The following is a 72,089-nucleotide window of genomic DNA, read 5'->3' as shown; positions in this document are numbered from 1 at the left end:
CAGCTAGGGGACAGAGCCAGCTGCCCGTGCCAGGAGTCAGGCTCCATGAGGAAAGGCTGGAGCAGAGCCCCCAGGGCAGCACATGGGCTGGCAGGGACACCAGAGAGCTGGGACAGCCCAGGGCAGAGCCACTCACCTGGCCGAGCATCCTGGGTCCCACGCTGGGCACGGGCTGTGGCAGTGTCCCTCCCACCTGGCCACACTCCTTCAACTCAGTGTGAGAGTTCCTGGGGTCACCTGTGCTCCAGCAGCTCCTGTGTCTGCCCCAGGCTGCAGCTCTGCTTCCCCCTGCACCACTGCTGCTCTGACAGGCATCTGCTCAGCCTTTCAGTTCATTAAAAGGGCCTCAGCCCCTCCTCTAGCATCCTGAAGCAGTGCTGGGAAGGTCAGCAGTGGCAGGGGTGACAGGCAGAGCTGGAATAACCACTGCACCCTTGTGCCTACAGCCCCTCCAATTGCCTTCTGTCTAGGTGAGAGTCTCAGTGATTATTTGGCTCTTCTGATTTTCATCAGCTGGAGAACTGCATCTTTGTGATTATCCTTTCAGCATCTTTGCCTGCCCCTTAATGTCACAGGCTTTGGCCTGTTAGACCACTTATAGCTTGTCTCAATTCCAGCCTCATCCTCCTGCAAGGGTAACTCACAAATAAAGCAAAGTGGGAGTTGCCATGTTAATGTGCTTTCCTTGAGCCCTTGGGAAAGGTCCTGAACATGATTTCTTCCGCTTGGATAGAAAGAGGAATTTCTGCTAGAGCCTCCATGAAATTACAGTCTTCTTTTTTTATGAAATGTAAACCAAAGCAAATATTACCTTAGAGTCTCCTATTCGTGTTGCAATAAAATGAGACACTTCCTTGGAAATAAGTTTTAAGACACGAGTCCTGTAATGTTGGGATTTATTGGAGTGAAATTCACAGCTGACCTGAGGTCTGGAGGGTTTGGAAGCAACAGTCTGTGTGAACTTCCCCTTCTCCAGCACATGAGGTGCAAAACTGGCCAGTTATTGAGAGACTTCCCCACCCTTCGTAAGCACATGTGCTCATATATCTCTCATGGTACATAAAGAATGACATATTGCAGTGAATCTGCTAAGAATAGCTTGTAAAATACATCATTATATGAATCAGCCTCATTAGAAGTCTCCTTCTCTCATGATTTAAACCAGACACAGTACTCACAGGAATGGAGACCAGATTTTTTTTCTCTCCTGCTGGCATGTTGTGGCCAACCAAATGTTGAAACAGAAGAAAATAATTCTCTGAATTCAAGGCCAGAAGTAGAAAGTAAGTACTGCATTACCATGATGCCTCTCTGGCATAATTAAGGTCTTGGGTGTTTCCCTGGATAAATGACTTTCCAGCTTCATTAATAAAATATTATGTTGCTCTTCTGAGCAGCACATAGCTGCATTCCTCACATACTCCCAATCCCCCTGACTCAGGGCCCTGGAACACCTCACTTTCAGCATCCTCAGCCATTCCAGGCCTTTCTCCCACAGCTGCTGCTGTTTATGAAGGGGATTATACAGCACGGTGCCTGTGACAGCAGGAGACAAGGCTGGGTGACCCAGGAGGCTCTCCCAGCCCTTCATCCTGCCAGCACTGGTGCACCAGATGCCACAGCTGTGTGACTCAGACCTGACTCAAATTGCTGCTCTGCTGGTGCAGCCACTCAGTTAGCTCAGTGAAGTGACTCAGACGGGGCAGATGCACCCCCAGTGGTGCCCCAGGGCTGGCTGCAGCTCTGGGCTAGTGGCCATGCCATGCAGGACTCATGGAAACAAAGGGATGGCTCTGTGCTCCAAGGCAATGAAACAGAATCTTTCACTCACATTTGCAGAGCTCCCTGACAAACTGCAGGTACAGCCACTTTTTGTTTCTCTCTCGTCACTTCAGGATTAGAGAATGTTGTATTTCTTGCTGTTATTTCTTTTAAACCATGCCAACACATGCCCTCCACAGCACACTGCCTTATAAACCTCTGGCTGCACTCTTCTGAATTACACTGATTTCTTAATTAACTGTTGTAAGATCAATTACTCAGCTGACATTGCTTGCTCTGGCCTCCTGTTGCTTCCAGCCATGTAACCCTGGCTCTCTCTCCATGGTCAGCCCTGCACTGTGGTCATGTCACCATGGAGCCTGGTTGGCTGAACACCACCATGTGTTTGTCTCCCACCCAAGATTCTGGGCCAAGGACAACCCCAGGAGGCTTGTCACAATCAAGACATCAATGACTTTGCAGGCAAGCTGTATTCATCTTGAGTTTACCTGTTTGACCCTGCTTTGACTTTTGCAGAAGGAGGTCAGAAACAGTCTGGATGAATATTACTGGCAGAGGTCATGAGCAGCTTCTGCTCAGGCCATGGAGACTCCACAGAAAGCACCACTGCCTGTTCCAGCAGGCTTTAAATGCTGCCTTTCTATCCTGCAGTGTCCTCAGGCTGCTCTGGAACCTACAGTGCCTTTGGTTGCTGCCAGTGCAGTCACTTCAGTGCACCTGGGACATCCACAGGCTGGATTTCAGCACCAGGTTTGATGGAGGTAATGAGCTGGGATGGCACCAGCTGCACTAAATAACCCATGCAGAGACACAGGCTGGGAGTCCTGCCCTAGGGAAGGAAGGTTCCTAGGCTCTCTTGTGTGTTATTTTTTGCCAGGAGGAAGTAGAAATCCAGAGGTTGGATGTTCTAGCAGGTGATCAGTAGATGGTGCAGAGGGTTCAGCGTGCTCCAAAGATGAAGCAGTGTTTGCAAACATCTGTGTACTTTGTACAATTGCACCTCACTCTGTGGTGTTTCACGGCATAGAAGAAGCACATTTTATTTCTAGACTTGGTCATCCTTATCCACACACTTGCCAATGTGTCATGATTTGAAGGAATTATTTTTTAGCAATTTACATAATCTTCATGTCACTGGTGCTTTTGCTATGACAGAAGTGGGTTTATTTTTGTCTCTCTCTCACTTTGCTCATCAATAACCATTTTACAAGCACTGCTGTGTTTTAGCTGTGATTTTTACCTCAGGACTGTGCATCCTTTCCAATTCCAGCCTTGTCTGCTGTCCCCTGGATTTGAAAGGGAGGCTCTGGTTCCCCAAGCTGGGATTTCACAGCTGTGGTCTGCCTGGTTTCCTACCAGCACATACAAAAGCCGTGAGCACACAGCCCCAGCTCAATACCCACTTCAGCCTCAGCTTCTCAGCTGCAACAACTGTTCGGTTTGAAGCTGTTTTGTTAACTTCTTTGGCTAATTGATAACATCTGCACCTCACCACCCTTCCTCGCCCCTCGAGCTGCTTTCCAATAGATGGACAGATAATACTCGGGCAGATCTCAGTTTCTGTATTAGTGATCTGTTGTTACACTTTTGGAAAATTGTGTGAGAACTGGGGGGCTCTTAGAATAAAACCTCCTATATAAAGGCTCCTTTCACACAGCCTCAGAAACAAGCCCAGAGACACTAGTAAACCCTCATGCTATTAATTTGGCATTACTCTTGTGATCAGATAAAAGAATTTATGATTTCACACTTTTTTCCCCCCTCTCTTTTTCCCTACCATGTTTTCTGAAGGTGGAAATTTACACTTGGGCTTTAAAATATGGAATTAGCATTTATTTCTCATTAGTTTTCATTTTCTTTGTATTACAATAGATGGATGAGGAACTGGCATATGTGCTATTTTAGTAAATAAAATCCTTGTATTCAGGATCACCCTTGAAGTCTGTTAATACACAGTGACACCATATAGGTCCCAAGGAGACATTATGGTTGTAATGGAAATATCATATATCTCATATCCCAGGTCTGATATATCAACTCAGCAATAAAAAGAAACAGGATATTTGCAACTATATTTTAAACAGGGATTTTGCTGTTACTATGAGAACATGGATTACTTAGAAATTTCAATGAGAAAACTCAATGGTTTCATCAAGGTTTCATCTAATCCCACGAGATTTCAGTTCTCTCACTGCTATTGAAATAGCCCTTAATGCAGTGAAAATCAGAAATAAATGAGCGTGGTTCATTGGTGTCTGCATGTACAGCCCTGAGTTAGGTCTCAGTGCAGGTCAGATGTCCCTTCCCTCCTGATGCAGGTTCCCAGGGTCAGATCTGGGCTGTGCCTAGAGACACGTGTGCCCTGTGACCCCTCCCCACCTCGACACCTTTCTGTTTGGGCTGGGAGAGGTTCCCTCCTCCATCTCCCTCCTGCTCTTGGGGTGGTTGTGGTGCTGCTAAGCTGGGTCTGGAGATTCTGTGATGTGCAGGGAGCTGATGTAAGCTGAGACTCAAAGGGTTGATACTGCTCAGCCAGCCAGGACAGCCTCCTGAATTCCCTTGTAAAAGGAATTTCTTAGGATTCAGGGAGACTTGTGTTACATAAGACTTTGAAAACAACATTTGACACAAGTTAGGGCTATCCCCTTTACAAAATCCCCAACAGAACCTGCATGCTGCCACGAGCACAATTATCATTCCAATTCTTTTATTTTGTGCCCTTTCAGCACCACCAGCATCTACAAAAAAAAAGATAAAATCCCAAATACAGATCTCATAACCTCACCTAATGCAAGTTCAACACATTTGGTCTTAATCCGAATGCCTGGACTGGGATGAGTTCTGCAGGGCTGTAATAAAATAAATATTTTCCTGCACGGAGAACAGCTCGAGGAAAGGTTCAATGTCAGGTCAGCAAAGGGAGCTCTTTAACCATGTTTTGCTAGACATGGACCATATCCTCCTCCAAGAAACTGTTAGAGCTCCACAGTGGCTGGTGGATGGGAAGTGATTGGAAGTATTCCCCTCTTGCTCATTTTAAATGTTGGATTTGGTTGGAATTTGAGGAGCAGCCGGGCAGTGGGTACAGCCTCAGTTTTCAGTAACAAGAATGTTTCCACTAGAAAAACAAAAATTAATAGTGAATGAAGGACTTGTGGTTGAAATTCCCTTTGCTTCCCTGTCCTGCTCAAATTGGATTACTTGCAGGAACAAAGTGAATTAGCAGTCCTGCTGCAGCAGACCTGTCCCAGGTGAGTAAGGCTGAGCTACTTAACAATTGGCACTATAGGGACAGCTCCTTTAATTGTTATTTCAAACAAACCTGACCCCTCTGTTCTGCTGTTTTAAGGCAGGAACCAAGGGAAATGTGATCCACAGGTGCATTATAAAAGGGAAGGCAGAGGTTCTGGGGAAGCAAGCTTGCCTTTTGCTGCAGTGTGAGACAGTGCCTGACTGTTTTGTGTCATTGCACATCTGGTGCAGAAATAACCTGAAGAGAAGAATTTGCTAAGGTCAGTAGCTTTCTATTCCTTTGCAGATATGTTGTTTGTTGGTAAACCACAGATGAGCAAAAAACCCCATTTTGCTGCCAGGTCATTCTAAACCTATTCCTAAGGCATTGTGCCTCACTAAAATTCCTGCTGTCAATACTGTTGCCTTTCTACAGCTGCATACTGCTGCAAACTCAAGATAGTTCCCTTTCAATTTTCTGGGAACTGATTATGAACTCTGCAAATAAAATGTGGTTCTTTAGCTGGGGATTCCTTAGATTAAACAGATTTATTGAGCAACTTTCCTAAAGGTTGATACTTTTCTAGTTTGAGAAATAATTCGTCTTCAACTTAAGCATGCATTCAGTTATTGAATGTTCTCTCTTTTGTACTAGACAGAAACATTTTTCTCATTTCCACTGCCAATGCAAAAAACTCAAGGTTTTGAGCAAATCCAAAAAGAGGACTATGAGCAGGGCTGGAAATGAGTGCAGGAGTTTTGGCTCCAGCTACCTCTGACCAGTTAATTATCCACTGATGTGACTCAGTCCTCAGAAAGATCAGGCATACCCACCATAAACTAACCAAGCTCAGAGCAGAGGTATTGGATGCAGTTTCAGACCTAGGTCAGCAGGAAAGTCATCATGGGCTCATAATAGAAGTGGATGATGCTCTACACCTGGGCTTAGACATTTTACTACTTATGTAAATTCAGCAAATGCATTCCATGTGCTCTCTGACCTCTTGGAAGAACCTAATTCTCCTTGTTCAATGAAAGATGTATTTATTGAGAAGCTTCAGAGTCCACTCTGGGAAAAGCAGGTGGTTCTCATGGTCAGACTTGGATCACAAATGAAGTATTTTGTAGTATTTTCAAGCAAAGGACTTTCAAGCAAAGATTGAGTATCTATGTTTTTGTTTGCTGGCAGTCAGTGAGAGGGTGGTATGTCCTGTCCTTGCAGAAGTTAGTTAAGTGAAAGTATTTCTTTATGGCCATTGCCATTTATCCTTTAATTTTGGAGCAGCACTAATCCCTCTCCTTTCAGGGTGTGTCAGTACACTTACAGACTATGATAAGTTGCCCAGCATTGAAGGTTTTACAACCTTATGTATATTTTTGAAATTTTTTTGGGACATATATAGATCATGTTAAAAACCAGAAGTCCATTGTTCAATCAATCAAGTTAATCCTGGTGCTCCTTGATAACTATAGCTATCACATTTCAGAGTGATTTTATTGGATATTACTGGGATTACTTGTAGTAGCCACTCAGTCTAGACAGGGGTTTCTATTACAGAGAACACAGACAAAAGGGTAAGAAATATTAATGCCCAACATCCATTAACCATGCACAAACTGCATATCAGAGTGGATCCAGTTCACTTGGCTGGGGGTCTCCCTCTTTTTGCTTATCTCTCAGAAGGCCACTGGCTGCTTAATTAAAAAGAAGTAGGTTGTCTTAATAAAGGAGCAAAAAAGTAAGGAGCTGCTTGAAAAATTTATGTCTTAGAGCTAATGAAAATTAGAGATCTTTCAATTAGCAGTACCAATACTGAATGGCCTGAGTATTTTGCCCCAAAATCTGTCTTTGGGATGGCTTTCTCTTCCCAGTTTTTTGTGAGGTGGGAGCAGTCATGGTGATCTTGCTTAGAAACTTGGATCTCCAACAGTCCTGTTGTGAGAAGTGTGATGAATGGATCTCCATACTCACCAGGGCTGGGTAAAATCACACTGCTGTGGTTTCTGAAACAAAGCCTGTAGAATGACAAGCACTCCAGGAATGCTGTGCCTTGAATAAATGTGATGGGGCAGTGATGTTGTTCCCACCATCCCTTGGAAGATGACTCTGCTCAATTAGGACCGTTGGCTGATTACAATTAGACCTAGTTAATGAGGCACTGAGTGAGGTAATACAGTTAAACTCTAAAGCATTTCAAAAACCTCATTTTATGCTACTCCACATGTTCATAGAATCATAACACGTGGGCAAACATTGTATTTGCTGCTTAGACCACTTGTGTCACAGACTGTATTTTGAATAGGACGTATTTCAGATTTTTGTCAAATTGCCCATCATAACATGAGCTCCACCAGGTCTTTCAGAGAATTTTGGGAGTCAGGGGAACAGTAGAAACACTCAAACACTGCTTGCCTATGGCTTGCTGTACTGCATTCACCCACCCAAAGACCTTGATGCCCTTTTTGCTCCTCACATCCTTTTGGGATCAAAAGTTAATATGCCTGTTGTTGAGACGGGATCATGTACAAGCAGAAGAGTAAAAAAAAATTTTTGTTGAAGGGTGGGAATGAAAAACAAAATCCCTAGTTGTATAAGAAGCTTGCATTTATTTCAAGATTCCCTTAATTCCTGTCATTAGGTTGATTTTGGACTATATAGAGACATAAATCAAGACTTCCATTCATTGTAGCTTGGTGTAGACTTGGAGAAAATGCTCAGAATGCCAGTGCTCTAAAGCCCCTTTTATTTCTGCCAGCTGATGCTGGTGTGTTTGAACATGCTCAGGGGGCTGTGTCAGGGTTACTCTCACTATGCCTGTCATCCAGCTCCTGGGCCCAGCCCTGCTCATCCTAATCCTCCACAGCAAACTGCCTGGGACCGGAAATCTCGTCTCTGTTGGCAGAGCACAGCAGTGGGTTTGCTGGGTCCCAGCTGGTTTACATCCCTATTTTATAAATGGAAATGCTGCCATCATGAATCTCCAGATTTATCCAAGTATGAATACCTAATTCTCTGGGTTATTTTAAGCAGCAGTTTTGCCCTTTTTACAGTTATGGCTGTTATGATAAGTTACTTGCATTAAACCTGTGGAGCTGGGAAGGAGTTGGGTTCCCTCAGGTTTTAAACTTAGCTATGAACACTTTTTCTCTGTTATATGTCTTTATCTTGATCCAGCAGCTACAGGTGTGCTTGCCCTGACAGATCTCCTCCCTTAAACTTTTATTTCATGGTAATAAGCCATGAATTGCCAGGGTATTTATCAATGTAGTGCCAGAAAGGAGTGGGCAGCATAAATTTCTGCCCTTGTTTCCAGGAGGATTCTCTTCCATGTAGAATTATTGTTATATAACTTCAAGACCACAGTATCCCAGCTATACATATAATTTGAGGCTGTTTCTAATAAGCATTGTCTCTAGCCTGTGGTTCACTCTGGTTTAAATGTTCTCAACTTTATGGTCAAATAACAGCATAGAACAGTATTTTTAGGAAAAGATGATGCCTGGCAATGGCTGGGAATTTTGTGGCTTTTACCACCCATCAGAGTGTTTGTGCTAATGTGTGTGCTTTTCAAGAAAAAAAAAAAACCAAAAAACAAAAAACCCACCCACAACCTGGAAAAGCTTTTACTGAAACACCATCCAAGACAACTTGCAACTTTCACTTTGATTGTGTTGCTGATGTGAGGGTTCTTTTCTGAATATACCTGGACTTTCTGAATCTCTGCTTAGTTTCTTTTCTTATTTTTTCATACTTTCTTCTTTTCATGTTTTCCTGAGTTCCACTCAAGTTCTTGCAAACTGAGCAATCAATGGTGCTACATCGATGTCATTAACCTTGGATCAAACACTTTTCTTTAAACTTTGTCAGAGATGTGAACATTTTGGAAGTTAGACTATGAGGGGGCAGTTATCTATGGGAAAGGCTGGCTGGTGCTGTTTCAGCTGTCTGGCTGAGAGGTCCTGATTGATTGTCTTCCTTCTGGCAGATTTTGGATGACTATTAAAGATGCAGATGTTTAAATGATTCTTGATGACATCGTTCATCTCAGTGATTCTATTGGCTATGTTCTTGCTTTAACATTAGTTTTTAATAAAACTTGCCACTTTAAATTTAATTTTAAGCAGAAAAAAGCTTTTAAAGTTTCAGATTTGGAAGCTTTTAAAGGGCTTAATAAAAATTCACTTGGGCAAATCACAGTACACAACTATATTGGTACTGATGGTTTCTGTTTAAAAACCTTGTCTCTTGTTTGCTGCATCTTGTGGTGGCTGAGATTCTTTGTCTTTCTTCCTTTAAGTCTTTCTCTTGGCATCTCACAGGCATCAGAGAAGGGAGCAAGTGCCTCCAACACTACCACTACAGAGAACTTGGTTTTCTTCTTTGTTGTATGACTCAGATCTTTGTATTGGTGTGAGAATGATCTGGACAACAACCAGGGATGCTGGGGAGAAGGAGATGCTCTCAGTAAATTGGGATGGTCAAACACTCCACTATGCTTTATAAACTGTTGTTAGATAGTTAGGCAGCAGGGTGGACAAACACACCAGACTTTAATGTAGGAGAAACACCCTTAATCCTCACTGCTGCTCCATGACCCTCCTGCCAGGTAACTGGACAAAGTGCTCCCAGAAAAGCTTGTTGGGACAGAGATTATGTATGTTGAGCTGTATGTAAGGTTCTGTAGAGACAGGAATGACAGTGCTCTGGGATCCTGCTCTGCTTTTGCATTTGGCATTCCAAGGACAGAAAAGCAACAGCAAAACAACACACAGAGTAACATGGACTATTTAAAAAAATTATTAAAGGGGAAAAAATTACATATGAATGTACTGGTTAAAACATCTGTCTGGAGAATCTGGGATCTGACTCATCCTGCTGTCACATTCCTGGATGGGATGTCCCTCATATCTCTAGGAACAAGTTAGCAAATTGAAGAAAAGGAAATAAATAAAGTTAATCTCTTGCCTAGCTAGTAGCTGTATCTCTTTACCAGCTTAGCACTTCTGGGCTTTATATCCATGTAGGAACCCCAGTTGTACTTCTTTTTATGTGTATTGACTTAGTGAAGTGCAAACATGTTAAAAAGTTCACTTTCTCCTTTATACGAGTCTATAAAAAAGGCTCTTAAAACGGAGTCATAGTGTTTCAATGAGACAAATGATCAGCTGAGACCCAACAGTCCTTTCCAATGGATTAGGTGCTTGTGTGAGAAATTCTAAGATGCTAATCAGCCTGGAGAGTTCTCATGCCTCCAGCACTATGTAATGACACCAAATATTGTGATGCCTTCAAGTTATAATGGGATAGGCAAGGGGAATGCAGTAATAGGTATCATTCCTGATATTTGATTCCAGCCAGAGCAAGACTTTCAGAAGTCTCTAGGCAGCAGAAATTTCTTATGCATTTATGGACACTGGGGTAAAACTAAACATATCCACACTAGCCTGGAATTTTTTCTAACAGCTGTTTGGACACAGTAATGTACAAAAATAATTATAAACACATGCACAAGTACATCAGTGTGTGCTTTCTGTGCCTGCCTTTTAGAGGAATCACACATTAACATATTTTCTGAATTTTGCAAATGCACTGCAAAATTGCAGCTCAATAAATGGAACTTTATATGTTTGTTTAAACTGATGACACCAGTATAATATAAAGATATTTTCCAGTTGGGATTTAGGAAGCTGTAAGACATGACAGAAGTGCTCATAACTAGACATTTCAGCACAAATTTGAATTCTCATGAAGTTGATCCAAAAACAGTTCTCCAGCAAAGCATGTATCTGTTTAAATGCTTACTGTGGAAGGGATCAGTCCCACTGCCAGAGCAGTAAAACACATATTTGCTGTGATAGCATAGAAGTGGGTCACAGTTTACCAGGAGGAATCACTTACTGTATAGAGCTGCTAGACTTTATTTCTGTACATTTGGAATTTTTGAGTTATGTCCTGTCACAGCTGCAGGCGTGCGACTGCTGTGTTTATATTCTGCATTAGTCACTGAGAAAATAAGAAGGAAAAAGAGGGTATTTCTTCAGCATGAGGCTGCTGAGGCCCTGGCTGTGGCTGCCCCATCCCTGGAAGTGTCCAAGGCCAGGTTGGATGGGGCTTGGAGCAGCCTGGGATAGTGGAAGGTGTCCCTGCCCGTGGCAGGCTGTGCAATGGGATTTCTTTAAGGTCCTTTCCAGCCCAAACCATTCTATGACTTATTTATTTCTAGGCATGGTGTTGTTGTTTTGGGAGATAAAGAGTAAAAATGAGGCATTTCAAAGCAGCCCTCAGGATGGTTGGTTCTCTACAGGCTTCACCTACCATTAAAGGATGCACCTGAGTTGGTGCTGAAATGGTTAAATAATAACACAGGGATGGGAAATCAGCTTTCTGCCTGGCACAACTGCTTCAGGAATCCTGCCAGGAGCCAGTAGCTGAAAGCCTCACTAAAACCAACAGGACAACACTATTAAATGTCTGGAGTCTTAAATGATTTGTGGTTTGTCAGGGTGACACGCTTGTGGTCTTCATGGAAGTGCAACCTGAGAGACATCCCTGCTATTTACAGAAATGTGTAAGCAATGGAGCGTGTGAGTGTTTGTGTTGACATTACAAGAACAAAATTTTATCTGCATAATTACAAAGTTTTATTCTGATAGGGTTTCTTACTTAAGCCTGTTACATGCTCCAGCAAAGCAGAAAATCCCTTCCTGAGCACCGTTAATAATGGAGCATTAAGAATACACTGTTTTCTTTTCTTGCTTTATATGCATCTATTTATTTTTAAAACAACTGTTTTCTGGTGCTTTCTATGACTTCTTTCCTGGGTGCTGGAGGGAGCATTTCTCTGGAGCTGGCTACAAGAAGGAACGTCTGTATATCCATATCTGGTAATATTCCTGTGCCTTACTGGGACCAGCCCTTTCCTGCCACAGTCTGGGACAAAGAATTTAGGTGGGCAATGGAGTGGGCAAGGCTCATCAGTTCTGAGGAAGGGGAATGGCCCAGGAGAGGCTGAAAATGTTCATGAATTTCTTTCTGTAAAGATTAAACTGAACTTCATTTTGCAAAATGTCATGATGTTAAGTGGTGGGCTTAGCAGTGTTAGGTTAATGGTTAGACTTGATCATATTATATATTTTTTCAAATCTAAAAGAGTCTGTGGTTCTATATGATGTCAGAGGACTAAAATATCTCATTTTTCCCCCTAGCAATCTTATTAGCAGAATTCAGTGGAGTGAACCTGCCCTCAGAGATGCCCCAAGCATGAACTCACACCTGGGCAGTATCACCTTCAGGATGGAGGGCACTGGGAATCCTCCTTGGGGGCTGTGGGGGCTTTTCAGGACGTGCTGCTGTGCAGGGTCCCTGTAGCTGTTGGGGAGTGGCTTCTCAGGAGGCCCCACCAGCCACCTGAGCTGGCTAAGCCAGCCCTGTCCTCTCCAGACCTCGGGAATATAGGTGCTTCATCATCATGGTCAGTGTTGTGATGGGTTTGGGAAATATTACATAATGTCCTTTGAAATGAAAAGGGAAGGAAAGGAGTGGGAACCCCAGAAAGAGAAGGAGGGGAGGAGGGAAAGGCGGATAGAGCAGCTCCTGGCAGCTAAGCCTTCCTGGGGCAGCCCCACTCCCTGGGCAGAACCTGCTCCCTCCACTGGTCCTGCTTGTGCCCAACAGGACAAACAGCCAATCATGATAAAAAAAGGCCACTGTCAATCAGCAAGCAAGGCAGTCCCCAGGGAACCTGGTTTCCTACAGGGATTCCCACACTGCAGCATCCTGCCGTGGGAGGATGGCTTGGCAGGATAACCCAGACCTGCTCCACACAGTTTCCTGCAGTGGTCCATGGATGTATCACCCAGTGATGTGGAAAATGAGCTGGTCTTGCCAGTTTTGTTAAGGCACAGCAGTAAAATAAACAGTGGTAAAAGAAAGCAGGATTGACCCCTTTCCTGGGCACTTGCAGGACTGGAAGTGTAACACCAGCGTTAGTGGCTTTGTTACAGCCATGTGCATGCTTGGATTCCAGGCCAGTGTCTACACTGAGCAAACATTTGTGTGGATGGGAGGAGGGAAAACATCTATTTTCTTGTGACAGTACAAAGGATGACTAATTACACCAGGAACAGCTGCAGTGCACTTGAAACTATAGAAGATCAGCCGATCCCTACCATGCTTCCCCCGCCAACTGGCAACACCTGAGCCCTGCCAGGTAAAAACCAGGCTCTGTGCTTTGTCCAAGTCATAAGAGCTCCACTTGAAGAGAAATGAGCAAGGAACAAGCTTTGCTTCACTGCTTAATGTTGCTCAAAAAGAAAAAAAAATACCTGGAATAAATATTTCAGTCCAAAGTAATATTTACTTGGGTGCTTAAAACTTTGTAAAATGCCCTGAAGGTCACAAGACATTCATCCTGCTGTGTATTTCTCTTTAAGAAGGTGCTTGTAAGTACTACTGGAACACATGTGTGATGAGGGGTTGCCATGGCAAACAGGTTTTGGCACTATTTAAGAGAGAGTTTTATTGCACAGCAGAATAAATAAGCATATTAAAGCCACATACAGTAACTTGTTGGCACATACATTAATGCTCCCAAGGGCTGCAATAACTTAAGCACCCTCCCTTTAAACATTTTTCAGTGTTTTTTCTTTTTTATTGACTACATGCATTTAGTATTAGGACTAGGAATGTCCCATTTCCACCCTCTTTTGAAGTGAGCAATTGAGGCAAAAAAAGAGGACTGTCTAATAAATCATAAAGGGGCATTGTGCACAGACAAGAGGAGCAATTTTCCCATTCCTAACATACATGAGGATAAGCCAGTGTGAGACCTGTCTCTGTGCTAAATCCTGACTTGCTCTCTCTAGACACAGGAGTAGATCGGCGTGTTTATATTTCTGATGGAGCCTGAATAATCAGGAATAGTTTCACACAGTTTTCTGCAGTTTCTGTCTTGCTCTGTCTTCTCCCACATCACAGCAGCAAACTCATTACTTTGGCTTTACTCATTTTTTGAACCACCTGCTCTGTTCCCAGTTTGGCTCCCAGTGTTGAGGAAGTGCTGCAGGGAGGCAAGAGGCAAATCTGTGCCTGTGAGAGGGCTCAGGTTTGTGGTGCTCTTAAAGGTGAACATAAATTACATTTATAATGAAAGCTCTGGTTTAAGAAGGGCTATTAGTGTATTAGTCGGGCTTTATTAGCTCGGAGGTTTCACAGCCACGTGGGAGGTGTGACACTGGCTCCCTCTTCTGTGGGAACCCGTAACTTTTCTGAGTCGGAGAACTTTGCAGCCGCCAAAAAAAAAAAAAAAAAAAAAAGCAGATGAAGCCCTCGAAACCTCCCCTCCTCCCATCTCGGGACATTGGTGCAAATGGCAGTGGGGCGGGGCACGGCTGCGTCCTCCCGGGGAGGGAAGGGTGGCCGGGGTACTCAGCAGGAACTGGTGGCAACTGAGCCTTGTTTACAGCTGGGAGCTTGCCGAGTGTGATGGACCCATTTCTCCTCAGTTTATTGAGGAAGAGGGACAGAAGTTGCATCTCACCCTAAAAGGAGAGGGCAAGCAGTGCTGAATCCCATTATAGTCAGATGAAAAAAACTGGATTACATAGTCCCTATACTTTTAGGATGAAAGCTGTAACATATTTTACTCTTAGAACCCTTTTTGCTCCCTGCCTCATCACCAAGATCACCCCACACCCTCCAGTAAGGTTGATCATCACTGTAAGACTTCAGTAAGATGGATCATCAGAGCTACTTGTTTCTCAAGGCCAGGCAGGATGGGGCTCTGAACAAGGTGAAAGGTGTCCCTGCCCATGGCAGGGGCTGGAACCAGGTGGTCTTCCAGGTCCCTTCCAACCCAAACCATTCTGTGATTCTCTATGATTCTACACTTTCCTGTATACACTCAGCGATCGCTGAAGCATGCTTGAGCCTCAGGAAACAGGGGAGGAAAATAGAGAGTTCATTATTTTATGAAAGGTACATGTTTGTAATATTGCATACTGATGGGTTCATTATGAATTACAATTTGCTGAATAGGAAGATTCCTGTGAGAGGGACAGTGCACGGAGAAAGAAGAAAGGCAAAGGGAGGGAGGTGATTTTTATGCCTGTAAAAGTGTCTCCTGGGCATAACCAGAGTGAAAGATGTACCATTTCCTTCTAGCTGTTTGGATTTGTTTGCAATTAAAGTCTAGTGGAGCTGTCAGGGGCTGTTGACAAATATATTATAACCAACTTAGGTTAAGTGAGTTACTTAAAATTAATCCATCCCTGCACAACACTCCTGTTTCACTTCACAGGAATATGCCAGGAGGAATGAGTACAATCCTGACCATGTTGGGAGAACTTCCTCAAGGTGGAAATTTGCAAATAGGGCTACTGTAGTATGTAATGAGAAGCTGCAGGGCTTTCAATTATCCCACATAGTCTGTCTCTCTGCAACTTGACTGACAGCTAATTATGCTGGTGCCATTTTTTGGCAGTGGAATTTAATCTCCCAGATGGAAAGCAAATCAATCTGCCCATTGCTGCAGCTGAGGCATACTTTGGCTCAACTTTAATTTATTCTCCTAAGCCTAAGAAGGTTAGTCATTTCAAGGTACAAAAATATCAAATTTCTTCCCTTAACCAGGCTGGTGAAAAAGTGGGGAAGAGTTGGGATTTTATGGGCTGCGCTGTCAAACGTCGTCGCTCCTTCCTTTGTATTAGGAAACAGCTGTATCATCTGCCCTTGATTCCTGGTCGTGGAATCTAACAAGGATGTAGCATTTATGAGCAGGTTGCTTGTGATAATGGTTAAACATGAATTGTGGAGGCATTAAGTGGGATTCTATAGAGGAGTGAACTAAATCTCTGAAGAACTTGACACAAAAAGGAATCGGTGGCAATTTTCAAGCACTTTAGCCAGTGTGCAATAGCCTGGTTCCCTTTGGGTTTCATGCCAGGGATATAAACACAATCCTCCTACTTACCTGCACTCTTCAGGCCTATCAATTATGTTGCTCCCTCCGAGTTGCTGTTACAACTTGAGGTATTACTGTCCTCTGTAAAACCAGCACAGAGCAGAGTATGTGACTGGTTAACACAGGCTACAGACCTCATCTTCGAGTAGCCAGCACCTGCAGCTCCTGTCAATGCTGTTTCTCAGGCTAGAAACCCCAATTTTAGCTGGGATCAAGGGGAAGGGAGCTCACAAAAACTTGGTGCTAATAAATGCTGGAAACCTGGAGCCTTATTTTTCTGTAAACTTTTGCCTCTCTGGTTGCTTCAGTCTGAGAATTGTTCTGATGTCTTGTCTGTGCTAGTATTTTCCCTTTTGGAGTGCTTTTTCTGAAATTCTCTGTAGGCACTTAAGGCCAGGTTGGGCTGGGCTCTGAGCAACCTGGTCTAGTGCAAAGTGTCCCTGCCCAAGGCAGGGAGCTGGAAAAAGATGATGTTTAAGGTCCCTCTGACCCAAACCATCCTAGGACTCTGATTCTACTCTGGTTTTTGGAGAATTTATACAAATAGGAAGGTTCCTGATTCACCTTCTTACCGAAAAACAACATTTCTAAAAGTGCTTTGCTCAACCTAATGACTCCAGTTCAGTCTTCCTCATATTTTTACAAAACTACAGTCACTTCAGTGACTCTTAGTACATTTGGTGCTGAAGGATTACACACTCCTATCTAGCTATTAACACCTATCTTTTTGTATTTCCATATTATCCTTATGATTATGTTGGTACTGCTCCCAATGAATTGCATTTCCCAATTGTGATAATATCTTGTACATGGAAGCATTTTTAGTGACAAATCTCTGGAAATGTCCTGATGTTGTCCCATGGTGGCTTTGTTACCCTGCTGCACACTCTGCTTCTCCAATATTATGGTTAAGAGTGCTTGAGTTATTAATCTAAAATTAATTTTTTTTAGATTAATAATTCATTTAAAAATTACAACAATTATTTGTTCTTAACTATGCTGTTAAGTTTAAATGCTGATGATAAAATGTGATGCCAGACCTGTAATCTGAGTCAAGCACATGGAAGCAGTGCAGTCCCACCTATTCTTTGTTTAGTTGCCTTAAAATAGAGAGCAGTGGGATCTCCAGGATGCAACAGAGATCAGGACAGGCAAAGTCTCTGCCATGTGTCTGTACCTTCTGTCAGGGTCATTCTTGCTCAGCCACCTGACTTCTACTGATGTGAATTACAAATGCTATTGGCCACAAAATGCTTTTAACATTTTTACTTTAAAAGTATTGAAAAAGTTAGAGAAGGTCTAATTTAACCGGTGTGTTCAGGTAAAAACAAGAAAGAACTTACCAGTAAGAGAAGCTGTAAAGGTACCTCACTGACAATTTTCCATGTGTGGTATTCCCAAAGTGTGACTTTTTGTCAAGTGACACTTGCATGTTCAGCTCCAACAGGCAAAATACCACAGAGATTGCTGAAGTAATGTCCTGGCCTCAGTGAACATATTAGCAGGAATTTCTCCTCTTGTTTTCCTTGTTATGAATGTAACCTGATATGTTACTTTTTAGGTTCTTGAATAGATGCCACAATCTACTCTGGCTGCCTGAGGTCAAGCTTGCTCTGGGATCTCTGGCTCTCCTGACAGAGTCTGCTGGATTTTGGAACCTTGGAGCAGCAGTCCTTGGGCTGTGGAAGATGTGGGTGAACATGGATGGCTCTGGGCTATTGGAGGAGGAAGAAGAGGATGCTCTGGTGTTTGCATGGAAAGAGAATATGGCAATGCCCCCACATGAGACCAGCTCCAACACTGGAAATGATTTTGGTTTTGTTTTTTCCTTACAAAGCACCATGAGCCCACAGCTAAAAAAGGAGCTGAGATGAGACCAGAAGAGGCAAGTTCATGTGATTTTAATTACAATTCTGTTTGCTTTAGGATTTTCTAGTTGAAAGACAAAAGTTGGCCCTCCCAACCTGGTGCACTGTCAGAGAGATCTAAGAAATGACACTGGAGGTTGTACTTTCAACTACCTAGAAAATATCTCTGGATGAATACTTCTGTTGACATTAAAGCTTTCAGAATTTAAAATAGTGAGATTTAGTACAGTATGGTAAATTCTACACTGCAAACAGATCAGGATTCTGAATTCAGTTATCTGAATGCTCAGTGTGATGCATGGTCTCCTGTGTTAAAAATCCCCTCCTGTGCTGAAAAGGCCCATTTCACTCCAAGTTAGCTGCTCATATGAGTTTTTTGGTATTTTTCAATTCCTTTAGTGACATCTAGTGAAACTTGGAGAAAGTGCAAGTTCAGCTGAACTCCAAGGATCAATCCAACTGCAGTAGCAGATGCTTCACAATTAAATGCCCAAAGTACTGCACCTTATTTCATTTATTGTCCCTTAAGCTGCTGTCCAAGGAATGCACAAAATGCATTTTGGCAATTATAAATTTTTAAAGTTTGAACTCATATTCTGGTCAAACACTTTATGCATTTGAGGAACAAAAATAATTTACCCTTTGTTACTTTTAACTTTGGGTATATATTTACAACAACTTTTATTTTATATTTGGAACTTTGCCTTATGTTATTGAGTCCACTTCTCCTCTATACTTGAAGGCTACAAGTATTTAGACTTCTACACAAAACACCCCAAGCTTTTGTAGGAGTTCAAGCTACACATTTTCAGTATTTGGTATTCCTCAACTTACTGAAACGCCAGATTTGGTCTGCTTGTTGCTCTGGGCCAATCCAGACTGGATGTGAAATACTCTTTCATCACCAAATGAAGTTTTCAACAAAGATGGAAAACGTATGCCTCCTACCTAGAAAAAACTAAAAACTTCAAAGGAAGATCTGCCTGTCTCAGAGCAGCATCCACATCCATAGCTTTTAACAGTGTAACTTCTTTTTCTCAAAGTACAAACTTAAGGGACTTCCATAAAGGTCTATGTTGGTATGGATTTCAGCTGTGCAAAGGATAGGGCCACCAATACAAACAATATGGAAAAAATACAAAGTGGCTTCAAACAGGCCAGTATTAAATGACTGGAAAGAGTTAAAAAAATCTTAGAGGCCTTGCTGGATCTAAAAGGCTTCAATCTCCCAAATTGAATACACCTAATTCGGGCACATTCTGAATAGGAGGATCTGAAGCAACAACTGGAACGTGTGAACACTGGAAGAATCCCAGCTGTGAGTGCCACTGAGCACACTCACATGCAGCCAGCACAGGGAAGATGTCCAGCATATCCAAACAAGCTTCCAGGTCACTGATTCTGAACTGCTCTCATCCCTCTCACAGATAACTTTTCAGTATTTAAAAATAAAGGCTTAAAGGAAAAATCAATCCAAGTATACCAAGAGCAACAGTTCAAACATTTTACTAAATCAATTCACACAGTTTCAAAATTGTAAATATAATTAAGGACAACAGGGTTTTTGTATTTTTTTTTCCAGAATCATTAAGACAATAAACAAACACAAATTAGGTTTATAGCATCTGTTCTTTTAAAAAATGAAAGGAACGCCACTTGATGTATTGATAAAGCACCACAACACAGTTACAAAATAGGGTTGGCCTGTTTCTTTCACAAGTAAAAGACTACATACTCCTAACAGCTTCCTGCTTCAATTCATACTTCATTAAAATAAAACTATAAAATCTTCTAGATTACACAAACCTCAGACAATGCGTGGTAAAACAGTGCATTAAGAGCACTAATGCCAACTATCAGTGCCAACATAAAACAGTTTAGAGAGGAAAAACAAAACAAACAAAGAATTCCAAAACAACAAAACCCTCACCTTTATTTCCCTAGATGAGCGAAATTTAAAATAAGGGATGCTCTGCCTCACAATGAGTTAAGGATTTGGGGATGCTGATGGGGGGAAGAGGGGGATGGTACTGTAGCTTTCTAGGCTTAGTTGGCATCTAGTTTGGCCATTTCCTGCACGTATATCCCTATACTCTCACTGTCGAAGAGCACGAAGTACACCGTCTTGATTGAGGAGGACATTGTTGACACAAAATAGCTGGAGATGGCTTTCAGGATCAGCTGAGCAGCTGTTTGCTTTGGGAAGCCATTTCTAGAAGGAGAGAGAGAGAAAAAAAAAAGGAAGAAAATCAAGACTTGCTGAACCAACTTTTGATGGTTTAACCTCCCTGGGAAGGTTCCGGCTTTTCTCCAACACTTCATGGTAAATAAAGCTGAAAAGCCAGTGTTTACAATCTGAATTAGAAGCTACAAACTTGCTGATTTAGGCAAGACTTAAAATGCTCAAACAGAAGAAAATATAAATACAGTCTACACCCACTGACAGGTTGAACCTCATGATACCTGATGGGTCAATTACTCTCATTTAACAGGTAAGCAAACCAACAGCCTGTGTTCTGGAAAGCAGTGTATGTGTTGGAGCTGCAAAATTAAACCTGTCCTGGAAGCAAAGCAACTGTTAAAGAAAAGTAAAAAGGGACAGAGAACTTGATACAGACTATGAAACATGAAAAGACCCGAAGTACAATATGGTCTTACCACTACTAATGGTAACTAAGCACAGGATTGTACAGGACCTAACCTGACAACCTTTCTTATAAACTTCACAGTTTAATCTAGGAATCCTTGTCTGAAGGATTCATCTAATCTTAAAACAAGTCAAACACAAGTAGAATGGTCTGAACAAAGCTATGACTTGAATTTTATGACCTGAATTTTATAGGTCATGGCAAACTCCTGGAATTACACCTGGTTACTGCTTGGAATGTGGCCTGAACTCTGTTGCTGTGTTACCACTGAAGTACTGCTACTCACCCAGTGGTTTTACCCTGCCCAGTTCTGAGCCCTCCCCCAGCCTCAGTGACGTGCACTCCATAGTCAGTCTGAGGTGATGGGACATGACCAGTCTCTTATGAGCAGCACCCAAAAAGAAGCTGAAAAAGAGCCTGTTGAACATCACCTGGTTCCCTGACATGCAGTTACAGATACCTGCCAGTTAATACTCCCCGTTGTAAAGTGTGCACTAGTAATACTACAAATACACAGCTGGATGAGTTTCTCAGCATTTCCTGAGCAGTTCAAAGAAGCTGGGCTAAATCCACCTCTGGATATCACAGGTGAGCATTTCTCAGCACTTTCTCACTGAAGCACCAGACTGGTAGTAAAATGCTGTTGTAATCTCCCTCTTATTTTGTGCTAAACACACCAAATGTGAAGGGCAACTGCCTGTGTCATGGCCCACTTGCTGCATATTGCCTTACCAAAAAACTTTCTTAGCAATTCTGTGTCAGTCCTACATGTAATGTGATATTAGACATGGTGTCTTGAAGATAGTGTTTGTGGTATTTCAAAAATGGTGAAATGGTGGTATGAAATAGCTTACACTGTTTGTTCTTTTCTGAAAATGACTGATTTTTTTCTTCTATTGAAGAAAAAAAAAAAGGAAAAAGCATTGTGTGCAAAGCTCATTCTATTCTAAAGCCAAACGAGCTGCTCAGGGGTAATCAGTTTTTTGAGAAGTTAATCAACTGGGAGCAGTTTTGACACAGGAGCTGCTTAGAAGTCAGCAGCCTCCACACCTGAGCAGGTTACTTATGAATGTGCATCCTGGCATACAGCGAAGAGATCTTCCAGGAATTCTGCTCCTGAACTGTCATGCAGGGCAGCACCAAAATGCAGACACACTGTTTCTGAAGTGTTCTCAGGGGCCTCTGAAGTCACACAACTTCCAAGTGCTTTGGCAGGGCACATGAAAGAAGAGTGGCCTGGTGAAAGAAAGGCACAGTGCCAGGCAAGCTGGAAACAATCCATTGCTCAGGACACCTCTCCCAAAAGAAACAAAAGGGAGCAGCAAAATCAGCAGGAAGGTGCTGGCCTGATGGTCAGGTATGGGCTGCAAGAAAAAGAAGTCTCAAGCATTGATCTATAGGTCTGAGTTAAATTCTTGTGAAAAGGCATTTTGGGACTTTAACCAAACCAGTGTCAATTCAGATCAAAGTCAGAGCCTCAGAATGAAATCCCTTCTCAGAGGATGATTTCATATTCAATCTCTAACTCTCCTTTCCCTTTTCTCCTGCTGGCCCTACCAGACTGAACTCCAGGCTACCTCTGAACAGCACCCAAGTTGTGCTTTCCATAAGTTGGCTGTAGCTGAGCATCTGGCCCAATGAATGCTACAAGTATGCTATTTTAATTCCCCTTGTGATTTATTTGAACTGCCCTCATGTAATCCCATTCCTCAACTATAAAAGAGAATGAAACTGTTTATGTGGGTTTATTGGGTGATGTCTGCTTGACAGATGCCTGTACTAGAACAGCTGCATACATGTGGTGTCTTTGGCATTTGTTATCTTTTAAAGCTTTACTTTTTTTCTTTTTTTAATGATTTTGACTTCATAAAAACAAGTAGAGACTATTGTCAGAATATATTATGTTCTATCCAAAATTAACTTATGATCAAGTATCTCTAATTAAGGAAATAAAAAGGGAAAAATACATAACCTCATATATTACTAAAGGCCTTTTGATTCCTCTCCATCTTTTAAAAGTACCACTTCAACTGGCTCAAGTAAGAATGACACGTATATGCTGAGTGGAGAACCTGCCCCAGATCCTGCCTGTCAGTAACCAGATTTCAGAACAGAATGTGAATCCTGAGGATTGTTCAAGGCTTCATCATCTTCCAGTACCAATCACCTACTTCAGAGTAAGGGCTGGGAATGGTTCTTTGCTGGGAGGTATCCAGAAAAGACAGGGCTGTGTGGAAGATATTCTACATAGTCCCACTTTTACATAATCAATTCCACAGTCATTCTACACTCTCCATATCCATTGGGGAATAGAGTTCCTCTGAGAGTGATTCAGAGCTTCTCTTTGTACTGACCAGCCTGTGACCCTGACAGCTAATCCAATGGATTACTATGAACCCTCTGTTCTATTTCTCTATTGTTATGCAAAGTTTTCTCAAGTTATCTCTTTAAAATGACACCTATGCAAATTAACCTTAGCTGGAGATTTGTATGATGCAAGTTGCTTAAATTTAGCATCCTAATGAAACTTTTATTTATTGTCATTCACACAAAACCTCAAATACTGTTTTCTGCCTTAGGCCACAGAATATGCAAGAATTAATCTAGTGTTGCAACACAGCACAATGGGAAGAATATTCTTGTTGTACACCAGCCAACCTCTTTCATGGCAAACTCAAGAGGGTCAGTTGTTCAGGGTTAAGAGACACAACTGTAATTCAGCCTAGATTTGGCCCTTGGTTTTCCTACTGAGCCATCAATGAGGGCCAGGTGTTCCCAACTTCCCTCTGCACCCCAGTCCAGGAGCCTCAGACTAAAGGTGCAGTCAGTCTGGACTGAGACTCTTAAGAACACGATCCAACTTTCAAAGGCACTGAGCACACTGTATAGAGCCAAAGACCTGAACTTTAGACTGAAGCTTTCAAAGACCTTGGCAAGGGTTTTTAAGGTCTTTCTTTTTTTTTTTAATCAAATAGTCCCATGATGTAAACTGCATGGAATTCAGCTTATGGATTTTGGATGAAAGCTTGAAGTGACTCTGCAAATCCTGAGAATCAAAGCACTTTTGGTTTGCTGCTTAAACAAACACTAAGCCATGTCTTCTGGCCATTGCAAGACAGGTAAGTTTCACAGGTAAGTTTCATTACCCACTAAAATCAGGCACAAAAGAGACCCTTTTTCTTCATGTTCCTTTCCACATTTCCAGTTTATATGAATGAATTGATAGTCTGAATGAAGTATTTTAATATTATCTTGCAAGTTCATTTTATGCTCTTAATCACATTTGCATGCTTTAAGATTTGCAGGGATCACTGAGATCTGCCAACACTAAACTAATACTCAGGAAAACACTGCAGGCTCCATGCACTACCTGAACAAACCTAGAAGAAACTCTTCTTTAGGGAGCTGATTTAAACAAAGAAGAAAAAAAGGCAGCATTGTAGCAATGTGTTTTGTAGATGGGAAGGGACTGGAACACCAGATGGCACTTGGAGAATGTGACCTATTTGGCATCAGGTTCCCTGACAGCCTTACCTGCCGCTGCCAATGGAAGGAAAGGCGATTGATTTCAGCTTCTTTTCATCAGCCAGAGCCAAGCAGTTCTTCACCGTCTTTTCCAGCAGCTCCTCGCATTTGTCTGAGCCCCAGCCCGGGCTGTTACAGTGGATCACAAATTTTGCAGGCAGCCCATGGCCAGCACTGACAACAGCTAGGAAGAATTGAAAATGAAACATAATTACTTTCCTCTCTTTAGGATTAAAGGAGTGTACACGTGATTAAAATAGCACACAATCAACAGGCATTCCTTTAGCCCGAGAATGTTTTAGATTACAAATATAACACGATTAGAGACTTTGTGTTTTCCATTTCCAGCTGCATTTTGCTGTGATAATTTATAAATCATAGCTAGGATCGAGCTTATTTAAGAGAGAGCAAGAATTCATGGCTGACATCAAAGGAAGCACATTTATACTGAGGACTGGGTAAGGAGAAGGGCAGTATCTGTTAGAACCCAAACCCAGACAAGGGATGATCTTGCTTTGGTTGGGTTTACAGCAGAGATCAGTAAATACCAGGATGCTGGACAGGGACAAGGAGTTACGACTCCAGTGACCTTCAGCTTCTCCTGCTAAATGTACAGTGTGTTCAGCTGGCTTCTGATCATAGCCCAGCCCAAACTGGAGCAGTTCAGAGCTACTAGAGCTCTGCAAACCCCAAAGGAAGGATGGAAAAGAGGTGAATTAAAATTCTGGCTTTCTTTCCAGCTTTGTCTCTTAATAACTATAATGAAGACATTTTGTGTGATTTCAAGACTTTGGGCCTGGCCTTATTTTAGCTTTTCTGTGTATGGGTCATCCAAGATCACTTGAACAATGCTGGGCTTAGTTTCTCCCTTTCATCACATTCTTGATAGAGGGGTGGAGAGGATGCATTTACAGATTTGCAGTGCTTGATTCACACTGTTTGTGTACACACTTTGTATGTACAAAGAAATGAAGAATTTTTACCATGCTAATCATATCTTATCACCATAATATAATATTACCATGGATATGTGAGGACTAAGAAGATATAGCAGACCCTGCCTACAAATTGCTGACAGGCAGGGATTCTCCAGATGAGAGGCCTCCTTTTCTGCAGGAGAGCACGTTTTGGATTCACCACTTCCCATCACAGAGCAGCAACAGACTGTGCTCTGCCTGCCAGAAACCAGGGTAAGAGGATCTCTGTTATTTCCCAACTCACTGGGCTGTGGTTGCAAATAAAAAATTTTAACTTCAGTTCCTTAAAAAAAAAGAAAGGTGGGGGAAGCAAACCACCCTAATCACAAGGTGAGGGAAGAAAAACATCTATCTGAAATCTCACAAGACCATACAGTGAGTCAGCCCCTAAAATACCCCACAAAAGTGTAGGTATAAAATGGCAGCTTATGTCTTCACAAAACCATAATAAAATACCAGTAAGTTTTTTAAAAAAATTAAAAAAACAGTTTTGCAAAGGTACTTAGAGGTCTGAAATCCTCTATTCCATTCTGGAATGTTCATGAGGCATTTTGTTATTTAAGTACAGTAAAAGTAACTCTTTGCACAAGATCATCACATATGGATACCATCTCGTGGCTGCTGCAGGAAAGAGAAAATAGACTTTGTCATATGGATCCTGACCAGGGGTTAACCAGAACATTTTGAAGGACAATGGAAGCACATGCATTTATGTTCTTATGGGTTTGCAGAGTCCCAACATGTTGAATAGCCTCAGTGTTAGGCAATGTTAATTTGTCATAATGTGCAACTAAAATGTTGGCAGATTCAGAATACATCATAAATCCAAGAAAAATCTATTAAAAGCAGCTGACATCTCTCTACTCAGATGTGAAATGTGAATATCATCCTCATCCTGAAAGAATAAAATACTGTATTGATACACATGATCAACTTTAATATTTCTCAGGGAGTGTTTTTCAGGATAGTCACTAATTAACTCATTAGGATTCTGATGAGGACAACAGTTCATTACCAAGAGCAGCTGTCCCTTGCTTCAAATGCAAATGCACTGAAATGGGAAGTAAGAAAGAGAAAGCCAACTGTGGACTTATTCTGTGCTAGTCACATTTCAGGTAAGCATTCTGATGATGGGTAGATTAAGGGGAAGAATTGAGAAATCTGAAAACTGGGAATATGTAGGATTGAAAAATGCATGTATTAGTTCTGCTCTAGAGTCCTCCAACAAGTCCCTAACAGCCAGTTTATCCCAATGTAGTACAGAGCTGCCCTAGAGTAAAACTGCCAAGCAATCCCCAGATCTGAGGGATGCACTAACAGCTGAGAAAAAGAAACTTTTCTTTTCAATTTGCCACCTACTTGGAGCAGTTTGGTCTAGGCTGGTAAGAAATCTTGTACAGAAGTTAGTAAAAAGAAAAAATTGAGTCATTGATTCTGCATATTTTTGCAGAACAAAAATTCCAAGAAAAACTTATTAAAATTTTTAAAAAGCAAGGGAGAAACCCCCAAAGTATTAAGCTCTAGAAGTAAACAGTTGTAATTTTTCCTGTCAGAGCTGAATTCTTACATCTCCCCTTCGGCTGTAGTTAGGATTCGTTTACAAAACTGTGCACACTGTATTTATTTTTATAGCATAAACACAGATGGCAGAATCAGCCTTCTATATGAACAACATGGATCAGCAATTTCACAGATGGTCTAAAATAATATATTGCCATTATCAAACTTTATTACTCACATAGTAGATCTTTCTCTGATATTACATAAATTTTGATAACTAGGCATCAGAAAGTCGTAAGCTTTTATAGTGATGATTTTGGCACTGATTAAACCAAGTACCCAAGCAGATGCTGAACTTTAAGCACATGCTTAAGTTCAGTGAAAGTCAGCAGCATTTCAGCAAAGCAGATGTTTAACAGAGCTGGACTCAAAAATAAGCATCTCATTAATTGCTTTTCTGAACTGTGTCCTTAATGATCAACACGGAGTGTGCATGCACGTACCTGAGAACAGCCTGGCTTTACTGTAACACTACAGCACTGCCCATTTCCCAGGTGCTTTGGTAAAGGTTACTTAAGATGCAATGTGTGCAGTTTAACTGTGGAGAATACAAACACACAGCCCTGGGGAGCTGCCTGCAGACAGCAAGCCCCAGTGCTCTGCAGGAGGAGCTGGGCTGTGTGAGCTGTGGCTCGGGGTCCCGCAGCGCAGCCTCACCTCCGGCGATGTCCAACGGGCCGTTCTTTTTGCGCAGCTCAATGACGGCTTCCACAAACTCCTTGCCGCCTTTCTTTTCCAAAGTGCTCCCTGAACAGAGAATTGTTGGTTTACTCCTCTGATCTCAGCAGACATGTCACTCATCATTAATTTTGTTACATCACTCTACAGAGTTTTCTGCCCAAATATTTTTTGGGGACTGCAAAGTAAGATCTAAACCTTTTGGGACTTGAGAATTAGCTAGTCATTAAAAACAACAACAACAACGACAGAAAGAACAAGAAGACAACTCTAACAACCCAAAAACCTCACACTGGCATCCCTTGCTAAGATTTTCAGACTTGACTTTACTGTCAAAAAACACCTGACATGACATCCCTATCTCCTTCCTTCTCATGAGCATCTTTTAGTGTGAAATGTTCCAGAAGAATGTGCTAGCTCAACAGTGGTTGAAGGTTCATAATTCCTTCCCCTAGGATTCATTTCCCCTCTTCTCTTACAAATTGTTTTAAAGAGCCATTTGCCACAATAAGAATTTGAAACTCACCTGATCTTGGTCCCTGACCCCAACAGGTGGCCCCAGGAATGAAACAGTCTCGTGAGTGCAGCGGGCTGCTTTACTTGGTAACTGCCCAGCTTGTTGAGCCACCTTTAACCAAGAGGAAGAGCCTCAGAAATAAGGAGAATCTCTAAGGAACACATTCCTCCAATGAACTTCTCTAACTACAACTAAGGAACTGGCAAAGTCATTCTGAGAGGAGAAGAGCTGTGCAATGTGTCAGGGCAACCAAAAGGTATGCTGTTTACAAAGGCAGTCCATCACTAAATGGTTTAGATCTTATTTTGCAGCTCTAGTTTTAAATATTAACAAAAGAAAAAACAGCCCAAGAAAGCATTTTCCTAACTACATAGGCATCCCACATAATTTTGCATGGTGCATATTAATTATAAAGGTAGATGAGTAAAAAGCAGTGATATCATAAAGGCTCTGATTTGAAAGATTGCTTGAAAACTGATTTCCAAAAATCCAGAACTAGGATCTCTGAAGATCTAGACATTTATTTGGTGACACCCCTTACTTCCACTGATGAAGAAAGAAAAAAAATGCAATTTCTGATGGAAGTGCACATACTATATGCTCCAGGAAGCAGAGTTCCTCCTCCAAGACTCAAGTTACTAAATCGGGTTATAGCTCTAGGAATTAAGAAGACTGCTTTTGTTTTGTTTTGCTAAATTTCTTCTGAACGGAAAAGTTAAAAACAATGCATTTGTTTTCCATTCAAAAACTGGATTTGTGACCCTGAGTCTATTTTGTTAGTGGGAGTTTATTGCTTTTGGGGTACAAAAGCTGAGGACAATTACAAAAGCTATGCCTTTTCTTTGGCTTTTTTCATAACCAGTTCATAACAGGGATTGCAAGGTCAGACTGCGTAGGTCAGAGTGTAATTTGCTGTTTGTGCTCATTTAAGCTTTTAAATATAAATACTTCAGCCAAACTCCTAAGAATTTTCTGAAACTTTAACTTCCTTATCCTAGTGCAACTGAGTGGGAGGATCACCTTACAAATCTCTTAGAAAAGACAGTAATGACTTTATTTGTGGCAACGAGGTGTGTTAGGAGAGTGCTGGGGAAGGAGATCCAGAGCAGCACTGAGATGCTTGGAAGCACTCTGCCCTTCAAAGGCAGTGAATAAAGAACAACACCCTGTGCCCTTTGCTGAGCCCATCCAGCAGATGTGACTGACTCCAGGATCTTATAAAATCACTCTGACTGAGAAGAGATGGCGAGGGAATGACACAGTCTTCCATTCCAGCATTCTGGTTATATTCTTGTTGTATATAATTTCCATATCATTCCTATTTATATTTATATATATATGCCAGTTATATTCCCCATGAGTCCATGAATTCTGATCAGTCCTAAAACCCATGACATTCACAATCCTTAATTTCTCTTGTTTCAAGGGGAAACATAATTAAGCCTTGTGCAGAACCTAGGAACAGCAAAGTTCTATTAAGTAGGTCATTTCTTTGCCATTGCAAAGCTGTTGTACATTTAATGGAATTTAGCCTAGTTTGGTTTAATTCAATCCAGAAGGATCAGCTTTTTCCCTTCTACTGGGAATTAATTTATAATTAAAAGCAATGAACAACCACGTCAGTTTATTCCATTGAGCTCTCTTCTTGCAGATCTGGTACAAAGAAGAGAAAAAGTAATATTTGGTATGAATGAGTGAAATATTCTCCATTTACTCCTCAATTATGCTCTTCTTCTGATTAATAGTGAGAGTTTATATTAAAATCATACTTGACATCTATGTTGTAAATTAGCTTAATCTGGCAAAGGACAAGACTGTATTTTACCATTTTCCACTACATTAGCAAGTTTCTTTATGGAAGGCTTGCTTCACAGCTTCAAGGTTAGTAGTTTATTTACTCATAGGCATAAATATGTGTCACTCCCATGAGAATAAGATCATTATCTCATGCTTTCCAAGCAGGCATTGGTATCAGTGTTGAAAACAGTGTTAGCAGAAATTTAGGCTCTAAAATTCTCAGGATAAGCCCCCAGTACATTTAAATTGTTAGGGAAAAAACCAACAAAAATTAAAAAAAAAATTTAGATGGGTAAAAGTTAATCATTGGAAGCTAAGCATTTGTGCACTTCTATTCTTTCTTACAGCAGTCAGAGGTAATAGGAACCTACACTAAGGAATGAGCAGTCCAGCTTCAAGAGACAATTTTCTTTGCAGGGTAGCAAAGCATTTCTTTGTCACAGGGTAGGAGACAGGCACATTGGCTAAATGGATCTGACAGACTTTGGAAGCATATTCTTCAGGTACAGGCTACTATGGCACTCTGCATATTACTTAACCAGCAAAGTCACAGTGCTTCTGCCCCAACAAGCTGACCAGAGCTACATTTCTCTGCTTGTTACCCAGAAAGCAGCCCTTTCAGAAAAAGCAGGTGGTGCAGGACATGTGTCCCTCCAAGTCAGTAGTGAAAATAAGGCCTCAGGCATGGGAGGAGCCCATTCTCACAGTGATGGTGAGGTCAAGATGGGATGCAGAACAGAGGCTGGGATCAGATTTGCTCTTAAACATTGCCAGCAACTTCTGCATTTGGCCCAAATTCTGATTTGCCTTCTTAAATTACCAAGGCAATTCAATCAAAGTACTCCTACCCTTTCATTAAATCCTTCAAAATTCTGTATGTGAGAGGGGTAAGAGAGAGGCTAGAAGAAGAGCTACTCAGGGACAGTTAAGGTGGCTGAATTAAGACCTCTGTCCTGTTTCCTGTCATGCCTTCTCTCATCTGTGTAGCTCAGGTGACCGATGTGTGTGCAGCACTAGCCTGGACTTGTGGGCATGAGAACCGTGGAGCAGGGCTAGGAAGGCCTGTAAGGATAACCTTAAGAGTTTGGAAAATACAGACAGGTTAGATCCAGCCTGTGAATCCAGATGTGAACATCTGAAACTTGGCATGGAGAGGGTGCACTGGAACTGGTTAGAAATCTAAAGATCAAGACTCTGACCACATTCAAAAAACCAGGCACTTAACATGTCAAACCAACAATGTTGTAATTCATTTTCCTTGGTCATGTGCCTGCATTTAACACACTGTTCCTGCACTTCAATTTTGGTGGTGCACTCCATTGTTACTTCTGAAAGGCCGATTTGGCAATAAAAACCAAAAAAACGCTCACTAGGTTTGTAATTGTTCATCTCTTGTTATGATCAGTGGGGACTGCTGGAAGTGAGAAATGAATGCAGATCTGCATAGCTACAACAAGCTGGTGGCTGCTGATCGACCATGCACACACATACGAACTCCGCAGCACTGAACTTGCCATTACCTACTTCACCACCGGTGTAGAAGTCAGAGTTTGTCGGGTGAACGACAGCATCACTGTCGATCGTGGCAATGTCAGCCTGTACAACTTGCAACTACAACAGGTAAACAGATGTATATCAACCACGTTGGACAGAGACCCAGCACAGGCTCTACATTTACACATGTACCAACGTCCATATTTTCCTACCTTTGCACCTCCAAACCTTGCGCCAAAGGAGTATGCTGAGTTGTGTGTGCAGGTGTGTGTAGAGAAAGGGGTGTAGGGAGCAGGAGGAGGAATATTGAGTATGACATGATCAAATAAATGTTAAAATGACAAGTCAGAGCAATTACATGAGATCATTTCCAAAGTTTTAAATTCAGCTAATGCCCCATTTCACTTTGCAGAAACCTAGAACAACCAGTTCCCCACAGAGCATGACATTAAAATATGGAATCTGTTTAAAAAAGAGAAATTCAGGATCATCGAGCCAAACAAAATAATTAGTTTCTCCATTTTGTCAGCACTAATAAGCTGACAGGCACTGATTTTCATATGTAAAACCATTCATCATTTTGTTTCTAAAAATGCTAGTTTTCTTCACATATAGGAAATGATGTATTCACAACCAGAGTTGTACAGAATTTGCTTTGACAAATACAAATAATTGTTTGTATAGTTTAAAAGTAAGGCATATCTTTTAATTATGTGCTGGAATGGCTAAGACACAGAAATACATGTATTTCTGAGAAAGGCTGATACAAATTTTAGTCTTCTTAGACCTTTTCTCTTGTTTAGTTACTTCTCTATATTCCCATAGGAAATGCAATAGTATTAGAATTATGGGTTGTATTCCATTAAGGAAGTTTCAAAAAGATAGCAGCAGATCTACTCAAATAAGAAGGGAACACAGTACATAATGCATGAAAGGCAATTTTTGTTTTGCTGAAGAATAAACTTCTGTTAAAGAAGGATTTTTAAAATTTATTATCAATCTGAAACAAGAGAAAAGCTTTAAAAGGTGATTCTCCACCCATGATAGTTCACTCTTGGTATAATATCAGTATTTGTTTCCAGCTGAATGTAAAAGTGACAGGAAAGATCTGAAACATAATGGAAACAAATTATTGACTGAATTAAATGTCAAATCAAGGTATGGAAGATTCTGGGATAGCCAATTATATAATAAGCCCTTTCCAAAATTTTTAAGTCCCCTCTAAGTATCAAAACCCCTGAGATTGCAGGTAGAATGGAGAAACTGCTTATTTTGAGAAAAACCTGATAATAAAGTATTTTAGTCCTCAAAGTATTCAAATAAGAAACCCCCCAAAATAGCTAACAGTCACATATGATCATTATGGAAAAGAATTTAAAATTTTTGAACTGAAATCAGCTTGAAGATTAGCAATAGATTCAAGTATTCAGAATTGGTCAAAAAGTGTTTTGAATATAGTTCTTCAACAAAGCAGGACCTGCAAGATTTGAATTTCTGCTCTGATTAAAAGTATGAAGCCCTAGAGTGTAAATTCTGGGTTCCATAATTTCCATGTGACCGTTAGTTGTGTCAACCCATGCCCCATTTACCTAGGTCATCTTTAAGGTCAATGTCAGCATTGGTAGGATTGATAATGGCCTCCACCTCGAAGCCGGCTAAATTACTGATTTCACTGTGAATAAGGTTCAGCTGAAAAGAAAAGCATGAGGTGGGAAATAACAGGACAGCTGGGAAATCACAGAGAAGCTGCAGAAAAGTGAGCTTTGCAACACAGATGGAGATAGCATCACTGCAAACAAATATGCAAAATAAAACGCAGGTCACAAAGGGTTATTAGCCCAAAAAAATTCAAACACAAGACTCAAACATTGTTCATACTGGGAGAACATGAATGCACCTACTAGTAAGCTCTATTTTGGTTTTATGCTGATCACTATTTGGGATTCTTATTATTACCCAGTATTGAAAGGGGGCTTACAAGAAGTCTGGATAGGACTTTCATGAGGGCATGGAGTGACAGGACAAGGGGAAATGGCCTTAAACTGAAGGAGGGGAGGTTAAGATTAGCTATTAGGAAGAAATCCTTCCCTGTGAGAGTGGTGAGGCCCTGGCACAGGGTGCCCAGAGAAGCTGTGGCTGCCTCATCCCTGGAAGTGTTCAAGGCCAGGCTGGATGGGGCTTGGAGCAATCTGGTCTGGTGGAAGGTGTCCCTGCCCATGGCAGTGGGTTGGATTGACAAGAGCTTTAAGGTCCAATCCAAAACTATTCTGTGATTCTAATTTTGTCATTAAATGAAGGTATTTGTTTCTTCCCCAAGTACTGATGAAGGACACCCTAAGAATCCCTTAAGCATCAATTACAGTGATGTGCTGGGACCATTCTGCACTGAACCAGGATCAAAGCTGCTGCTCCTCCTTCTTTAAGCCAGCAAACACGAGCCTATCTCTAAGAAAGCAGACACTTGTCTCCAGAAATTCCACCATCCCAACAAGGGGATGTGGTTTTTTTTCTTTCCTTATCAGTGGTCACCATATTCTGTATTACAGCACTTCAGTTCCCATTACAGTTCTGCAGCCTTTGGGAATGTCTGGTGAGGTACCCTAAGCAGGCACGTGATATTTTGTGCTTATTGCTCCTAATTTTTATTTTGTTTGCTTTACTTCCTTTTGTCCTTTATTAAAGCAGAGATTTTTAACCCATCCATTAATGCCCATTTACTCCTCTAAGTACCCCCATATATTTCAAGCATATCTTTCAAATTCTTTCTTGTTAAAAATCGGGATGATTTCTCCTAGGCACACAGGAAACTGTGGAAGGCAGCACAGAGATCTAGATATTGACCTCACATCTGCACTATGTGTTCTTAAAAGACAGCTTGGGTGTCTCCTCACAGGATGTGACCCACACCACAGAACCAACTCTACAATTTGAGACAGCCTAATGGGAATGCTAAACTTGGCAAAGGTCTAAACTGCAGGTATGGGAAGTTTCTAACCAGGGTTTGAGCAGGTTGTGACACTGCTTTGTAGCTTCTATTGGAAGTCTGATTTCACAGGCACCAAGTTTACTAATGACAAAACTTTTAATACTTTAAAAGTGCAAAAGATTTTCCAGACTTTTTAATCTGGGGAAATACATTAGCTACATCATGACCTATGCCTGTGTTTACAATACTTATTTTAAATTATTTTTTCAGTAGCGGTTTGGGTGATATGGAGAGCCACCATGAAGGAAAAAGCTCTCATTCATTTATGCAATTCCTGCAACTAGCTGCAGTTAAGCCAGGCTTTCCTTTTAATCCAAAGCCCTCAGCCTACAAAGCGTAACATACATCTTCAGGTGTGGCACTTTATATCATCAATATTAGCATCTTATATCTTGTTTGTTGTAGCTCACGTTCTTAAACTTAACTCTTCAAATAATTTCTTTGTGTAAGTTAATTTATAAACAGGGAATATAAACCAGTCCATGAAACCCATACAAGTGAATGGGACATTTGAAAAGGCCAATATCCCTATATTTAAATTTTCTGAAAAAAGTGTTTCCATTTCATTCGATTCTATGAATTGGCTTTCTTTCTCTTTTTAAAATCCTGCAATTTCATATAATTTGCATATGTTACTTGAGTAAATTATGTTACCTCAAACTAGGGTGATTTTGACAAAAAAACAAGTGTAATTCAGCCCTGTTTTAAGTACATGTCTGTTTGGGAATTTGTAATAAAATCTGAGAAAGCTTCCTTTCCAAATAGCTTGGAATCCTTTAATACTTCACACGTGGTGAGTTATTCATACTGGAGTTTGAGTCTTGAGTTTGACTACAAGCAACTGCTGTGTATATAAAAGTCAAATCAAATCAAATCAAAATGTTAAAAAAACTTCATGAATTTTAAAATTAAAAAAAAGAAACAAACAAAATAAAACAGCAAAACACATGCATACACTATGACTGTTTTGTGGAGATTTTAGTATGTTCATGAACATATTTTGCTCATTCTGTAAGTGATCTTTTTGATTCCTAATTCTGTGCTTTACAAGTTTTTGCCCCAGATCTCTCAGCTGCAGACTGTTTTTGTTTAGAATCTTAAATCTATCCCTGAGCCTACTTATATATGGGATTTACATAACAGCCAGCTGGTAATTAAAGTTTCAATTTAACAACAAGAAAAAAAGGTTAAAAAAGCTGACTATGACTGATAGCATGTGTTGGCAGCTAAGTATTATTTTACTAAATTCTGCATTTACTGCTCAATGCACTGTTAGCTATCCAATTGCCAAAAACAAATAAAAAATTAATCAGAATTTTTCCTGTGGAATTAAATCCTCCGACGAGTAATTGCTCAGTTTTACTACCCAATAGTACGAAGCATATATTAAGCAGAAGTCATCCCCTAAAGGGCCACTTAAAAAAAATAAATAGATACAACTTGCATATACCTGTGCAACAAAGTAAAGACATAACTTCACTTAAAAAAAATAAATAGATACAACTTGCATATACCTGTGCAACAAAGTAAAGACATAACTTGAGGCAACATTTCAATTAAATGGTAGTTAGATAAAATGCAGATGGCACTTAGCACATCCATGAGTATTTTCTAAGCCAAGCCTGGCATTTCTAATTTCAAATAAAATTACCTTAAAAGTCTTGAAGCCTTTTCTGGTATGAGTTTCATACTGAAAACTGAAGATGCCTATTGCAGACCACAAACTGAGGTCTCTTGGAAAGTCCAAACCTTAAATCTTAGGCTTGAGATCCTGCAATTCTGCCTCTACTTTGTAATCCTCACAGGAAAAACCAACTAGTTAATGTGCACAATGCCACATCTCCACTGGGATGTCACTTGTGGAGGTGCAATCATCTACATATTAAACTAGATTTTAGTAATTAATGTGGCACTAATCAACTTCTACAGGTATAACTGAAGGGTTCTTTGCCATTCCATTCCCTCTAAGAAGTTCCAGCTGAATGTCAGCAATTACCTATAGATTTAATGAAATAACTGTAATTTTAGAAACTGAACAATACCCAGGTTTGCATTTGTGTTTTTTGCATCAAATTAAATCTGGGGTTATTAAAAGGATGAAGAGCTGCTCTTGCAAATAAGTTCCTTCCCTTCTGTAAACAGGGAGCCAGTATCAAAACTAAGCTTCCTTCTCTGCATTTAGCAAAGGGTTTTCTGATCTGGCAGATAATGGTTTTGCAAACCAAACAGACATGCTGGAAAGGTGTTCCAGAATGTCACAGGGGGTTTGAAAGATCGTGATTGATTGATCTTAGCAGCAATTCTTCAAATGCCTTCTCTAACCCTCAGAACATGATCTGTTTGATTTGGAGTGCTCCCTCATAGGAGACAAACAGGTTTTCATTTTCTTTTAATTTCTCTCTTCATTATGTGTTACATCAAAAGGCTAACACCTGGTCCCTCTCATGTGCAGGGCTAACTGACAAAGACCCAGTGCAGGGATGGATGTGTCACACCAGTAATTTTCTCAGGGAGCTGGACTACAACTGAATGAGAAAGCCAGAAAATCCATTCCCCAGTACTAGGACTCACTGGGAAGCTCTACAACAGACACTGGCTTTGCCCACCAAACCTTAAAGCAGTCCTGGAGTTCATGATTTTCTTCCGCTGAGCAAAACAGCAAAATGCCACTGATTTGCTGGGTCAGTCTTGCTGGAACACAACACTAGGTCTTATTACTTGTTTTCTATGGTAACTAAAATGAGCTCAAAATCAGCTCCAGAAGACTGATGTTACTTGCTTTCTTGAAACAGTAATGCAGACTATAAATTTTGGGTTCTAATTTAGTTATCAAAATGTCTTTGAAAGACCACCACCCTAAAGGAGTAAAATAAAAAAAAAACCCAATGCTACCAAACCAGCCATCTAGCTGCAGCTGTAACATTAAATGTGGAAACTCAGAAGTCTTGAAAAAAAATGTTATTCTCATGCATGTTAAACTTGGCAAACAAACTGGAGGATAAATGGAGAACAACCTCAGTATGAAATAAAAATGAGTCAGAGTTACATTCCACAATGGACAATGGCTTGTCTTTTATGGCTTACAACACAATGATCTGATTATTGAATGATAGCAGAAAGATGCAGTTTCACTTAAGAAAATTTTGCATCACAAATTAAAGGCAGGTTTCAGGATAAAAGACCAAATTAATTTAATGACTTGTCTCTTTAAATGGATCCTCTTTAAGCAGATATGTATTTGTATTAAACCAACCTACATCCCAAATCACATTAGCAGGGAAAAAAAGAATTGTTGATCTCTAGCTTTTCATAAAATCATAATTCATTATTACACAGCATTATCTTCTGTAAATCACAAAGCAGAACATAGCATAAAACCATTATTATGAACAAATGTCTAAAATAGGTTTTGATAAAAACCTGTAAATCATTTACATCATCAATGAAGTGGGCTGACTGTTGGAAAAAATACATTTTATGCTTAGAATAATCTCTTTGGCAGATGCTTATCTATAACAATTATGTTGTTTATGAATGAGACAGATTACAAGCACACAGGCTTTCCTTCTAATTAAGTATTTAATTATGTAGTCACATGAAGACTTATTTTTGTACTTTTAAAAATGCTCTAGAAGTTGTTTCAGAGAATTTCTTTGAAATTAGAAAAACTGGTATTAGACATCTCCTTGATTGCTCAGTGGGGAAATATCCATTGTACCTAGATGTTTTGTGAAAAAGGGAGCAGTAGGAGGGGGCTATTCCCCAAGCAGCACAGAAAAATAAGTATTAATTTATAAAAATGCAGGATCATACCTTCTGGCCAAGAAACAGGCTTTTGGTGGAGAGGACTGTGAACCCATCTGCAGGAGTTCCCTCTGTTGTACTGTCAGCACTGGCTGATTTGCTCACTTCTCCCTGCTTCTTCTTCCAGAAATATAGTTAATTAGTTAACTCAAGGCTCTGAGAAAAACAGTTTAGTGACACTAAGATATATGACATGCACTAAATGCTTAGCAGGCAATAAAATGCCTGTACAAATAATGGCGTTGGATTTTATCCTGTAGTCCAAGCAAAGTGCCTGATAACAGCTGAAGGGATCAATAGGAAAAATTACCTCAACGACTGCAGATCTACAGGCACCTCCTCTTGCCCACAACAGTGCACAGTTGAGATAACACTTGTCTTAAATGTTACAGGAAAACATATAAACAGCCCCAAAGTTTTAGCAGCTTTCTAATGGCTTGTGTGGACAAAGATTACAGATCTCTGTGTGTGGGCAGACATTCATTCTAAGATAGAAACTGACTTGTCAGAGAATAAATGTTATCTGTGAAGGGATGTACTCCCAGACTTCACAGACTTTTTTTTAGAAATTCTCCTTTGTAATGTGGCTGTCCTTAGAAACAGTGTCAAAAGAATACATCTACTTTCTATCTGCCTACTTGCAGGAAATGGGCTGAACCATTTTCTGTCTTATTCAACATCATCACCTACTTTCATTTCCAGTGAAGCTGCTGGAGGAGAGAAAAGGAGTTCCCCTCAACCACCATTTATTTTTTCAACTTTATTACTGCAATGAAATAAAAGGTTGCAGGAATTAACTGATTTACAAAAAGGAGAACTAGAAACATTTTGGAAAGGAAGTCAATTCATGAAGGCTGTGGTGCCAAAAATAATTTCACATTTTCAATAAAATTATTACTTACAATTTCATATAAATATTTGGTGCTTCAGCAATATTTGTGTTGAAACAAAAAAAGGACGCCTGGAATACTGAGCAAGTCACTGCTCCCCTATTGTCCCTTTCCAAAGTATATAAACTAAGTCTGAGGTTGAACAACTAAAATGACTTTGATGCAAGGGTACATTGTGCTCTCAGAAGCTGTAACCATGCTTTACTTTACACAAGTGTTTTGAAAATTAGATTTTCATGGGTCTTATTTCAATTCCCCAGGAGTTTACTATTAGCCAAATAGCAATATAGTAAGCACACAGTACAGTTTATTGTGTGGAAGAAAAACAGAGCCCCACAACAGACTTCCTGCTTTTGTAATCAAGCAGGGTAAAAAAATTCCAGATTTAGGGGAATTATTAGTCATGGTTATTGGAAGCACTGCATTTGAAATGTCAACTAATAGGTGTTCTGAAGGAGAAAAATAAATTTAACAGCTCAAAAAAACCAAAAGAGTGAAACAATTAGAAGAGTGACCAAGTAAACAGTAACAGGATAAATAAAAAATCTTTGCTTGACCAAGAGGCAGCTTTCACATTCCTTGTCCATTTAATGTGAAATTCCTGTACTTTTCTTCCTATTTGCCTAACTTATTGCTTAACTGTAGTTGTTTTGAAAAAAAAAGAAACATCCTTGGCACATTACAGCCATGTACACATTAGAAAGATTCCCTGCTCCTACAAACTGAAACCTGTAAGGCACGACCATCACAGCCCCCAGAGGCTTTCCTCTTTTGTCTCCTGGTACACCCTCTGCCCACCTTAGAATGTTTCTTACAAAGAATAGAGTATTTATGGCCCAGCTGCCTGTGCTGCAGACCTGGGCCACTCCTGAGGGCAGCTCAGGACTGAGTCCAGGCTGCAGCTGCACCAAGGAGAGGACAGAGCTCCTCCTCCCCACTCACACTGCGCTGGAATCACTGCTGGTAACAACACATGCAGTGGAGAGCTGACCCAGTGAGGAGCTCCCTGCAGCTACTGCTGGCAAGCTTGTCTGGGTTTAAAATAAACACATTACCTTGGATTTCCTTGCTCCTTTCTTGCCACCTGTTTTCTTTGATACAGTTTTTTTCTGTGTTGGAGACTTTGCCTTCTTTGCTGGGGGTGGAGTGATGATGGCTTCCAGTTTTCCTTTTGATCCCCGCTTCTTTGCCAACAGCTCAGGGTGAATATTGGGTAACACTCCACCACTGGCTATAGTGACCCCTTTCAATAGCTAACCAAAAATAAAATAAAAAGTTGTACATGAGAAATTCCGGTATTTACTCACCAATAAATAGAAAATATGATTTACTGCAAATTTTGTATACTGCCTTGAGTTCCTCCACCATTATCCTTGAAGAAGAGATGAGAAATGCATGAAATGGAGTTGACCACATACTAGACTTTACCTATAAAGGGACAATGTGCTCTTCTTGCACATGTGCTTGTTACTGTCAGCATCTCTAGGGTCCATCAGAGACCTGCTTCTCTGAATCCATGTCATGAAGGCTGTTACCCACTGAGGGAAAACAAGACAGCCCCAGGCACACACCTGAGGGCCCAGATGGGCACACACCTGAGACTACAACAGGTGCCACGCTGTGAAGAACCCAGTGTATGTCCCCAAGTGCTGAATTTTCCTGCAACTGTGTTATTAAAAAGATTTATTTTTACTTAGAAAAAGAAACTTCAAAAATGGAGGGCAACATTTATACAAATCTCTACCTGTAAGTCTTTCTTCAAAAAAATATGCAGTTGAATATCAATATTCAAAAGCGTGCAGTTCATTCAAGACTTTAAAAGCAGAGGTGAAATATATCATGTTCTGTATTTAAAACTACTTTAACTCATTTTTATACATCTAACTGGGACTAAGTCACTATTCAGGAGGATAGAGACAGTAACATCAAAGTCCCCCAGGTACTCCCACCTTCTGATTTGTGTTCACTGCCCCCCAATCTCAACTCAGTGAGGCTCCAAGATTACAAAGAGAAAATTCATGTAAAGTATTAACAAATTTCAGCCAAAGCCAAGGAAGGAGGGTGGATGGGGAAATATTTTTTTTTTCCCTGTTCCATCATGACATAGAGATTTGAAAAAAGCTTCTTTTCAGATGGGTTTTTACAGCACCTCACACAAAGGTACATTAATCCCAGCCACTGCCTCTGGCTGACACCCAGCACTGTAATAATGCCAGTTTTTCTTGTGGCCAGGTTAAAGGCATCTTTAAGTCTGCAAATGACACAGACTTGCAAGAGTTTAGAGCTCTTCTGTGGTAACAGACTTCAGTGAGAACAGGATTGGTCCCACTGAGTCCTCAGCTGTCTAAGGGGGGAACTAAAAACAAACAAAAAAACCAGCTTCTGCAGGATTTTCTGTCCTTGAAGGATTTATGACAATACACCAGTCCAACAGAAATGGTGTATTAACGTTATAAAAATAATTTTACATCTCCATTGTATTTTTACATATTTTAGAAGTGCTGAAATACATAATTAAGCTGAGTGCTGTAGTTAGCTACACAGCCAGCATGCTAGTGAGTGTTTCCTGGTGTGCTACTCAACAAGCAAAGGTCTTGAGTTACAAGTCAGCTATGTAGAAAGACAATTTAAGAAGCCCTAAAGGAGATCCTGGTCTTCACATGGCAGAGGTTTTTCTTACCTGATTTAATTCTTCATCATTTGCTACAGCCAACAGGATGTGTCTAGGAGTGACTCGACCCTTCTTGTTGTCCCTTGCTGCATTTCCAGCCAATTCCAGAATTTCCGCTGGGGAAAAAGCAAGCTCCTTTTAATTACAATGTCATCATTAAGAAAAGGCAATGTGTTATTTAGAGTCCATGTAAAAAGGTATGGGAATTACATCATGTTAATTCTAACTGCTGTAGATACACTCACAGACATCTAACTTAAAAATTATAATTTTGTTTTTATATGTCTAATCACAGAAGAACAAATGCACACTTAAGTCCTGTGCTTTAAACTAGAATTTTTTTTCATTCTTTGGAGCAGTTTTCCTAGATTCCTCACTTTTCAGTGTTCTTCTCAAAGCTACTTTGTGCTCATCTCTTAGGATCCCTCTCCTGTCAGAGGAGAGAGCACAGCAGATAAGACAAATTCTATAGGTCTTTTTATCAAACCTGTCAAATGTGACTTCTGGCTTGCATCACTTCTACTTTTTTATTACTGGAAAAGACACTGTTCTCAGTGACTCATTTTTAGCATTAGGGAACCATGTAAGCACACATCCAAGTTAGGACACTAAAAATACAAATTCTGCTGCTATACTCATTTAAAGATTTTTTTCTCCATCTCAGAAGTTTTTAACCAGAAAAAGTAATTGATGAATCATGTTTGTTTGCTCCTCATAAATTATTTCCTTAGAAGGTATTTCCAGTGCTGACAAAATAATGTTTAACAGCTAGGCACAAAATGACTTTTACTAAACTAGGAAAGATGAACTTGCTCCCCTTGCAAGGATCTTTGAAGAGAAAGGCTAGAGCATTACCTGCTAACTGATCTATCTGCAGCTCAACAAGCCTTGGGCAAGGATGCAATTAATTACAAGAAAGTCAGGGGAACAATTAAAAAAGAATGACATAACATGTTTATCAGACTTTGCAATTCTGTGCTACTGCTGTCTCCATTACATCTAACCTTTCATCTCCCTCTCTACAGTCTGTGTTTCAATATCGGATTTGGTAGATTTCCTTTTGCATATCTGGTAACGTTTGGAAAAAAGAGGGGGTAAAAAAAGGAAATGTCTTTTTAATATATCTATTACACACCAATATTAAAATGTGACATTGCAATAATATATGAGCTTGATTTCACATTTAAGAACTGACTACACCACGAGAACTCTCCTGTAAGCTTGCTTTAGAAGCAAAGAGAACTGAATTAAGGCATTAACCTGGAAACAAAAAAGACTAAAATCAAAATTTATGTGACCACACGCCTTTACCATAGGACACAGTAAATCTTCAGTAGTGCTATACAGCACAGACTTCAGCTTCTCATTAGACTGAGTTTAACACGATTCAACAATTATTTTTCGTCCTAAGCCACATCACAAGTAAGCTATGATGCTTACTGGAAAACTTTCAGCTGCTTCTGGATATTCTGCAGTTAAACTTCATTGAGAATTCTGGTGTGTTTTCACCATTTTTGTGTTCTACAAATCACACAATTAACTTTACTACAGCATGAGGCAGAATATTAAGTCTAACCCCCTGAAGTAACTCAACATTTCATGCTGATAACAATTGCTTTAATTTATTTTTAACCTGCCCGTGCTTCCCACACCTCCAAACAACTGAATTAAGCTGGCACAATCCATTTCACACACTTCTCACGAGGCCCAGCTCAGACACGATCACCTCCCAGCCATCATGGCGAAATCCTGGGCACACCCAGGCATCCCCACCGACCTCAGCCAGGCTCTGTCCCTGAGTACCACCACCACCTCCACCTCTTCACAGCAGGAATGGAACTGTTTGTGTCTCAGATTAATCCCAGCTGAAAAGCAAGGGAAGGCTGTGCTGCTCCTTGGTTTGCCTCTGCTCCCCGCCTGCGCTGCTTTCCGACAGCAGGCCCTGCTGAACAGTCAGGCCGTGTTACTCTCTGGGACTGATCAGCACAGCTATGCACACAGGTCACTCTACAACTAAAGACTCTAAGAAAGTGTTATGCCTGTAAAGCACACAGGAATGTTTTATTTGTTCCTCATAAAACTAAAATGTCTGCCTCGTACAGTGGAGAACTGTTCTTGTAAGTGCTAAGCCCTCTTCCTTGGACAGGAAACTCATTTTGAAATTACAGTTTTCTAATGGTCCTTTAGGGAAGTTGAGGTACCCCACTTCCTCTTCAGGAAGAGACGCTTTGCACTGGTGTTGAGGACCACAAAAGAGGAGCTTGGGGAGAGAGGAGGAGGCCATGGAGAGTGGAATTTCTCTTCTGGACTTCTCAGAGCTCCAACAATAATCAAGTATTGCTTGTACATGCAGAGACCCACAGCACCGAGAACTGCCAAACTCAGCTATGTACACAAGTCTGGTCAGAGGGGGACTCTCCTATTTAAAAGCAGAGGATTAGGAGGTATTCAAGCTGAAGCCAACATAGGCAACAGTTTTTTGATTTAGAACTGACAAGAGACAAACCTAATCCAAATCAAACAGATCAGAGCACTTAGAAATGCTGGAAATGAAGGCTTTCTGGATGCACACAGGATTCAGACTGCTTGCCTGGATTTTTCTTGCAGATAGCACTACTTTCACATCTGTTTTATGCTGCTTTAATTCTAAAAATTTAAATGGTGTTTTACCCATTTTTAAAACTAATTTTAAATTAGAGGATGATCTAGATCTCTCTGTGAGGGAGCTGATTCAAATTTTCAGAAGAGTAAGTGTGGATTTAGCTGGAAAAAGGAGTAGGTGGGAAAAAGCATTTAAAATTAAGACTGGATTTGAACTCTTGGGTCAACCTGTCTTTGGAAGTTTCATTCTACCAGGTTCAAAGGTTTGAGTCATTGAGGAGTTCTGTTTCATTAAAAGTAATCATCCCACAGTAGGAAAAAAAAGACATTTAAAAATCAACTCCAGCAACTGAGCAGGGTCAAGAGAAAAAGCTTTGCTTAGAATTCTTGAGGCAAAAGAAAGCGTTAAGAACTTCCATGACATCAGGTTTCACTCAGCTTGTATTTATCCAGCCAGAAGACCAAAACAAAAATGTTTTATAAAAATGAGGCCTCACAAAAAGGATGGAAGTTGCATAATGTCTATTCCATTCGTTTCATATATTTACTCAAGGCATTTCCCCCCTAGAGAATAATTACATCACCACCACTCAGGCAGCAGGCAACTACAAGACTTACTTTACAGAACTACAGAACATGAAGAGCTCTATTTTTTATAAAATGAAGAAAAATCCCAAGTTTTTCAATATTATATGGTTTGGAAGGTATCCTTCAACTACTACATACTGAAATCAGCTTAATATGACAAGAAATTCCATCTGCACAAATTACTTTTTCTGTGCTTTTGAATAATTCCAAACAAAAATGCAAACCAACATGTACTGCTTTAAGTATAGATATAAAACAAACTAGAAAATTCGTGAGAACTCTGTAATTAGGGAAAGAAAATTCATTTAGGAATGCCATGTCAGCATGTGATACATTAATGTATGGACAGCTGCTTAATAGCAAAAAAGGCATGGGTGCCTCAGAAATTTGACTATACCATGAGCCTATCAATTTGATTTAAATGACACAGTTATGATAAATATTTTTCTTCTTTTCAGTCATTATTAAAGTAGAAGCATTGACTGGGAAACCCTAAAAATTAAGAAATTTCCTTAAAACTTATCTCCAAAGCAGTTTCCATTTAGATTACTTGAAAAACTTTGCAATAGCTAGAACTGGGATATGGGTAGTGAAAACTGGTCTAAGCCTGTTCTCAGCACTTGGACCAAACCTGCTTTTCTCCAGCTGAGGTTTTTAGAAGTTGAGTTAAATATTTTTAAAGGAAAAAAGCAAACCGGTTGTGTATCTTCATATTTAAGCTTGAGATAAGACCACAGGAAAAGCTGTTCTCAAGACACTTCCTACACAAACACAATCAAAAAGTGTAAGAAGTCTCCACAGAAACCTCATCCTGAATGGAGTTTTCAAGATTAAGGATTCAGATTTCAGTTTTCCTCATTCTCTACTTCAGAGACTTTTGTCATCTCTTAGACACTACTAAGTTTCCAGTTTCTCTAGTTGCATTTCCCTGTTTCACAGGGGGCTGCTCTCTGCCCTGAGTATTGTTATGTAGGTACTTCACAACACTTGCAAATTCTGCAACAGAACACAACACATGGTTAAAATGAAACTAATTACTATTAGGCCAGAACAAAGCAGGCACAGTAGAAACTGCAGACCTGGAGATGCTACAAAAGCAAATGCATTCTCCTCCCACTCCTGGGGTGTGCTCCAGTTCCTTTATTGCTAGCTTTCAAACAAAATATTACTGCTCATTACTGACTAAAACTCTTCTCAAGCCTAAATGACAAAGCCTTTAGCTTATCACACATTCCAGGCTCTAATACCTTCTCAATGTAAACAGTCAATTCAATTGCTCTGACTTCATCCTCAAAATGTTTTTTTCTCTTTTTTTTTTCTGATTTTTATCTCAAGCTAAATCATTGCTGTTGCATCAAATCTCTCTGTCCACCTTGTCTTCAGGGAGATGAAATCATATCTTTGAAAATTAAACTCTTAACAACTAACAGGTGATGTGCTGACACAAGGCCAATTTCTGAACACACAAATTCCAACAGGAACAAGTCAGGGGCTTCTAAAAAAATTGGGAAGCCACTCCTCAAAAGAAAATTGAAAACAATATTCAGAAATCAAAGAAAAATGAATGTTGATACAATTCCACTGAGAAAAATGTGTATTTGCTGCAAAGTCAACTACATGACAAGGAGTCTGCTTATTGTACTTCAAATTAATCATCTTTCCCATCAGCATTTTATTGGCTTGAGATTCATTTTCCATGATTCCGGAAGGTTTTAACCCAATCAACCAAGGCTGTTAAGAGTTTCCTGCATTCTTCTCTCCATGTATTCCACCCAATCCCCCAGGAAACTGCAGTTGCAAGAGTGAAGGTAGAATAATTTAACAACCTTTTCCTTCTTACGCATTCCAATAAAACAGTTCTCAGCCTTGGTTCAAAATCATGGAAATCTGATGCAGTGAAAATCAGTTCAAGAAACTTTACTGCTTTGAACAAGCCTTGATGAAACCCTAACTCTCAGCAGGGCAATCGTTCTCAATCATTCTCTTAGGATGTGATAAAAAACCCAATCCTTTCAGTCTTGAGTGTCTGAGCTGTATCAAAACTAGGCTCCTTAAAGGAAAAACTGTTAGCTTGGCCAAGTTATTATAAAGTCTTGCATTTCTGTGAGGCAGATGACAGACTGCTGTTTACATAAAACACAAATTCAGGCCACAAAAGCCACTTCCACTTAGAGCCTTCTCATTTGGCTTACATGTCTCTTCAGCTTTTTAATACACTTTAATACAATCAATTTTTTTTTTGTAAGAGATCCAATGTTATCCAATGTTATTTAACTTTCTTTTTTTATTGTTTTGTTGGGTTTTTTTGTTTTTGATTTTAATTTCTTGTTTATTATTGATCTGTAAAAGATATGAGATCAATTTTCAGGAAAACTTGAATTTCAACTCAGATGTTATTATAATGGCCACACCCTGAGTATTAATTTGAAGAGTTAGCCTAGCTCTTCTTCACTAGAATCTCAAATCAGCCTCTACTCTTTTACAGTGGAGCTTCCTCCACCTGGCAGCACACTTTGCTGTTCCTCAGAACAGCTAACATGTATTTTAGCAATTCACTCAAACATGATTAAAGTAACTGCTGCCAGACATTACCTGAACAGGTGCAGCATTTGACACTTGGGGACATAGCTTAGTGCTGGACTTGGCAGTGCCAGGTTAACAGTTGGACTTGCTGATCTTGGAGGGCTTTTCCAATCTAAATGATTCCATGTATGCTTTGGTCTGGCTGTTAAAGAATACAGGAGACCAAGCACATCACCAACACTGAATGCGCCAACTGAAAACTCTTGATAATACTTAAAATTAATTTCTGCTTATGCTGCAGAACTGATCCACTATTCTGACTATTTTCCTGCAAGGCAGGAAGCAATGCATGAACTTCTGCTGCAAAGAAGGAAAAGAAACAAGAACTGTGCATTTACAGTTCTTTGGCATCCACAGTATTCCTCCAGAGTAAAGAAAGGAAGTATATCCACCTGCTTCAATATTGGTAACACTCAAAGGTACCTGCTGCATATTTACCCACAAAAGACACACTATTTACAGTGGATATGATATATTATTTCCATAGATAAACAACAGGAAACAATAAACAACTTGGCTTAAGAAACCAAACTGCATACACAGCTTGTATATCATTACTGTGCTGATGAGAGAATTATTTTCTAATGTTTCTTCTAGGGAGCAAGAACCTGTAGTGAATAAGTAAGAAAAGGAGGATACTCAGTGTGCAACTTGTTTATATGTGAAGTATATTGAAATCTAAGGACCTGAGAAATCACAGAATGTGTACTCTTACTTTCTGAGTGAGGAGTTGTACGTACATGATAAAAATAAGCTACTTTCAAGTACAAAGGGGTAAGTCCTAACTCCAGATGAATCCAGAACAGAACTTCTGGAAGCATTTCAGAAGTTCAAATCTCAAATTGAACAAAAAATCCCAATTCCGAGCACATTATAGGCTGATTTCAGATTTCAATTGAAGTTAAACCTCAGCAAAGGCCAGCAAAATTTAGCACCTCACCTTCTAAAGGAATAAAGTTGGTTCCATATTTTGCACACTGCTGAACCAGTTTTTAAACTTTAGTAGGTTCCTTTCTATTAGGTCATGTCTCTGTCATTTCCCTGCCTGTTTTTCTTTCTGAAGTTTCTCTTTCCTATGACTGCTTTTGATATTTTATACTTCTCCTTCCTGGATGCATAGGATTGCTTTTTGATTTAGCCAATTTATTAGCATGCCAGTTCACATGGTCTCCTTCCTACTCTGTCATGTTCCTGGTTTTACTTTGAAATTGTTGAAATGCTTTGATTTGGTCTCAGACCATGTGCTACCATGAGGATCTTTAAAAACTCTCCTGGAGAGAAGTCAGGATTTCTCTGGTTTTGTGAAGTAATAACTGCTAAGAGGTAAAATAACACAAACCAAAAATCTCCAAGCATTCAATTTCAAGGGGTTGTTTCTGAATTACATTGAAAAAGATGAATGACCTCAAGTTCAAAAAACATACTGAGCACTAAAGGCTAAAAAATTATACTATACAGAGTGTGAAAAACTTGGAGAAAGGAACAGAAAACCCCACCAGATTGGAACAGTAAGGGGTCTACAAGAAAGCTGGAGAGGGAAGGAGTTGTAATGATGGAAGGGAATTGCTTCAAACTGAAACAGGATAGATTTAGAGTAGATATTAGGAAGACATTCTTCCCTATGAGTATGCTGGGGCACTGGCACAATTGCCCAGAGAAGCTGTGGCTGTCCCATCTCTGGAAATGGCCAAGATGGTTCAAGGCCACCAGACTGGATGTAGTTTGGAGGAACATGGTCTAGTGGGAGGTATCCCTGTCCATGGAAGGGGAATTAGAACAAGATGAACTTCAAGGTCCCTTCCAACCCACATCATTATGTGATAAAACCAGTTCTAACTACAGAAAGAAAGGAGTATCTGTGCTTTTGAGATGCAACTATGTACAGGAATGAAAGAAAACCCTGAGATACAGTCTACTAGGATTATCTACCTAGCCTTCAGAGAACACAGAACAACTACAGCAAAACTGCCAAAAAACAGTTAAAGGGATAAAAAAGAAGTACTTTTTCCTTTAGCTATCCTTTCTCCCTGCCTTTTATTTTTCCTAAAGTGATGTATGTTACTTTTCCTTGTTTGGTTTTTGGTTTTTCGTTGTTGTCAGTAATGTCCTCAGACAGCTTCCCAAGATGCACAGCAGTTCAAGAAACACTTTCATTTCCCCAGCCTATTCTCAACTGCCTAAACTATCACTGCCTCAGTCAAAACTTTAAATCAGTTAACCAGTAACATGTGCTGCTCATTAGCAGAGCCTTAAGCTCACCTTTATTGCTCTGTTTCTTTAAAAGGACAGCATTCACAGCACCCTTCACCCTAAGAAGCCTTTTATTTGAGTTGTTATTGCTGTAAGCAGGAACCTAGCTAAAGGAAATGTTAATTTTTTAAGGTTATCTATGAAGTTTTAAAGTGTACTTTTAAAGAAAAGGCCCAAATAAAGAAAATATCAGCAAGTGAAGGGGAAAAAATATTTGATTGTATAAGCACCCTACAGAAAACAAGCACTCAATAATTATTTAGTAATATTACCAATTTTTGTCTTTAGGGGGAAGAAAAAACTTGATAGGAAGGAATCTTCTGTCCTTCAATGTCAAGAGCCATTATAAAATGTATCTAAAATTGTGGTAAGGTCAGGTTGCTCTGGTTTTAAATACTTTCAGAAAAGTCAATGCTTTATTACTCTGTGCTTGAGTAAAAGAAAAACCTGTACCTTTTAGAGGCTTGGCACACCAATACAGCTTAAAGTCTCCTGTCCATTGAAACACTTGAACCTATGGCAAGAACACTAACACAAGCAGATGCACTGGAAAAAGACACACTGCTTTGAGAAATAAGATCCAACTCAAGCTTTTCCTTTGTCATGCTAACAGAATCTGGCTCTAAACACTCATCTATCTGGCACTTGGGTTATTTTTACTAGATCCCTATACCACAGGTATATACTAAAGATGTTGACCTGGCAACACGAAAGTAACTGAACTCTCCTATCCATATTTTAAAATTTATTTCAAGCAAACCATTATTGCAAAAAACCAATCTGCTGATTCTATTATAGTTGGGGTTTTCTATCAAAAGACTGCATTTGTAATGTTGTTTGGGGAGGTAAACTTGCAGTATCTTAAGTTCTGTTTGAGAACAAAACAGCTAGGTAAAGATCTTTACTTGCATGTCTGGTTATTTATGTCACTGGGCAAAGCATTTTCTTTCTCTGAAGCTTCTTTCTAAACAGAGGAAAAATAACACTTTTGTCCTGGGAGAAGGTGAGGATGAGATAGTTATTTAAGGTATTCTCATTCTGATGTGATGAAGGGAACAGAGCAAGAACTACAATTGTAAGCAAATAAGCTACACAGATCCAGGGCAGGTGAACAGAGTGCATTGTATACACAGACTCAATCAAATTGCAAACAGCATGTGCAGTCTGAAAAGAAATCTGTAAATTGAACAAAAATGTTTAAACAAGGATGTAAGCAGTCTCAGCCCTGTGTACACACAGAGAAGCTCTCTATTTAAAATTAATGTATATGCTTAACAGACAATTATAACCCATAAAAGTCATCAGGCACAAAACCAAAGCAAGGAGAACTGCAACAATGTAGTCCACACACAATGATGGCAATGGGAACCCTGACTGTCTATGTGGAAGGAGTAAGTTTACAAGGGGTGAAAGGAAATTCTGTGCTGGAATGAACAAAAGTCATCAAGGCTCTGAGGCAGGGGTGATTTTTGGCTTAGATGTGTGATCAGTGTAACATGCATTTCAGCTGTAATTTTTTTAGTTTGTTTTGTTTTTTTTCTGTGCAGATTCACTTTGTGTTTAACTTTTACTGCTACTATTTCACATAATTCAGCAAAACCTACCAGTTAGATATTCCAGTACAGCAGCCATGTACACAGGAGCACCAACACCAATTCTGTACTTCGGGTGGCCTTTCTTAATGTACCGGAGCATCCTTCCAACAGGGAATATGACCCCAGCCTTTGCAGAGCGGGAAGTCTTGGTAGACTTCTTCTTTCCACCCCTGCTGGACATCTTGTCTGTATCAGGTCTGAAACACACTCTATATTCAGGAAGAAAGAAAAAAAGAAAAAGGGAACAAAAGATAAAAGGTTATTAATAAGGACTCACTATAAGATCACACACTGAATTCCAAAGCAAATCAGCATTTTGGGGTAGGCACTGCATTAGAGTGTCTAAAATATACAGAAAAGTTGCCTTTTTAGCATATGCACAATAAGAACCTAAACTAATTTCCCACAGAATGTTTACTTCCCATTGTAATTTGGCATAATTTTATATGGAAAATATATAAAACAAGTTATTTCCTAAAAATCTACTTTCCTGAAATTCCCAACAGATTAAACCCAGTACCACTAATGGAACCAAGAGTGGTAAGTATCAGATTTAAAACAGAACTTCTGTATTGAAGCAGAGGATGCTTTCTGCAAGGAGACTGACACAACACCCTGATCTCCATGAAATACTTTTGATAGGGCATCTGAACAGCTGTGGTAGGGCAGTTATGTCCATGCATGATTACATTCCAAACTAGGAGAAACTGTATCTGCTAAAGCTTTCATGAAATGTATTCATCTCCTTTAAAAAACTCAGGGCTCCAGATCTGTGAGAGACAGAACAAAGACCTATGAATGGCAAAATACATCTCCTGTACAGTAAATGTTCTATTTTTAGAAAGATCTGAAATGACTCCCTTGAGATTTGAATCTACCAAAACTCAGCCATCTCCACACTTCAACATTCTCTCCAGGAATCTGGCCATCTTCTATCTGCCACCTTTCCCTAACAGCACAGTGATCTGAACACCCAGCACGTATCTGACAACTGTATCTCAGTTTATTTCGCTAAGGGAACCTACTGCTGATACAGCTGTCAAACATATTCTGTCCTCTCTTTGATTTCTGCTCAGGCTGTAAATAGAAACTGACAAACCCAAAGAGGTGGAGGGTTCACAGACTCTCACGGTGTCTTTGAAGGTTTAGGCAACTCGCTGGGTTTTGAAATTACCTCAGAGGAAAGGAGTGCTCATCTCCCCATCTCTCCCCTCCCTCATGTCTGAACTCCAGGGAAACCAGCAGAATGCATGAGTGATACACACACACACCTCTGTGCATCCCACTTCTTTCCTGGCTGCACAAATCTTACCTAACACACATGCAAATTCACTGATGTCTTTATACACTCCACAATGAAACCCCCCTTTAATCTTGCTTTATCATCACACCATTTCTCTACTTCCCCTATTTTTCACTTGTTTATTCTGAATTCTCTCCTTGCCCTTATGAACCTAACTGTATTTCCCACATGCCTGAATCCACAATGGAACCATCTCAGAATTAGGCAAAACAGGTTCATCAGCCCCACTTCTAGGTTTTGCAATTTCTGTTCTGTGCTGACACATCCTGCAGTCCTTCAATTCTCAATGAGTCAATAAGATTCAGGCTACATTCATAATACATATATTATGTATGTATTCATAATTCATAATAGATACATACATACATACATAAAATTCAGGCCAAACAAAGACAAGCCAGGATAGCTAAAGGAACATTTGTATGACAGGTTTCTTTTCCTTTCCACTTCCACATTCCATTCATAAGAATCTACACCTGCACAGCACATTAAGCAAATTAAATGCAATGGGTTTACTGTTTTTTAAAGCTAAACAAAATAATCCCATCTTTGTAGACCAGATGAAAGTCACACTACATTTAGGACACTCATGTCCAGAAACAGATAGGAATCTTTGGTAAGGGGAAGCCATCAAAAGGGCTCCTTCTCCTTTCATTTGATGTAGACTCAGCTCTGTAACATCCATTATTCTGTGAAGAAGAGGACAAAAGCCAATTTTCTTGCCTTGAGAAACGACCCAAATGCAGCTCACCAATTATTTTAAAAACACCCATTTAATTGCATTTTCTCATCTCATTAGCTCTGTCTTTGTTAGCAAGAAGGCTGGGTGGGGCTTTGACTCCTCTATAGACCTTCTGCCAGGAATTATTTTCATATTTCATAATCCAATTTCATAAATAATACTAGGGATGTTTAACCTCAAATGTTAAGAGGTTCATTGAATCAAACACCATGGAAAAGAGCATAAGAAATATCAGTGCTGTCCTGCAATATATCTAGCTTGTAACTGAGAGGTCAATGATGGAAAACAGTATTTCTAGAGAAAGCCTGCAAGCCTTAAGCAGTAAATTTCTATTAATCATTTAGTGAGTTTATGGGATATCAGAACAGCTGGAAGAGAATATGGAAATCCTTACTTCCTAATGTTTTCTTTCCTTGGGAGAGTGTCAGCTGCTGTAACATTTGCACCAAAGCATTAGTAAAGTAGGTAGGAAAACAGAATAACACCAACCCATATATAAAACGGTATCTTTTGTTTTCCATAAGCTTATTTTATCACCCCAGCAAATTCTACTATTTTCTCTCATTATTTTATGTATTTGGTCACATTACTCAAATTAATATTTAGGATACTCTGGACCTATCTTGACAATTCACCTGATCCCCTTACAGGGAACATTAAAGACCTTTCTAGCTGTAAGTTTATTTCTGAGGAGAAACTTTGTCTGAATCCAAAAGGTGCTGGTGCACAGGGCTGCATAATGAAAAAAATCAAGAACTTCTGAAACTTTTAGTATTAAAGATGAAAAGTGACACAGATGAGTTTCAGACCTTCCCATCTCAGGGATCCCATTCCTCCATGTAGTGAATCCCTGGATGTTCAGATTGTTCAGATGTTGGGAGTGGAGGGAAGAAAACTTCAATTAGGTTTCAAGTACCACTTTTACTGTCACCAATGACATAATTTGGAAGGTGAAAGTGAGAGCCTGGCATGGAAACCTTTTCAGAGCTTAATTGTGTATTCAGGATCATAGAACCTGTTTGTCCTGCCTTTGAGCTGCAGCATGGCCCAACCGTCAAATGTCTCTTCCCTATTTTTACTTCTCCACTGAAAAAGAGAAGGGAAAGAGATTTCACTTGCAAAAGCCACAAGGAAATGTACTGAGGTGAAATGTAAAGAGCATGGCAACAGATGAAAAACCAAAGAAGGCTGTGTGCCTTACATGTTGGAAAACGGTTTATCTCTGTAACACCAGAAACTCTGGAATGCTGCCAACTCTAATGAACTAGAGCTGTTTGCTGAGTCACTGGGAGCCCGCAGATCAGAGGCAACCGAAGGCAACCTTATCACACCAATCATAGTTCAGACAAGATTTGAGCAGTATAATGAAAGTAAGTAAATATATTTTTAAATAAATCACAGTAAATGGACCAGTACTTTAGTTTCTTTCTTCTGTCCTGCCGCTGCAATGGAATTTTTCAGAACTTTACCAAATACATTGCAAAGTCTCCAAAGATTTGACAATAAAATGATTTTTGTTTTCAATGTGAGAGTTCACAAAATTATCACTGTGATAATCAGGGGATATCACCGAGGAGTCAAGTATCTAAGTTCACCTTCGACTTCAAACCAAATTAAACACTGTATTCTTCAGTGACTCTGCTGTACTTGGACACAGATTGCCCTAGATACAGAATTTAGCACTTGATTCACAGTCTTTTGAAACCCCTTAAAGACTTAAAGATTCACACTGCTTTCTAAGATCTCCAAATGCATAAACAAGATTTGATGGTGTATTAATTGGGTCACAGCAAAGATTCAAGCTACAAGGCTCCTCTGCTGTCACATCTTTGAGAGCCAGAAATACATTTCCTAAGAAACAATCTTAAGGTTGATGAGATGAAATCAGCATAATTAACATTTTTCTCTTTGAAATTGGCTGGAGTAACTCTGGTTGGCCATATTTTTCTGCTGAACCACACTTGAAAATACCATCTTCCTCAAATGCACACAGGCATCTGATTTTTCTGTAAGGTTTGACATCACATAATAATTCTTTAAGTACAGCCTGAACATCCTAGTAAAGAGATATCCAAATTCCAAATACCAGAACTTCATTAGTTCAGTTGGTTTGACACTTTGATCAAACAGCAGTAATAAATCCAGTCTGTTATTAGCTGTTTTCAAGTACTGGTTCTTAATGACTGAACAAATTACTATGAATCTTGCAGCTGTCAGACAGAGACTGTTCTGATCGTGGGCTTACACTGGTATATTAACTGCACTCAGCAAACAGATGATTCAATTTAGATCTACATCATCATATCAGTAAGTAGTGGAATCCAGGAGATCATTAGTACAATAGGAAAAATATTAAAATGTAGTAATTATTTTTCTTTTCTTTCAGTACAAAGACTAAGCTGGAAAGTTCATTTTTGTATCACAAGAGATGAACTGCAGTACTATTTTCTTTCCACTGTTCCAAAAGATTAACAATGTAAGTGCTGTGATCTTCTCTTAAATCTAGTTATGTCCCATAATAATAGCCACTTGCTGAAAAGGTGCATTTGACTTTGCTGTGACAATGAACTTGCTCTGCTCTTAGCTAACCAGAAGCTGCTCTGGCATATTTATAAAATGGTATAGAATGGTCTCTAATAATACCTGCCTGGCACAACAGCATCTCTGCCTGGGACTGTAGTTTCTAGATACAACAGTACTAAAAAGAGCCAATCACTCAGTTATCATTTGATCTGATGTGAGTTCAAACTTTAGCTCAAGTTCTTTATCAAAGCATTAACTCTTTCAGGTCTGAAACAGATAGAAGAGTGGAACCAGTTGTAAAACAGTTGTTCCATAACTCATTAAGTTCTCATCTGAGAAGATAGCACCATACATTTGTTTTCATTTGGAAAACCAAGAGGACACTCCCCATCTAGGAATGCACAATAGGTGTACTTTCTGTTGAATATTAAGACAATTAAAATTCCTATAGCAGTAACATAAAGGATGGGAAAAACACAAATAATGTTTTCACAAAACCTGAGTGATAAACAAAATACTGTTGCACAATTGTATTGAACTGGCAGAAGTCCCTCCCTCCCACAGTGGGTCTGAAACACCAAAACAAACACCCCTTAATGTGCAAACCTTCACTAAGAACAGTGCTGAGAGTGTGACAAGAGTTTTTGCTGGGCATCTTGCCACCAATAGACAGGAAAACGTAAACATAATTGTCTGCACTGACCAAGCTGGGAGAATGGGCCTGAAATAACCATTTATACATGGTTATTTATACAGGTTTTTGTATACTAGCTAGCATAAAATTTATAGAGGGCCTTAAGTCACTAGACCATTTGTGAATTCAACACAGAAAAACTGTTTTAAATAACATTTTGAAAACAACTTTGTCTCTTGACATTTTTGTAAGAAAATAAAAACATAACAAAGAATTAATGTGGATGCTTCCAAGGCAAAATTCAGATGCAAACCAAAATTTAAAATAGATATTATACTGGTGAGAGAAGGGATTGCAAAAACTTGACCCATCAAGGAGGTCATGAATGGTATGATTCTTGCACCTCTCCTGGAACAAGGACCATGAGCTGAATCCTGACTATACTGTCCTCACAATGGGTCTGGGTAAGGAACTATAGCTTCTTTATGTGCTCACAGCATCTTTCCCTACCAAGGAAGCAAGCCAGCCCTGCAGTCTTTCCACAAGCACTGCATTTTTCTTTTCCAATTTTACCTCTTGAGATGACAAAACCTAATGCTCAGCACTACCCACAGGGCCAACATTTCCTCTCCCAGTGGAGGATCTATCCAGAGGCTCTTTTCTTCTCTTGTGGCATCAGTTCCAGATCCCTGCTCCTTTAACCCTGCTTTATAACCTTGCTGGGGTAGGACTACCTTTTCTGTGGAACAGAGAGTAGGCCTTGATCCTAGCTGACAGACCTGCACAAAAATATTTCTGCACTTCTCTGAGAGCAAAGGTTCATAACTATTCTTCCAGAGTGTGATTATATCACCTACCTTATCAAGAGAGTATCTTTTATCAAAGTTCATTGCTATGTATTGGCAGAACTAGGGAACTCCGAAGAACAAATTTAAACCCACTAGTTTCTTTTAAGACTAAGATTGCAGTGGTGGACTCATCTTTTTGCTCATGCTGATCTACAAAATAGGCAGTGCTTAAGCACTTTACTGACTTTACTGTCATTAGGCCAAATTCTAGTCTTGCCACTAGTTTTTAGATCAGCTATGACTTAATCTACACTGTCAACATTTGACCTTACTGGCAATCAGAAGGGTATACAGCACACACAGCAAATCAAAGTTACTCTTTAGAAACCCAGGAGGCCTAGATTACAGTGTGAAAGGTTACAAAACATAACGCAGCAAAGTAACCTGCAACCATTACTAAGTAAACAATGTAATTCCTTTCTTTCACAACACTTAAAAAAAAGCCCCAAACCTCCAAACACACTGGGTAGTTTTCTAGGGACTCCTTGATGCAAAATCTTTCATTCCCAACTGCATTAAAACATAATTTTCAAAGCAACTGTTATTGTCTTGTTCCAACATAAGTCTTTCAACTCTGTGCAGTCCCTGAGAACCCAGGTACTGTTTTCATTAATTGCACTCTTGCTCCTTTGCTCATTTATTTCTTTTACTCTTCAGAATGAGGGAGGCAGTGGATCTGCCAAGTTGTCTATAGACCTGTTGCTAAGTGACAGCCACACGCTCCTGGGGAAAAAATGGTTGTTCACTTGCTTGGTCAAGAGATAAATAACAAGTCTCATCCAAGTATATTTCAACAAGTCTCCTTCCATCTCTACAAATGAAGCAACCACCCCGCTTGCATAGGAGCTAGTTCCAACTGCTGGCTTCCGACACAATTTCATGGGCCTCCTACAACTTACTTCTAAAGATCACAGAAGAAACAAAAGGATTACAGGGAGATGCAAGTCACAGAAGCAGTCTGCTGCCCTCACTGTCTCCTACACAGGCGAACACGTCAGCCTGGAGCCTCAGTCCCAGCGCTGCTGCTGGAGCCGGCGCGGAGCCTCGGGAACCTGCATTCACCTGCAGTACTCGCAGTCCCCTCGGAGCAACACCCACACCCAGACAGTCCGTATGGGCTGCTCCAATCCTGCAGGCAGACATATTGCAGCTCTACAACAAGTCGGAGTCCTAAAAGAATAAGGAGCCCTGTTTCCAGACAAACATTTATTTTTACTACTCTCGGAAGCCTCTGCTCACGGTTTAAAATACACCATCCGGCTTTTTTAAATTAAGCCATTCATAAGAGGCAGGTAACTTTTACGCCACGGGTTCTTTATCCCGAAGTGAAACACACGGAAAACGCGTCCTGGCGTTTTTTGCCTTGTGCTTTTCGCAGTCACCCTCGATTACCGTCCCCTGCTCGGCGACCCGCGGTGGAACGAGAACGGAGCCGGTCCGTGGGGACGGCGGCTCCGCACCGCCGGCCGCTCCCGCACCCCGCCGGGCTCCTTCCAGCCCCACACCGTCATTCCATAGCGGATTCCATGGAAATGCAGCCCCACTGCCACCATTTCGTGGGGCGCGGGTGGATCTCCCGGCTTCACCCGAGGCACAGCAAGAATCAGGGGAACCAAGTCCCGGTTTTTGTCAGGGGAGGGGACCGGCTCCCTTCCGTCCCACGGCCTCGGCCCCCCCACGGCCGCCGGGTGTCACCGCGCCGCGACACAGCCCCCCGCGCCCTCTCCTGCAGTCGGGCCGCGGCGGCCACTTACGGCGCGGGCAAGATGTCTCCGGTCGGGCGGCGGCGGCCCCGCTCCCGTCCCCGCTGCTCCGCTCCGCTCCGCTCCGCTCTGCCCGCGGGGCTACCGGGCTCGGCTGGCCGAGCTCCCACAATGCCCCGCGCGGCCGCGCGTCACATCCACCGCCCGCCCCTCACGGTCCCGCTCGGGCCCCGCGCTCCGCTCACGGTCCTTCCCGGTCCGCTCACGGATCCCCTGGCGATCCCTCACGGCTGGGCCACCGGGGCCGCGATCCCGCAGGTTCCTTGGGCTGTCCCGCCTCTCCTCCCGCCCGCACGGGCCGCAGGCGGCAGCTGGCCCGGCCCGGCTGTTGAAAAGCCCGGTCCCTGAGTGGGGCTGGGATTTGGCACCGCGGCCTCCGCAGCTGCTGCCGGCCGAGCCATTGTGTACGAACGTGTTCGCGTCCAGATTTTCAGGACGGGGAGGTCAGAGCGAGGGGTTCGCGCTGTGCACTTCCGAAGGATGATGTTCATGAAGGGAAAGAGAATGAGCAGTTGGATTGTTCCGTGAGGAGCGTGCACTTTATTCCTCGTGCTATACAAAAATGGCTCAGTGCCATTTTACCAAGGCCTCAGACGGAGCCTTTGTCCATGGGCTACACGGATGTCCTTGAGCTCACCTTGTCGCGTTGGTAGTGCTGGGTTGCCGCTGCCCCCTGCCTCACGCCCTGTGCCAGAGTTCAGTCCCCCTTCCACCTCTCCTCTGCTGCCTCTGCTCGTTGCCTTGCCCACCAGCTGCCCGTGGAAAAGAGGAGCTGCCACAGCGGATCTTGGTGCAGGACAGACAAGTCACAACAGACTGCCACTGTGTTTACAATGGTAGGACTAGAAGCAGCTGGAGTTCTGAATGTCCTGGAAGATTCCTGGCTTGCTCATGCTCCCAGACTCTTGTGCCGCTGCCATTTGAATGGAGCATCCTATTTATTCGGTACCCAAAGCAGAATAGCCTCCTCCCCAGTGTCTCTTGCTGTTCTTTCAAGGGTAGAACTGTACCCTTGTACAAGTGGCATAATACCACTACTACTAGATGACAAGGCATTTCTCTCCTGCTTTTCTCAGCAGCCACTCTGAGCTCCAGCTCTCCTTATTTTGCTGAGTATCAGCATATCATCATGGGGCCTTTGTTATACAAAATAGAAAGCAGAAAGGAAGAAGGGGGTTTAAAAGCTACAGAAAAAAACAGGAGTGGGGTCGATCTATGTAAAATGTGTGGCTGATCTGTGAAATATCCCTTCACAAAGTGTTTCAGGCATTATAGTTGTGGTGCTCTCATCCATCTAAATAGCCAGACCTGGTCTAGTTTTTAACATAGCTAAACTCAGTGTCTCCATAGACATCTCTCATTACTTCTCAGTGCACAACACAGTCCAGTGCAGCCTAGTCCTGACTGCACTCCCTGAGTGCTAAATGTACCCTGCATGCCCAACAAAGCCTCCCTGCTGGGTAAGTACCCTGTAGTCCTGGATTGCCCTTAACCCAAAAATGTGGATACAGTCCTTACTGGGCTATCTGCCATGGTTCTTATGGAGCTGAGGACACTGCTTTCCCTCTGTTCCTATACACATCATCTTCCCACCTTCACCTGCTCCTCCTCCTCCTCTTCGTCCTCTGCATTGCCCCATTCCCTTTTTCCTTGTTGGTAGTGTTGCCCACACAGTAACCTTTTCTGTGTGCTGTGCAGAGTACCCAACAGAACTGGTCCTCCAGTGCTTGGCTCTTCACACACAGTTTTCCAGTCACCCACACAAGCTTTATTTAAATAAAAAAATCCAACAAAACAACAACAACAACAACAACAACAAAAAAACAACAAACCACAAAACTAGCTCTCCCCCAAATATCTTGGTTGATATGAGCTTCAAAGGCCCATGTAAAATTAAAGAATGCACAACATTGTCTGATGGGATTGATGGAAGGCTGCAAGGGGTAGGTAGGGAGTTCTGGGTTGTAACTAGATGATTTTAAGGTCACTTACAACCCAAAGGTCGCTTTCTATACTCTTCTACTATCATGGTTCATTCTGTCTGGTTTGAAGGGGAGTCTACGGATTTTATGCTTTTGAAGAAAGCCTTCAAAACTTTCAATTTTAACTTTCAAAGCCTTCTCAGTCGGTGAGAATTTCTGGAGCGAGAGCTGCCTGAGTTTGCAGAGGCCTGAACAATTTGTCCATGGAATAGGATGCTAGTATGAAGGCTGCTGTTGATCATGTGTAATGTTAGCATTGACTGGCCCACCTCCCACCAAAGCACAGATTTATCATACTGAACATCTGCTGGGTCTACAAAGAGTGCCCATTTTGAAAGCACACGTGTCACAACTGTCTAGAAGTTTGTACAAAAGCCTGTGAAACTACACTACATTAACTACCTCACTAAAACAAACCTTGGCTTAGATTTTTTTCTGTTTGCCAGTTGTGATGTATTTATGTATCTATAGAATGATTAAAAGCACCTTTCCAGGGTTCCACTGTCTTAGTTTCTAATATAAACAGTTCATATTCTTGCATTTAGTTACTCACTTTATTTTGACACTCTGATTCTATAATCAATTCTAACAACCTCAAGGGATATTTACAGAAGAAAGTTCTGAGTGATTGAGAATACAAATACTTAACTAGTTTATGCAGCAGAGGTGCTGGAGAAGGAAATATCACCTGGGAGGGGGCAGAGCAGTGTGGGAAGGGTTGTGGTTGGGGGTAATCCTCTTAAACTTAGATAAGCATTTTCACTTTGGGATAGCTATCCTAATTCTAAATGCATCACCTCTTTTGTCACTGGTATTTGTTTGTTGTGTGTTTATTGGCTACTGAGAATGCATGTCCTAGGTTGCTGCAGGTTGCTGAAATACTCCTTCATGATGTTGTGTGCCTAACCAGTAGATTGCTGCTGTTTCCTTCAACCTTCATATGGTCAAAAGAACGTACAGATTCCTCAGACGTGACCTGCTTCAAAGAAGGGGTTATCTGAACCTCCTTCAGCTGCTCAGCCTCCTCTCTTTGCAGACCATGTGACTAATCCATCTTCTTAGCTTCAGGTTACAGTGACACAGATAAATATACCTGTGCTGTGCATCATGCTAGTGACATTCTTGCCTTCACCGTCAGAGGGGTGCAGTGACCGCATACCAAATCCACTCAGTGCTCACCGTGCTTCTAATGTGCATGGTAACCCACAGACCTACTGCCTGTCCAGTATTAGCTGTGACTTTCAGAGGGCTGACCCTGGCCTTCCAGCAGATTTCTGTAATCCACCGCTGTCATTACCATCCCAAGGAATGACGCAACACAGGATGTGTGGGCCAGGCTTTTGCTTTCACTTCCCTCTATTTTCCAGCCACTCTGAAGGTACTCAGCTTCCTCATTGTTCAAAATTAGCCCATCAAAATCAGGAAGTTCTGCAACTAAGGTTGCTCACAAAATGGTACTGGAAGCACGAGTTTGATACCTGTTCGGTTCAGGGTCAGAGCCATTGATCTTAATGATCTCTTTTTATCTCCTATCTAGGTCACCAGAGAATTTCAGTTCGGTTTCAAACCTGACAGCTGACTGTTGAACTGAGCTGCTGTTTTATCCTCAGCCTTTCTTTGTCTGCCACAGGTGAACGGGATTAATTCCATTTTCAAGCAGTCAATCTTGGCTTTGACATCCAAATTATGACAATTGGGATATCCTCCCTCTTCAGAATGTTTCCTTCTGCCTTGACATTGTCAAGGCACTGGTGACTCTATTAATTGCCAGGCATATTGTTCTGTAGCAGATGTGCTGACTAGTGCTGATATGGTGAGATTAATACTTCCAGGGCACAAAAAGTGGATGTCTGGGATTTCTTTCCCAGTCTGGTAGACAGAGGTAAGTTAGTACCAATAATTTACTTTGTTCCAAATCTTTCTAGGCAGGCAACCTCTTATTGTTTTCCCCAAGATAATATTTGTGAAACTTTTTCAAACATGTATGCCATTTATCATTGCTTTCTTCTAGAAAAAGGTCAGTTATGGAAATTTTTTATCGATGTTTATATCCACTGTCAGAAAATGTTTAATTGCTTTCAAAACACTTTAAATAAAATGTCACTTTTTTAAAAAAGAAGGCAAGTGTCTTAAAATATTAAGAGTAAATGAGAGCCTCTATGATAACTGCACCTTTTTAACCCAGATTGGGAAGTCATTCATACAGTTAATGGATGCTGGGACAAAAGAAGAAGCCAAAGATCATTATTAATCTCTAGATTAGGAGTAATATTAACCTGCAATATAATGCATTTCAAAACCTGTTTCTTCTAAATAGAATCTAAGTGCTTTTTGATTTATAAAACCAGTAGCCCAACAGCAGTATGACACAGGCATCAGGAAACATAAATGCCTCTTTCCTAGCAATATGGAAGAAGTTCCCTGGAGCACCAAGGGAACAGGCACACCTGTTCCTCCTGTGGTCACAGCTGCTCCCAACATAACCTGACTCCCATGCTGTCTTTTGAGCAGATCAGTTCATTCCTTCCTGATATTGAAAACAGCCTCTTGCATTGCTGCATTTTTAATGTCAAGTGGCAGGGGAAAGTTCTGCATTATTGTGCAAAGAAAATATTGAATCCAAGAGTTATGATTTATATTATTAACTCAAAGAATTCAAAATTACTTCACATGATGATCAGCTCAGTGGTTCCTGGTAGCTGGTATAAAGTCTGTCAGTAATGCAGTAATAACTCACATTTCTTATATTTAGTTATTAGGTCCTGTTGCTCCACTACATTAATTTTCCATGTAAGCAATAGCTGTACTTGCCAGAGGGATTTTATATAATTGCAGATGGTAGGAGACATAGTTGGTAATTGCAGAAATGCAGAGGGAGATGTCCAGAAGATGATCTTCTATTAAGATGTGGCCGTTGCTATGGAGTACTTTCCTAGCTGCTGTTCTGCATGGGATTGCTATGATGCATCATTTCATATAAGAGGTTATTTTTAAAGCAGACCCATTTCTTTGCCTGAAAAAGCAAAATCAGATCATCTCTCTGAGGAATATTAATTAAAAAAGCTCTTGTGCTGGACAGCAGACATTATATAGAATATGGTTCATGATGTAGGCAAGAGAATTAGAGTCCACCGTAATACCAGGCAGCAATGAAATCAGGCACTTTCACATTCATCTCATGAGACAAACCCTAGTCCTTAAATTAAACAAAACTTCTCTTGCAGATGTGAAGATCATTGGCTGTCATAGCAAACCATAGACTACTGAGGATGATGTCCTCAGTTTAACCTAAGCTTTATAAATCCATTATGTCAGAGACAGCCCATCATTCCTTCTGTTTATTTTGAACTATGTTCTCTGGGTACAGAATGAGGAAGTGATGGTGCCAGCTATTTGTGATGGACACAGAAGTATGTCCATGTCGAAAGTGCCAAATGGTGTGGTCAGCCTGGCTTTTGCTGAAGGATCCAAAGAGTGCTGGGAATGCAGTAGCTGCTTGATTGCTTTGTAAGAGCAGTTTCCATCTCCACCCCTCTTTAGGAATCACAGAATGACAGAATGGTTTGGGTTGGAAGGAACCTGAAAATTCATCTCATTTCAACCTCTGCCATGGACAGGGACACCTGCCACTAGGACCAGGTTACTCAAAATCCCATCCAACCTGAATGAACACTTTCATGGATGGGGCAATCCCAGCTTCTCTGGGCAACCTTGGCCCTAACAGGGAAAATTTTCATCCTAACATCCAATCTAAGTCTCCACTCTTTTAGTTTAAAATCATTCTCCCTTGTCCTGTTACTAAGGATAGGACATCTGCCCTTGCATTAAGTTTCTATCCATTTTTTATAAACTACCTTTAAGTACACAGTGTAGTCTCCTTGGAGCCTCCGCTTCTCCAGGTTAAACACCTCCAGCTCTCTCAGCCTGTCTCTGTAGCAGAGATACTCCAGCTCTCTGAGCATCCTCATGGGCTCCTTTGGACAGGTTAAGAAAACAGTCAGGAATAGTAAATTCTGTAATGCTGGCTCAGAAAAGCCATATGGTAGAACAATGGAGGAATTAAATTCGGTAATAGACATAACTGACAAGTTCTGAATGCTTTGCTCATCTTAAAAATTTAAGTAATTGGGAAGTGTCTGTGCCATGATTGGAGTACATGAAGTTTTTCCCATGACATCAAAAACTTTAAAATCAGGAAGAAACAAAACAACATCTCCCTCTGTGGGAATCACCTGTTCTGCAGCCCCAGGCTCTGAGCAGCTGAAATCTCCTGCAGTGATGCCTTACCTGTCTGGCCAAGCCTCTGCTACTCCTGCTAATTCCAGACAGGCTTGGAGAGCTGCTGGGGTGCAGATGCTGAGGGTATCAACTGTAACTAATTATTTCTAACTAAAGTCTTGGTTTCTTGACAGCTACTCAGAGCCTGTGCTTTTAAAGAGTTTATACATGTTAGTGAGAAACCCTATAGTTGTTGCTGGGTTTAGCTTTGCTCTTTTTTTTTTTTTTTTTTTTTTTTTCCCCAAACATGCTTTGCACTGTGATTGTCCTTGCTACTTTTGAAAGGGTAAGCAGCATCAAGCTAACAGAATATTCCCAGCTGAACAGGTCCATCCTTCTGTCATGTTTAGATTTTGTCACTGGGCACAATAAGAATCAGCATATATATTCTTTTGTGTGTGTGTGTGTGTGTGTGTGTGTGTGTGTGTGTTTACACAAAGCCCTACAATTCATATCAGGATATGTTATTCTTTTCTGCTTGCTTCTTGCTAATTCATCTGATGACATTTTTATCCATAAAAAATGGCTTATGGAAAGCACTGGGATGAATATCAGTGAGAAATGGGCCAGGGTATTTGTTTGAAAGTGCTTAGAGGATCATTCTGAAGCTTGTGGATTAACCAGGCAAGCAGAATTAGTCTCAAGTGTCAGTTAACCTGCCCCTCAAAATGAGCTATGGAAAGTAAAGCATTCTCTGGGTGATAGTTGTGGTGAACATTTTCCAAACAGTTCATGCAATATAAATACAGTCACATAAACTGTTTTTTGGATAATAAATTAATATTAAATATGAATATGAAACAAAATTAATATCTTTCTATGCACTGTTTTGAAAAGAGAATAGTCAGTGTTTGATGACTTCCTGATTATATTGATTGTTGTCAATAACCCTCATAGCTTGGAAATATGCCTCTTAAATTAATTTTTTATCTCCTTGTATGCCATGCACTGAATTATCAGAGATTTCTGTCTCATTAGTACCGTAACATTTTTCTAAAGTCTGGCTAGTTCTAAGAAAATAGAAGATCCATAGTTTTGTGCTAAATTACTCTTATCACACATGGAAAAATTTATTAATGCCAAACATTTTTCCTGAATGTACCTCATATTCTTAAACTGCTGTACAGATTGTTTTTCCACTGAAGTTGATTTTTAGTTACTAAGCTAAAAAAGGGAAACAAAATCCTAATTTTCTTTCAATGTATGGTTTTGTAAAAACACAGGCATATAGGAGTCCCAGTGGAATTAAATTTGAACTCTGCATGTGAACTCTGCACAAGTCCCTCATTGTCACGTGTGCATTGTGTTCTCTGTGTGTGTGTATGTACAGTTAGTGTTCTACAGTTACTGAAATGCATCTCTGGAAACTGGATATGGAAAATGAAACAACATCTGGTCACTCAAACCCCTATTTCAAGCTTCTTCATTAAATACATTCCCTTTATTTTTTTTTTTTTTAGCTGAGAGGACATTTGTTGCTTCTCTTTAGACCCATTTGTGTTTCAGAGTATTTCAGGGTTGGTTTTGCCAGCATGTTCAAATGTGATTAGTGATTTTGCAAATCGGATCTTTTAGACATGTTTCTGTTAAACAGAGCTATAGAGATCATTAATCACTTTAGAAAGTCTTGCCTGGTATTTTTCTTAATGGGAAGTATCATAGATCTTTCTTAAGCCCTTTAGCACTGGAAGGGGAGCATCCTTAAGCCTCTTTACCATCTGTATGTGCAGACATGATGCCATTAAGGAGTTCAGCCAGCAGGTGGAGTTTAAATTGCATTTAAACAGCAGTTTTAGACTTTGATTAAGGTTTATCTGAAACTGTGCTACTGGAAATGCCTCTTATGGACACCTCTGGAAGAGCATTGGGTTGGTAAAGTTTTGTCACCTGTCATACTATTTATATATAGACCACACTGCTGCTGCAAAGGTGGCATGGGCAGTTTATTAACTTGCTTGACTCAAATTTGGAGTAATGTGGAGGAGTGCTAAATAATTGTCTTTATATATAAATATATTTTTTAAAGTAATCTGTCATTTTTATGTATACCTGAACAGACATGAGGGGAGAAGGAGAACGCAGATGAACTGAATTCCCAATTCAAACTGTTTTATTTTTTGCCTTAGTGGCAAACAGTAGTATTAGGATAAAATCAATGCAGGATGTGATGGCAGTGCTTCACTAGAAGCTGCATTAAGCACTGAACGAGATGGAAGGGTCAAGAAGTATCTGACAAAAATCATGACACTGCACTGGTAGCAATGGGAGGTAGATGAAAGCAAGGTTTTATTGCATCTGTCACTGAGCTTTATTATGAACCTCATGCTGAACAACAGCCAAGGCAAGAGAGACTGGGTCTGGCCAGCCCTTCTGAGCAGGATATGGCTATGGCTGGCATCTGCCTGGGAGTGGAGCCAGGCTCCAAGGCTTGCACCTCAGTCTTAGAGATGAACTGTGTGATCTGGCATCACTTTATCTTGCACTGTGACTTCTGGTCTGAGGTTAAAGACAGGAACTCTGTAGTAAATGCTGCTGTGATAAGCTACTCTGTTCTGGAGGCAGCTTTTGCTGTTAACCAGGAGTCAGTGTAAGAGATGTGTAAGACTGTGAAAAAAAAAACTGTGAGGGGGTTTGCTTTGGATAATAGAATTGTAAGCAGTACTGGCATCCAGGGAAGACCTTATGTCACAATTTTTAGGGAAAAAAAATTGTTACACTGTGCTGTGGTGGTGTAAATGTGAAATTTTGCATCCTTTTGACCAGGAATGGTTTGCAGAACCTCAGGTAAATGGAATCTATAAAATCTAGAGTCCTACTGGACACAAATCAGGCAGGAACATGCGAAGAGGAAAGGAAAAGTAAACCAGATGGGCAGATCAGGGATTGCCAGGTTACCTTGACTTCCTCTGAGCTATGCAGGAGAAGAAAGGGAATTGGCAGCCATTGAAAGCACACGATGACACAATTCGATTGATGCAGAGACAATACAAATTACAGGCAAAACACTGAAGCAAATTATATAGACTGAAAATTCAGTTGTAGAGGCTACAGAAAAACTACTGCTTTCATCTGAACCAGGTCTGTCTTGAACTAGTGACACTAAACCTGTGACAAGGCACTCTAAGGAGAGGTGTGAAGCACCACAAAAATCATGTTCAGAGCAGATGATGCAGGCTGGAAAAACCTAGGAAATGTCCAGACATTTGGAAGCATTGAAATGTTTTTCAGATCCTTGCATCTGAAAACGTGCTTATATTCTCAAATCAGTCAGCAGAATGCCTCAGGAGAGAGAAGGGAGTAACAGGAGCTATAAAACGAGCATCTCAGCACCCGTAACTAGGGAGCAGATGGACAAACTGCACTAGGCCAAAGTAGCATTAAACAAAGCCAGAGCCAGAACTTACTACCAAATATCCTGAGTTCAGTGAATACATTTCACCTGGCAAAAAGAAGAATTTTCTCTTTACTAAGTGGCAAAAAAAGGCAAGTTGGCGGCCGGTGCTGGAGCAGGAGAGCAGCCGTGGCGCGGAGGCTGTCATAAATAACGCCGGGAAGCGTTCCAGGGGGCAGCTCATCCCTGCCTGGGTGGGCTCAGACACACTGCCCTGCCTCAGTCCTGCTGTCTCGCCAACTGCAAATACTCTCAGCGTTCTGCTTGCCACCTTAGACAGCCTCAGCAGCCCAAAGCCTGGATGATGTGCTTTCTGCCATAGCAGAAGGCTGACTCTGCTGATTTCAGGGTCCGTTCCAGTGCTGGGTCTCGTGTTTCAGTTTCACATCATCACCCTCTGATGGCTCACCAGGAGGCAATGCTGAATCAGCAGCTCACTCCACAAAGACTTTTTAAAGAAAGCTACAAAAAGCAAAGAAAATATATAGCATTCCACTCTTGAAATGATACACTATAAACAGGCTTTCCAGCCTCCTGGTGCAATGCTTCATGCCTGATGTCAGCATACTTGTGTACTTCAGTGCTTACAGTCCCAACATCATTTTACATGCCACGATGGAAGGGAGTTACAGACATAAGGGAAGAAAAATGTGCAAAGGATGAAGACTGAGCTACTGGCAAGCTATAAACCTCCTTAAACTAGAAGTGGAAAATTCTGGCAAGATCAGGCTATTTCTTTTTTAATTAAATAAACTCTTCTCATATTTCTGTTGGACTCGATGATCCCAATGGTCTTTTCCAACCTTAACCATTCTATGGTTCTATATTATTTTTTTTTTTCAGTTTCTAAACAATATCTAGCTGCCAATGAATGGGGTACAAGGTCAATGGGATGCACCTGAAATCAGATGGGATTCCACAAGTAATATGCTGCTTGGATTCCCACATATTAACTGCAGTATCTCCAGCACAATTATTTTTATTTCAGACATCAAAAGAAATGGACAAGTATTTAAAAAAAAAAAAGACAGAAGAAGGAAATGATTCAAAGTCAAGGATGGTGAATTGCTGAATAAGATAAAAGAGGTGATGTTGAGGTAACACATGATTTCACCTTTTGAGCTGCATCTGAACCTCAGTCAATCAATTCTGCAATGAACTCCAGTTTTACTTGGATTTGCTGTGTATTCTGTGTGATCTTGTCCTTTACTGCCAACACACAGCTGCTGAGAGAAAAATTGCTGTTAGAGTATTGCAAAACTAACTCTATTGTAATGTCTTTCAGTGAGGGTCAAACAAAGTTTGGTGATTTTACATTTGCCAGGGTTGAGGAATGTTTGGACAGTCACCTCGAGACTGTCACAGAGACTGCTAGAGGAGGCAAGTATTGTTTTATATATGTGCCAAAAAAATGGCAAATTGCAGTGAGGCCAGGGAGAGCAAGCCTTCACTTCATTAGTCAGAAAATTACGACAGATGGTTTTAAAATGACTTCATCAGCAGCGAGGCTTTGTTTTCTGCAGAGATCCTTGCCATCACCTCAATCCGAAGACAAAGCAGACAGTGGGGGTTTTATTTTTATCACGTCTTTTCTGACTTCTAGCAGTCAGAGGGAATAAGGAGGGAGGAATCTAAGGTGGGGAAATGGTTGAGGAAGAGGATTATAGGAGATCATCATTGGTTTGTGGGAAATTCACTATTCTATGTTAAAGGACCATGAGCAGTTCCTGCTCTCGTGTCTTATAGCTTTAAGCGTTCAGGATACCTATGGGAGCTTGTCACCAAGGTCTATTGCTTTTTTCAGGTTATTCACAGGCTGGAATGTCCCCCTCCTGCTGCAGAGAGTGGTGAGGTTCCTGTGGCTGTGCCATGCCCCAGTGCAGCTCCCCTGCAGATGGCTGTGCTGGAGATTGCTGTGATACACACACAGCTCTCCTTTGTCACACTCCTTTCTTTAAATCTGGGAAACAGCTCCACGGCTGCAAAAGCAGTTGTTCAGAAGGCAAAGGGCACCCCAGTTTTGCTCCCTGACTGAGGTAATTACTGAATTAAAATGAGGGGGTTATGATCAGTTTGCAGTGTGTAAGAATTGCTATTGACTGTTTGGAGGAGGGGATTATAGCATGGGAAGCAAAGGGACAGAACACTGCAGCTGGAATAAGCAGGTTTGAGCTGTTGAGGCTGCAAGAAGATTCATCAGAAAAGAGTTTGGTGATTTTATCAAATAAAGGCCTCTGTCAAATATGCATCCTAAAAATGTGTGTCTCTCATCAGGCAGTACTTGCAGTGTATCACATGAGGTATTTATTATTTTGTCTTATAATGGTATTTGTCAGTGCTCTGGATTGTGTAAAACATGCTGAAGGAACTCATTCTCCCTGGCTCCTGGACTCCATTATCCAAAGAGTATTAGCTGGGCTAAATCTATTTCTCCAGAAGGCATACAGGAGACCTGGAACTATATTAAAACATTTAAATGTACAACCCAAATATCTCTGTTTTGGTTATCAGAGAAGCTTTCAGCTATAAAAGAAGAATTAATGTAATTAAACAAAAATTCAGTGTTAAGATAATAGAGACTTGCAGGGACTGTAGCAGAATGTGAATACAACCTCTGCACAGGGCAGTGATGTAGTGTAATTGTGTCTAGGACTTAGTCTGTACTTTCAAGAAATAAATCCTGAATGTGGCTAAAGAGCTGCCAGGGAAATGGAAATGAAGGGATGCTGGAACAGTTTCCTCGGGGTCTGGCAATAAATAATTAGAGGGTTAGAGAAATTGTGAATATATACAATATTTTACTACAAGTTTAAGCATGGACGAGGGGAAGAGTGGCATGACAGAAGGTCATGTCCCATGCACAGCTAGCATGCCAGGAGATCCCTGGTTTGATCAAGAGCTTAAAATACTTGAAACCCACTCAGCTCTTTCTCTTTTTCAATCCAGGGAGGCTTTACTGCAGGAGGTTTCAAGTTCCATCCATTTCATGGTTTGGTTGATGCCCATATATGAAATTATTAGGAATATGAGCTGATGCTGTCCACATCCAGCTGGTGAGTAACAGAGCTGGGATTTTTATTTCTGGGAAGCCTTTCCTCATGAGCCAACTCAATTCCAGCCTGTGCATCTAAAGTTTTCATCAAAGAGGTTTGGATAGGAGACAGAGCTGGTGCCAGAGACACTTGTTATGGTTTCAGGCAGGTGATAGCAGGATAATGAATGTGCAGCAAAAATTTTCAGATAGGTGTCAGAAAAACACAGGGACAAACTGATTTGTTAAAGAAGCAGAATTAGTCCAAGTCTTCTTTTCATACTTTCATGGCTTTCAGAATCAGAGACTTTCTCTGATGGCAGGAGGGAAACCAGACTGCATTTTCCTAATGGGAGAGTCAATCTGAGAAGACATGTTGCACTTCCAGCTTTCAGGAAGCAATGGTTTCAAGACACAGCCTTTTTAATCACTGTGGCTTGACAGCCTTGCCACACATCATTGTGTTTTCCCAGTTTGGGCTCAGGGAGACTAAAGTAAACCAAATAAGTCAAACCAAAATTTGTCCCTCCAAAGAGACAATTAAAAAACTTGAATGCAAAACATGCCAAGGTTTACATTAAATATTGG

General features: G+C 40.7%; 1 protein-coding gene across 5 annotated transcripts; it reads right to left on the bottom strand.

Annotated features, from left to right (window-relative positions):
- Nucleotides 1-19,332: 19,332 nt before the first annotated feature.
- LOC130258603 (core histone macro-H2A.1) lies at nt 19,333-58,950 on the bottom strand. 5 transcript variants are annotated; one of them, XM_056502134.1, is made up of 9 exons: nt 58,811-58,950; nt 51,016-51,215; nt 41,399-41,505; nt 39,774-39,971; nt 37,838-37,948; nt 31,065-31,155; nt 27,210-27,299; nt 24,025-24,199; nt 19,333-20,054 (listed from the first exon to the last, which is right to left on the bottom strand). In XM_056502134.1, the coding sequence occupies exons 2-9, from the start codon at nt 51,185-51,187 to the stop codon at nt 19,889-19,891; spliced, it is 1,110 nt and encodes a 369-aa protein (XP_056358109.1). In that variant the 5' UTR covers nt 51,188-51,215; nt 58,811-58,950; the 3' UTR covers nt 19,333-19,888. The 5 variants fall into 5 exon arrangements, with proteins under 5 accessions (XP_056358109.1, XP_056358110.1, XP_056358106.1 ...); XM_056502135.1 differs by having other exon boundaries at nt 37,838-37,945; nt 58,811-58,942; XM_056502131.1 differs by lacking the exon at nt 31,065-31,155 and adding an exon at nt 32,628-32,727 and having other exon boundaries at nt 58,811-58,935.
- Between the last annotated feature and the right edge of the window lie 13,139 nt (nt 58,951-72,089).

Source organism: Oenanthe melanoleuca, chromosome 13 (genome assembly GCF_029582105.1).
Source record: "Oenanthe melanoleuca isolate GR-GAL-2019-014 chromosome 13, OMel1.0, whole genome shotgun sequence".
Lineage (NCBI taxonomy): Eukaryota > Metazoa > Chordata > Aves > Passeriformes > Muscicapidae > Oenanthe > Oenanthe melanoleuca.
Note: the sequence above shows the minus strand (reverse complement) of the source record. Positions and strands in the feature narration are given on the sequence as shown.

What these genes read in the sequence shown, in the direction of transcription:
- LOC130258603 (XM_056502131.1), bottom strand. Translation starts at nt 51,187, where the DNA reads ATGTCCAGCAGGGGTGGAAAGAAGAAGTCTACCAAGACTTCCCGCTCT. An exon ending in TGTACTGGAATATCTAACTG is followed by an intron (nt 41,506 to 51,015) that starts GTAGGTTTTGCT and finishes CTTTTTCCCCAG; the next exon opens with CGGAAATTCTGGAATTGGCT. An exon ending in GCCTGTTTCTTGGCCAGAAG is followed by an intron (nt 32,728 to 37,837) that starts GTATGATCCTGC and finishes TTTTCTTTTCAG; the next exon opens with CTGAACCTTATTCACAGTGA.